Source organism: Halichoerus grypus, unplaced genomic scaffold (genome assembly GCF_964656455.1).
Source record: "Halichoerus grypus unplaced genomic scaffold, mHalGry1.hap1.1 HAP1_SCAFFOLD_80, whole genome shotgun sequence".
Taxonomy (NCBI): Eukaryota; Metazoa; Chordata; class Mammalia; order Carnivora; family Phocidae; genus Halichoerus; species Halichoerus grypus.
This window is the reverse complement of record NW_027555015.1, coordinates 74,890-146,978: the sequence shown is the minus strand read 5'-3', so window position 1 is coordinate 146,978 and position 72,089 is coordinate 74,890. Positions and strand designations below refer to the sequence as shown.

At 42.0% G+C, this 72,089-nt stretch overlaps 1 long non-coding RNA gene across 1 annotated transcript; it reads left to right on the top strand.

Annotated features, from left to right (window-relative positions):
* The first annotated feature begins 42,477 nt into the window (after positions 1 to 42,477).
* Positions 42,478 to 70,166, top strand: LOC144380699 (uncharacterized). The gene is made up of 3 exons (XR_013444910.1): positions 42,478 to 42,500; positions 65,917 to 66,105; positions 69,067 to 70,166. It is a non-coding gene; the product is annotated as an uncharacterized LOC144380699 (long non-coding RNA).
* The last annotated feature ends 1,923 nt before the right edge of the window (positions 70,167 to 72,089 follow it).

Below are 72,089 nucleotides of genomic sequence, written 5' to 3'. Positions count from 1 at the left end.
GTACGTTTCAGGTGTCAGAAATGACAACAGCACTTCGTGCATCCACAGTTATCCCACCGGCATTTAACAGACAGAAATGAGTTAGAGACGATGGCAGGAGATGGCTGTTTCTTTTTGTTTGAGAAATATCCTTTTGTTTGCATTACAATAGATGAATCTTCAGGACATGTGGGTGGCTCAGTCGGTTAAGCGTCTGCCTTCAGCTCAGGACATGATCCCAGGGTCCTGGGATCGAGCCCCGCATCGGCCTCCTTGCTCAGCGGGGAGCCTCCTTCTCCCTCTCCCTCTGCCTGCCACTCCCCCTGCTTGTGCTCTATCTCCCTCTTTCTCTCTCTGTCAAATAAATAAATAAAATCCTTTAAAAAAAGAATAGATGAATCTTCTTAAGTCTGAGCTAAAATTAAGGCAAGCTATGCAAATTCTTTGTTGAAGAAGGCAGGGTAATATACATAAATAATGTAAATATATTTAGGTAATGATTTCTGTTGTCCAGCATCATGTCATTTCTTGATCCAATGATGGGTACACATGTATTTTATATATGTTTGTATAGTATCATAATGTTTTATATACAGTTAACCATTGAACAACACAGGTTTGAATTGTGAGGGTCCACTTCCATGTGGATCTTTTTCGATAACTATAGGACTGTAAATATACTACAAATATATTTTCCCTTCCTTATAAGTTTGAAATAACATTCTCTTTAGCTAATTTCATTGTAAGAATACAGTATATAATATCTGCAATATTATATACTGCATATATACAATATGCTTGAATCGACTGTTTATACTATTGGTAAGTCTTCTGATCAACAGTAGTGTATTTGCAGTTAAGTTTCTGGGGAGTCAAACGTTATTCACGGATTTTCTTTAAAATGTATTTATTTATTTGAAAGAGAGAGAGACGTAGTGTGAGGTGGGGGAGGGGCAGAGGGAGATGGAAAAATCCCAAGCAGACTCTGCGCTGACCGTGGATCCCATTGTGGGGCTCAATCCCAGGACCATGAGCTCATGATCTGAGCCAAACCAAGAGTCCATTGCTCGACCAACTCTACCCTTCCCCCCAAGGCGCCCCTGTACGGGGATTTTTGTGCAGGTGTCAGCACCCCTAAATCCTGTGTTACTCAAGGGCCAACTGTATATGTACACATACGTATAGAAGTCTGTGGACACACATACACACACGCGCCCAGGGCAAAAGGCCACAGTTAGGCACAGCTGAGGCTTTTTACCGGACTTACAGCAGAAAATCAGACCCAAACCAAATTGCTCTGAGCCTTCTTTTTTCACGGACTCTGTAAGATCCTGGAAAGGAGCCTCAGAGATTTCTGTAGTAAAGATGAGCAGAGTGGCAGATCTTTGGAATAAGATGTGCTGAGATCTGGGGCCGCTTGCGCAGCATGGGTGGGGGACCGGAGGGGCTGTGCTCCTGGGCATGGAGATGCCTGATGCTCCCGGATACGGAGATGCCCAGTGCTCCCAGATACGGAGATCCCCGGTGCTCCCTGATATGGAGATGCCCGATGCTCCCAGATACGGAGATGCCCGGTGCTCCCAGATATGGAGATGCCCAGTGCTCCCTGATACGGAGATGCCCGATGCTCCCAGATACGGAGATGCCCGGTGCTCCCTGATATGGAGATGCCCGATGATCCCGGATACGGAGATGCCTGATGCTCCCAGATACGGAGATGCCCGGTGCTCCCAGATATGGAGATGCCCGGTGCTTCCTGATATGGAGATGCCTGGTGCTACCAGATATTGAGATGCCTGGTGCTCCCAGATATGTAGATGCTCAATGCTCCCAGATACAGAGATGCCCGGTGGTCCCTGATATGGAGATGCCTGGCACTCCCACATATGGAGATGCTCGATGCTCCCAGATACGGAGATGCTTAGTGCTCCCAGATACGGAGATGCCCGGTGCTCCCCGATATGGAGATGCCCGGTACTCTCCGACATGGAGATGCCCGGTGCTCCCAGATATGGAGATGCTCAATGCTTCCAGATACGGAGATGCCCGGTGCTCCCTGATATGGAGATGCACGAGGCTCCCCGATATGGAGATGCCCGGCCGTGCTGAGTGGGGCAGTGGCTCTGTGCTTCCAAGGCTGGAACTTCCAGGAGCAGAGGCATAGCTCACTCCGGGAGCCCCAGCGGGAGGTGGACACCGCTCCGCTTCTACTCTCCTAGCCCCAGCGGGAGACTGCGTCATCCCCTCTTTGACAAATGGGGACTCCAAAAGTGGTACCTGAGTCACAGAACGTTGGCATAGAAACATAACAAAGCACTCAAGGAGCACTATGGCCAGAGGGAGGAAGACTAGGGAAAACGTCAAGAACGCAAGTAGACAATGAATTTCAGATAAAGACTTAAATTAAAGATAGATTCAGGACTTAAATGATCTACTCAGCAAATTTACTGGAAAGCTACCAGAACTTCATCTCTAGCCCCTGACTTGAACTAAAGCCTCTCACTGGCATGGGTCGCTTCTGATGCCCCAGGAAGTGCCGAGCCCCGTGTCCGTGGGCTCAAAGTTCTCAAAAATTTGCAAAACAAAGTTAATTTATTTAATTTATTTATTTTTAAGATTTCACTTACTTATCTGACAGAGACAGAGAAAGAGTAGCAGGCAGAAGGAGAGGGAGAAGCAGACTCCCCACTGAGCAGAGAGCCGGAGGTGGGGCTCGATCCCAGGACCCTGGGATCATGACTTGAGCGAAGGCAGATGACCAAAGGACTGAGCCACCCAGGTGCCCCAAAACAAAATTATTTTAAGCAGCAACAGCTAAGACCGCTGTCTCTTCTCCCCTAGAGCAATAGGCTTTCCTTGTGGGCCCAGGACTGAGAGATCCCGGGACATGGGACTTTCAGTGCTAAAATCGGCCAAGTCCCGGGCAGACTGGGATGAGTCGGTTATCCCACTTTCCATTCTTCCCTTCCTACATCTCTGTCATCAGATGGCACTGGAAAAAATACAGAGTCTATGAGATCTGGCAGAGGGGAGATTGAATAAGGGATGCATTTAGTTTTGGCCTGGTGGGGTAGATGCCTGTGGTTGGCGATCATTCTGCGTTAAGTTATGGATAAGTGTTGCAGTGTAAGATCAGCGTCCAGGGTGCTAGCACTGACCCACTCAGCATTCTCTGACCCATCACAGCGCCCCACTCAGCATTCTCTCACCAAGACACAGAACCTCAGCTCACGCCACATTATGACCATGTCCTACTGCGCCCGGCACCTGGAGAACAGGTGTAGTGGGGGAGAACAAGGTTTGGAGAGTACAGGGCCAGAAATCAATGTGTGGAAAGCCTTCCAATGATCGAATATATACAATTGATGATAGAAGATGGAATTCTCAGTGGTATTTAGTCAAAATGGAAGTTCTCCCCTCTCAAGAATCAACTCGAGAATGCAGTGTTATACCAATACAAAGGCATCATGGATTTTTTCTTTTTGGGAATTGAGTGAAGTGTTGTTTTTCAGATTTCCTATTTGAAAGGTTTTAAAATGAATGTGTTGGTGTCTGAATTCGTATGTGTGATACATCCCAATTATCAAGAACAAAACAATTTTTGATCAACTCTACTAAAGGAAAGGCTAACTTTTCTTGTTATTTTCTCTATGGAAAATATACAATTGCAATTATGTAGTGAGGTGATCAAAGAATATGAAGCCAAAAAATGTAGGAAAATAAAAACACTACTACAGACATGTATTAAGCGGTCATTTCATAAAAAATATTATGCCATCTTTCTGGATTAGGGGGATAGTTGAGATATTTGTCAACATATTAAATTTTTTTTCTGTTGTGATTTCTTTTCACACTTTGGACAAATACTCACTTTTGTACCAAATTTTGTGTTTATGTTTGCATTTTTCATAAAAGGTCTTTTAATAAATAAAATTACATGAATTTATTCCTCAGCCCTGGATCTTTCTCTGAAAAAATGTATAAAAATCCTACAAGAACAGATAGGAGTCTATATGCATTTAAAGTGGTGGGGTCCTTAGGCAATGTGGAATCCTATAAAGCATTAAAAAAAAGATAAGCAAATTTCACTGTATAAATAGCATGGTAAAAGATGACTTCAGTAAAGTCAATAGAAAATTATAAATTTTGAAAAATATGTTTGCAACCGGGATTGCACAGAGTGTTAATATCGAAACTGTATAAGGAGATCTTAAAACCAATAAGAAGAGAATGCACAAACCATTTGAGAAAAAATAACATAAGATATGAAGAGGCAGCATTTCTTTTAAGCACATGTATTAGGCCAGAAAGCACATTGTAGCAGTTAATTTAGGTTTAATATTACACAGACCCAGAAGTCTGATAACAATTAAGTCAGAGAATGGGAGCATAATAACCAGAAGAACCCATTCACATGGGAACATGAAACACATCTAAATAACTCATGGGCCAAAGAATCCATCATGGAAATTAAGCAATTCTTGAGAATTGGACAATAGTAAGAATACCTCATATCAAAATTTGTGGGCGGGGCGGGGGGGCTCTTGGGTGGTTCAGTTGGTTAACCCTCTGACTCTTGGTTTTGGCTCGGGTCATGATCTCAGGATCCTGGGAAAAGTTGTGGGAATGTCCCTAAAGCTAGAGCCTTAAATCTTTATGTTGGGAAAGAAGGTTAAATGAGCTAAGTGTCCACCTCCAAGAAAATTCTTAATAAGGATACGGTACCCGAAGAGGTCAGAAGGAAGAAAAAATACATAAGCACAAGTTAATAAAATAGAACACAAAGAAAATCACTCAAAAAAAAAAAGGAAAATGCTTCCTTTGCTTTAATTAATAAAATGGAAAATTCTGATGTGGTTGAGCAAGAAAAGAAAGAAAAGGCTTTAATAAATATTAGGAACTAAAAGGGTCACGATTGGAGATACAGTGTAGATAATGGTAAAAGAAAATCATGAATGAATTTACACCAACTAATTAAAAACTGAGATATATGGATCATTTTCTAGAAATTATTTAGTTCTGATTATATTTATCTAATTTTCTAATTGCACAAGTAACTTAACAAAAATTGTATTTCAAGAAGAACCAGAAACCAGAATTGATGTTTAACCATTACAATATTTTTTAAAATCAGTAAATGACAGTCTATTTCCTGAATTGACTCTGGGTCAGATGTTTTAGGAGCTAATTTTTGCAAAAATGAAGAAATACATTATCCGCATTTATACATAATATTTCAGAAAGTAGAAGAAATGAAGTGAGCCTCCTTAACTCCCTTTCTGAAGTTAATAATGACTTTGACACCAGACTGAAAAAGAACAGCACAAAATGTATTATGCAATCTCTCTCATGAAAGTAAACTCAAAAATCCTGAATAAATAGTAGCAAACAGAAGTTACCACTTGATTATTTTTAAAACCATTATGATCAAGGTTGATTTATCATGAGACTTCCTGGATGATTTAAGACGAGAAAAAACGATAAATGCAATTCATCACACAAACTAATTTAAAGGATAAGAACTTTCTAAAGTACCCAAATGTACATAAAACAAGAATTTATTAAAATCCAGTATCCATCTAAGATTTGCATATACACATATGCACACACAAAGCATAGAAAGCTAAACCTTAACTTATAAATATTATCTCATTCAACACTACAAACTACTTTATGTTTAATAGTGAAATGTAGAGCCATTATTTTGCAAGTCAGGAACAATCAAAGATGAGTCCAGTGCAGTAGGAAAAGGTAGAAACAGCTCTAAAAAAGGATGAGCTAGCTTCTATGGAGGGAAAACAGATTTTATTGAATGATGCAGAGTAAAGAAATTAAGCAAGCTCTTGGATTGGAAGACATGCTTTCATAAAGATGCCAATTATTTTCAAATTAGTATATAAATTTCATGCAATTCTAATCAAAATCCAATGGGTTTTTGGTAGAACTAAAATGCTCATTCTACAATCTAGATGGGAAACATAAGGCAAAAAAAAAACCCTGGAAACAAACAAACAAAAAAACCCCACATAATTCTGAATTAGAACAAGGTAAAGAGACTCACCCTACCAGATATTCATATTTATTATAAACTAATACCAATTAAGAGAGTGTGTATCAGTGCATGGTAGAAAAAAAGCAAGTTCAGGAAAGATAATGTACCTGACACTATTTATGTCAAGCGTCAAACATACAAAAATAATATGATTTATGCACATGGAAGAAAATGTGCAATGAAAACATAAAAATATTAATAAAAGTGTAAGTTATCAGAGGCACCTGGGTGGCTCAGTCAGTTAAGCTTCTGCCTTCAGTTCAAATAATGATCTCAGGATCCTCGGATCAATGGAGCCCTGTGTTGGGCTCCCTGCTCAGCGGCGAGTCTGCTTCTCTCTCTCCCTCTGCCTCTCCCCCCGCTTGTGTGTGCTCGCACTCTCTCTCTCTCTCAAATGGATAAATAAAATCTTTTAAAAAAAGAAAGTGTCAATTTTCAAATTTCAGATTTGTAGTTCCTTTAAATGGGAAGAGAGAGGTACAAACCCACAGAGGCTATAGGTACAATTGTAATGTTTTATTTAAAAAAAAAATTTCTAAAGCAGAGATTCCCAATTTTCTTGGTTCATAGCACCTTTATTATCTCCATTCTTTTGTGATGCTACCCAAGCTGAAAGAAACATCTAAAGGTTCCCTTTATTAAGTATTTAGAGTCCAAAAATTTTGATAGTAATGGTTGTGAGGTGTCCAATGTCCCCATGTGTCCCTTGAAAACTAAAAACATACGATGGCATTCCTACGAGTTCCCTGTGGCACACAGTTTGGGAACCACAGATTTTTAAAACAGATCTTGAAAATAATCTAAATTCAACCAAGCTAGTTGATAGATCCATGAAAGTTTGTTGTATTTTCTCTCTACTTTGATGAATTGGGCTGAGTGCTTTGCACAAGTCATTCCATTTTGTCCTCACAAAGGATCCTGTGTTCTCTTCCTGTGTGAGAAGAAACAGAGGTTTAATAAGTTGGAGGGAATTCGCTGTCACACACTTGTAAGTGCTGAGGCCTAGACTGAAGCCAGTCCTCTCTGATTGAAGGCCACCGGGTCATGCGTTAATGGGACAGACCACTACTGAACATATGTTTCAGGTACTAAACCCTGTCAGCCAAGGGAGAGTGGACATAGCCATTGTCCTTGCACATGTGGTGGGAGACAAACAGGGAAGGAGTGTAAGCACCGGGGAAAACGTGTGCTCAACCCAGTAGTGAGCATTCAGAAGTCAGGAGGGGCTTGGGGTTGAGTTTGTGCTGAGGCTTGCAAGATAAATACACATTTGTTTATGGGGATCCACCAAAGTACAAAGACAGAGAGATAAGGAACCCTGTGGTCATTTTAAAATGCAATGGGTTATGCCCCAATGGCCAGGGCAAATATTAAATTATTTGTAAGGACTGCACCGTGCTCTTGCCCCCCTCCCTTGGCCCCCAAATTGTTAGTGACTTTGACTACTCAGAGTCCAATTCCATTTTATTTCTATCACATCTTCCCATTCCTCCCAAACAACATAAAAGCTTTACACTAAAGATACATCTTTTACATGTCGAGTGTCAGCTTACTCATTTCTGTATTTCCTAAGACCTCAGCCTATGTCCTGAATATGTTCTAAAGGAAATAGCAATTTTGAATATTTTTTGAAATCTGGATTGTTTGGGCTCACAAGTATTAAGCTGAAGGAAAAAGGAAAGGCTCAGTGGGTTTTCATATATGCTCTAGCTGTCCTATGAATCCCCTGGGTCTTAGGAATTTACAGAAAGGTACAAGAGTCCCTGCCATCTTGATGTAAACTTCTAATGTTCCAATTGCAAAAGCAAGTGAATGTTCTCAGCAATCCTGGCTTCAGAGGTCCCTGGGAAATAGAATTCCATTTACACAGCAAGGCTCTGGGTCAAAAATCTGCCTGGGTTAAGTGGTGACTTTCTCTCCTTTGAAATTCATTTGAGTTCTGTTTCCTGCCTGTGTAGTCCTCCCCTTCTTGTGATGACAAACCTTGGCTTACCTTTAGTCTGGGTTTTCTAGGTCTCAACACCAAACTTTAAACTGCTTGTTTTGGGGTGCCTGGGTGACTCAGTCGTTAAGCGTCTGCCTTCTGCTCAGGTCATGATCCCAGGGTCCTGGGATCGAGCCCCGCATCGGGCTCCCTGCTCGGCGGGAGGCCTGCTTCTCCCTCTCCCTCTCCCCCTCCTTGTGTTCCCTCCCTCGCTGTGTCTCTCTCTGTCAAATAAATAAATAAAATCTTTAAAAAATGATAGAGATTATTCCATCTAAAGAACATTTCTCAGGTAGGTCTTCTATCTCTCGATGTAGCTAGTGATCAAACCCAGTTGTATCACTCTCCTCCCAGAATCTTGAAACACTTCCCCTGATTCTAGACAACTTCTCCCACCTCCTTGCATACCACCTAACCAGGCTCCAGCTCCCTGAGAACACCTGTGAACACATCCTGTGTCCACTCCCAGTCCCAGACCTCTCGCCAAAATCTTCTTCCCCTCAGTCTCTGCCCATAAAAAAGGCTCATTCTTCAAAACTAAATTCAGATTTCCTTAATGAAGTCTTTACTCACTTAACCCTCATTGCCCTCCACCTATAGCTTTTTTTTTTTTTTAAGATTTTATTTATTTATTTGACAGAGAGAGAAAGAACACAGGCAGAGGGAGAAGCCCCAATATGGGGCTTGATCCCAAGACCCCGGGATCATGATGGGAGCCGCAGGCAGTTGCTTAACCAACTGAGCCACCCAGGTGCCCCCACTTACAGCTCTTAACAGCTCTCTGTAAATATGTTCATTGGTATGCCAGTCACCTCATGAGTTATCAATGTGGCAGTCTTCCTCTGTCCGTCCGATTTCTATCCATATCCCTAGCACCTCGAACAGAGCCCAGGTTATAGTAGATACTCGACTGATATTTATTGAATGAATGAATAATTGAATGATTCTTTTCTAAAATATACCAGAACGGACAGGGAAATTATTTTTAACTTTTGCACATTAAAAGCTTTTAAAACTCCTGACGTCCAGACTCCACCCAGAACCAGTGAAATCAGAACTTCTCAACTGATGTTTGGGTTGAGCCCAGGCATGGGTATTTTGTAAAGCTCCCCATGTGATCTCAAGGTACAACCAAGGTTGAGAATCACCTCCATGGCAATGGTTCTCAAAGTGTGGTCCCAGGACCAGCATTAGAATATTACTATCCTCTTATTGGAAATGAAAATTCCTAGGACCCACCCTATACTGTAGAATCAGAAATGGCAGGGCTGGGGGGATGGAGGGAGTTGACAACAATCTGTGTTTTAACAAGGACTCCCATGATACAAAGTCAAGTTTGAGAAGGACTGTCTTAGTGGTTTACTTTAAATAAGTTATAGAGACTGTGTGTGAAGGAATCCCTCCCACCTTTTTCTTCTAATTTGATTCTGGCCCCTATTTCTTGCATATGGCTGTGCTTGCAGACAAACAACAAGCCCCTTTTAGTTGAAGATTTTTTTTTTCCAATCTAGTTTTGTCTTACGATCAACATCAACTTATGGTAAAATAGCTTACCTATTTTATGTGGTTTTTTTTTTTTTTTTTCAATCCTTAAAAAAACCAGAGAAGTATTCTCATGGCTATTTTTTCAAATCCTGGAACAGAAATGAACAAAACCCAACATACATGGAACTTGTCCCATATGCCAGGCATGGTGCTGAAGTGCCCCATCATCTTACAATAAATCTAAGACATCCATCCCACAGAGGAGGAAAGAAAGGCTGGAAAAAATAGGATGAGTCCACAGGGACACAGCAGAGATGTGAACGCAGATCTGTCCTACCATCCAGTCGTTCTCAGGATTCTGATGACCCCCATTTTGTTATTTTGCCCATAATCCCATAGTTTTCTTTCTTTTTTTTTTTTTAAAGATTTTATTTATTTTTGACAGAGAGAGAGAGTGTACAAGCAGGGGAAGAAGCAGGCAGAGGGAGAGGGAGAAGCAGGCTCTCCGCCGAGCAGGGAGCCCGATGCGGGGTTCGATCCCAGGACTCTGGGATCACGACCCGAGCCGAAGACAGACGCTTAACCATCTGAGCCACCCAGGTGCCCCAATCCCATAGTTTTCATGAGGAAAATCGGCTGCTCTCAAGAATCCCTGGCTAGCTCTCAAACAGAGGTGGTCACTTTGAGCACATTAAGTACTCACGCTGTTTCCTGCTCATTTGCAGTGGAATACACTCAGGGCTTTCTTTTTCTCTAAGACCTTGGAAAGAAACATGGTTTCACAATGCATCTAGGGTTAAAAGGACAGTTTTCTTCTAAAATGTCTACTTCTCTGAAACTCATACGCTTTGTTCCAAATCTGTGGTCTGAATTCTTGGATTCATTATTCACATGGTTCCTTTTTGAATCGTGAACCTTAGTAAAGTTGTACGGGCTCTGTGCTAGGCTCTGTGGGGGACCAGCAGTGAAACAGACAGACAAACCCCACTTGCTTACCTTCAAGAAGAACCGTATATATAAAACTAACCAATGAAGACACTAAGTCTAGATGTTATGACTGTATTATCCAGGGGAATAAGATAAGAAGAGGACCTCTGTGAGTTCAATTCTATAGTGTCTTGTGTGTACGTCTGAAGAGGTCTTTTGAACAGAAAGATCTTTGAACCTATGCTTCTCTATTTTAGTTTTTTGGGGAACCGGTATGGATGGTGTTTATTTTGGGAAATAGAGTAAATATTCCCAAGTTTGGAAGAGTCAGCCTATCAGAAGATGCAAACCCAACATTCCATTTCTAAAACAGGACACCTCAATCATCAGACCTCTTTCTCTGGGGAATGGCCAGCCAGCGTCTTCAGCAATTACACCAGTCAGAGGAGAAATTTCCGTGACTTCCGTGGGCCATAAAAATCTGATACCATCAGCAAACTGGAAGGCATTTCCAGTGAAGGTGGCTTCATATACAAAAGTAGCAGAACTGAGTACCACAAGCTCATGGCAAACCGCCAGGCCTGTTCCAGGACCCAGCCCTGCTCAGTGATGCTTATTCATCTGGGAGACTAATCCTAAATCTCAAATCCAAGCTGTGGGGCAAATAAGGCACCCAGGGGAGACTTTCTGTGCACCTGAGCACTCAGAGACACGCTCCACTTGCAAACACGTGAAAGAACCTGAAAAAGTAATCTTTTTTTAAGTCTTTAAAACATGAGAGAGCTGACCAAGGCAGGGAGGAATTGCTAAGCCAATATGACAGAGAAACTGCTTACGTGGATAGGTACATCAACTGGGAAGAAAGGTTTGCCCTAAGGGTACTTGTCAAGCCCAGAAATTTTTAGATTTCCTACTGACAGCCTAAGGGGGCAAAGAGGATAGAAATGACAGGTTTGGCAAGGTCTTTTTTTTACAGTAATGGAACTGTTCTAAAATAAGCTTATTGTGATGGTTATATAATTCTTTATATATGCTAAAAATTCGTGGACTTGTACACTTAAAATGGATGAATTGTATGATATGTGAATTGTATCTCAATAAAGGTTGGGGGGGGAACTCAGTGAAGTGAGATCACTTTCTATTTGAGGGCAAAGTTAGGGGGAAACTGTCTTCTAGAAGCTGGCTGGCCTCCCCCTTCCCCACCCCAACTGATCTGCTCTGTTGCCAGGCACATGTTTACCTTAGAGACAGAGCACCCCCCCCCCAAGGGTTCTGAGCCTCAGTTGAGACCCATAGAACACTGGCCCTTGGAGGCAGAGCTGTGGAGCCCTACACAGCCATGGAGGGCCTGCTGCCTGCCATCAGATCCACTTTCCAGTTGGTCCTAGAGCCCCTGTGGGGTGCCCTGCTGGTGATTTCTGAAAGCTGGAGACATGTTTCAGTTCTCCATGAGTTTCCCTGGGACATGCTGGCATATATTGTAATACTGGTTTTGACAGCGAAGAAACGACACATTTGGAGAAGTGTGAAGGTGCTAGGCAAAAGGTGTTTGGCCCACGCTAAAGTCTGTGGAAAAGGTAGTGGGAATATGGGACCAATGACACAAGCTGATGATGCCCTAGGGCTGCTCGGGGTGGAGGCCAGTCTTCCCACATTACAAACCTTATGCTTCTCAGCAGTAAGTACTAACCGCTGTAGGCTGGCACTTCAGAACACCATCGACTTTCTGAAAATGGCGCAGAAGACCCAGCCTCCTAAACTTTCCCAAGTGACTGGTGATAGACCCATCTTAAGAATGTCAGAGAAGAATGGAAAACAACTTTGGAAGAAAATAATGGACGATTTGAATGGAAACACTGACGTTCTAGAGAGTCCAGAACTGCTCGCCCAAGAAATTGCGAGATGGAAGCAGAGACTCCAGGAAACGGAGCAGGAGAAAGAAAGGCTAGAGCAGTCGAACGCAGGAATGCAGCGGGCTCTGAAAGAGAAAGTCAGCCAGTTAATACCACTGGGTGAAAACCTTCTGAAGGCCATCCCCTGGCCTTGTCTCCTTGGAGATCTCTTGGGTCACGTCAACTGGGAAGTCAAGCAAAAGAGGGAAGCAGAAAATGACAATCAGCCCATCCATCGGTCAGAGGGTGATCTGAAGGGTGTCACTGACGATGCTGATTCCAATGTGTCCCTTCAAAGTGCTGAAGAGAAAAATGAGGAACTAGCCAGACAACTGTGGGAAGAAAAGCGAATCAATGATGAGCTTATGGGACAAATAACAGATCTTCGAGCCAAGGAAGCCTCTTTGCAGACGGAAAATTCACAGCTTCAAAGTGAGATTCAGCAGTTGAAACGGAAACTTCAACTTCTGCCTCAATTATATCAAGAATACACCAGGGAACTTGAGAGAAAATCATTGGAGAAGGAAGCGCAGTGCTCAGACATTGAGAAGAGTCTTTCCTACACGTGTGGAAACATCGAGTCCGCAACTCAGATTCGCAACTTCTACAAGAAGATGGCCGAAGACACCCGCAGAGAACTGGAGGAGAGCACCTCGCACTATCTAAAGGACATCCTCTTCTATGCGAATAAAGTCCAGGAGAGCTGGATGGCAGCTGTGCTCACCGAGCGAAAAGTCAAGGAGCTAAGGGAAGAAAATGATCACATCAGGCAAATGTTGGCCAAAGCGGAGTTCAACTTCCCGCCTTTCCCAAGTGGCCGTTTTGCTCCTGCTCCCCCACAGGCAGCCCACGGAGGCCCAGAAGTGTCAGGGGACCCCCTGGATCCTCAGCACCCCCAGGAAGGAGAAGAGCCAGGCCGCGAGGGCTCACGCATCCAGGGACACCCGCAGGTTTGACTGAGCTCACCGCAACCCGGTCCTGAACGCCCACAACCCCGGCATAACATCTGCATGTGTTTTCTGTCTTTGAAGTAGTTTTCACTTATCTCTTTTTGGTTTAGATACTGCTATTTAATTGATATTACAATTGCTTTTATTTAAGTAGATTTAGCATTATAGTTTTCAGATAGTATTTCTCCAGTAAAGTGTCATTTCCTATAATTCTTACCAATATATTGTTTTCACATCATCAGACCCTCTAGAATTAGATAATATTAAGTATTGTATTTTGATTTAAATTAAAGATCCACAATTACTTTAACAACTATTGAAATTTGGCATGGATACAAACATTTAAAATAACATTTTTCTATGGCATGAGCATTTTTGTATGCCATTTTGATACTCACGAGCATGTATTAGAAGTCTGTACAAGTAATTTAATATATATCTGAATAAATTTTGATTTAAAAAAATTGGAAAAAAAATCCACTATTCCAACTTCATAATATTTTGATTAGACTAGCTTTAAATTCATAAATTAACTTATCGTAGTTTAAGGTTTACAATTTTTTTCTCCTCTTCTTAACTTTTTTAAACGTTTTTCTTTTGTTTAAGATATTGTTTGCTCTTTAGACGTTTCTAAATTTTATGCAGTGAAAATGAAGGTTTTCCCTTGATGGCAAGCAAACACACACACACACAGCCCACCATGCCGATTCCAAGGCACTCTGAGTCGGTATGTCAGGAACAGAGGATAATATAACAGTAAAGAAAGCTGCAAAATTGTAAAAAAAATTTAAAGAAAGAAAGAAAGAAACCATGCTCACACAATTTGTATAATATACCTAACTCATATACACACAAAAGGAGAGTTGCCCAGAAAGTGAGGAAAAAGCAGGGGGAGACTCCCAGATGCTAACAACAGGGGAAGCTCTTCCCAGCCCTGGGGCTGCCTGGAGGGAGAAGGGGGGTGCAAGTGGGGGGCTGTCCTCAAGGAAGACAAAGATTTGCTGCAGGTACACATGACAGCCACCAGAGGGCGAGGGAGCGCAGGCCAGGGGAGTGCACGGCAATAACTTGGAGAAGGACCAGCACACTTGGGTCTATACAATCTAAAGTGTGTGTGTGTGTGTGTTACTGCATTAATTCATATCCGTTTATTTAGTACAGGCAGATCTCAGAGATCGTGCAGATTTAGTTCCAGGCCACCACAATAATGCAAATGCCACCATAAAGCAAACAATTCAATAATTAATATTTTTCTGGAAGTCATTTTTTTTCTGGTTTCCCAGTGCACACAAAAGTTATGTTTATTACACTACACTGTCATCTAGTAAGTGTACAATAGCATTATCTCTAAAAAAATAAAAATTAAACCATGCTGAATTAAAAAATATTTTCTTGCTAATAAATGCTAACCGTCGTCTGAGCTTTTAGCACGTTGTAATCTTTTAGCTGATGGAAGGGTCTTGCTTCAGTATTTGCTGACTGATCAGCGTGGTGGTTGATAGAAAGCTGTGGCAATTTCTTCAAAGAAGACAACTACGAAGGTTGCCGCCTCAGCTGACCCTTCTTGTCACAAAAGACTTCGCTGTATCGGGCAGCGCTGTGTAGGGATGTGAAGAAATTGGAGCGCTGTTGGGTGGGAATGTGAAACACCATAGCTGCTGTGGAAAACAGAGTGGAGCCTCCTCCAAAAATTAAAAAGAAAGATACCATATGATCCGGTAATCCCACTTCTGAATATGTGTTGCCCAAAACTGAAATCAGGATCTGAAGGGGGTACCTGCACTTCTAGTTTCATAGAGCACTATTCTTAGTAGCCCACGAGAGAAAGCCATCCAAATGTCCACCAACGGATGGATGGATGGGCTCAGAGAATATGGTATGAATGAGTAAAGAAAACGTAACATTATTATTAAAAGAGAAGGAAATTCGGTCACACGCTACAATATGGATGAACCTTAAGGATAGTATCCTATGTAAAATAAGCCAGTCATACACACACACACACACACACACACACACACACACACACCAGATATTGTCTGATACCTCTTATATGAGATCTCTAAAGTTGGTGAAAAATAAAATAAAAAATAAAGCAGTCCAACTCCTACAAACAGAAAGTGGACCTGTGGCTGCCACGGGCTGAGGAGTGAAAGGAATGGGTGGTTATTGCCTGGGTATAGAGTTTCAGATTTGCAAGATTAAAATTTCTAGCAATCTCCTGCTCAACTTTGTGAATTTAGTTAATAATACAAAACTACCAAACTTAAAAAGAATTAAAAGGGTAGATTTCATGTCATGTGTTTTTTACCACAATTTGAAAAAAAAAAAAAAGAAAAGGAAATGTGAGATTTGGGATTTGAGTGGTGGGGAATTAGACTTGAGCTCTGTCTCCGACCAATGACTTCACCTGTCTACGTTTCGGTTGAAGGAGTTGATCTAAATAATTTTTAAAGGTTCTACCCAGTTCTAAAATCTAATTCCTTATAATTATAAAGAGAATATCTTAGCCATTGACTCTAAGACAAAGTCCTCTATAGTACAAAATGTTGACCTCCTTATCTTCCAAAAAATCCCTCCACTACACCTTGTCAGTCGTATCAGACAGACAATCAATTCACATTGAATGCTCAGTGATCAGCATCTCACTAAAGTAATTCATGCTGAAAACAACATGATGATAACTTGAAAAAGGACAATGTTTACCTCAAGCCGAAGGAGGACCAAATTTTAAATATTCATATTATGCTCATTTTATTTTTGATCACTAATCTTTACTGGATGTGTATGAGAAAGATGAGAGCAAAGGTCATTAGAAGAAAACTATCTCTGAAATGACCCTGATATCAGGTGAAGATCATCTGAATGCAGGAAGTACTAGAGGGATGGAAAGGAAGGAGCAGAATTACGACAGGTTGAGGATGGAACTTGGTGGGTATTAGACAGCAAAGGATCAGAGGATTTTCTAAGGTTTCAGTCTGGAGGGATGGGGGTAACAATGAAACAAGCAATGTTTGTAGAAAGGAAGGTGCCTATGTCGAAACACACAGGAGAGAGATTGGGTCCTGGGATGAAGAGGCATCCTGGAGAGACTGCATGGGTACTTCTACATAGTGTTTGAAGAGAGACAAGAGCAGCAAGGCCTGGACCGATCCTTGGGGCACATCGGCAGTTAAGCCAAAATCCTCACACTTGCAGCAGGTGTCTTAGGTGTTACAGAGTGTAATGAATAAGAAAGCTTATGAACGAGGAAGAAGAGGCCCTGGCAGGGGTGTAAACAGGGAGGAGGAAGTAACCAAGACAGAGAAATGAAGCCAAAGGGGCCAAGGGTGAGACAAAAGAGCACCCTGCAGCAGAAGTCAGAGGAAGGGGCTGGTGGGGAGGTGTTGGTTAGTGTATCTTTGCTGCCAGAAACGTATGGGAAGGAGGACATCCAAAGTGAGAAAATTCCTGAAAAGGCAGGAAGGGAAAGATTTCCAGGCTCAGACAAGAGAATCAAGTTTGGAAATCGAGGCGGGAACGGTGGAAGGATGAGTGTAGAAAGAAAGGTTATTTGTTGGAATGTATGGCCACAAGCCACAGCAAAAGAACTTTGCTAGCTCAAGTAGAAAGGAATTTATTTGGAAGGCTTTGGGGCAACTCCCAAAATGCATACGAAGGCCAGATAACCAGACTCGGCAAGAGGGCTGAACCAAGGGACACTGGGCCTAAAAAAGACAGGTGAGCTCCAAGCACAGCATGAGCTTGGGTTAGACCCCATCACTGGTACTAGACACGTACCAAGAACACAGGTGTCATCTGGTCTCCTCTACGGTCACCTCAAAGCTCTGAAATCCCCAACTGTCCTCCCTAGATTCAAAAGCCCGGTGCCAAGTGTCTTCTTAGCTAACCCTCCATTATCTGCCCACTCTCCCCCCGCCATGACTTCTAAGAGCACCTGACTATTCCGCTTTCTGAGACATACTTGATGTCCCACCAGATACCCAGGGCAGACATTTTTTACAAAAATAAGGCTCTTATAAAAACAAAATAAAACAAATGAACCAAAAGCCTCAAAGAGTCAAAAGTAGTCAAAACAAGAGACACTTGTCTACCACTTCCCACCTCGCCAATTCCCAGACCTGCATTTCAAAACCAAAAGGAAAACAACGTATATGATGCAAAAGTCTTCTGCCTCACATAAAAACAGTCTGCCTTCGTACCGCTGAAAATACTCTCCTTCCCAGAGCAAGCCATTAAAATCTCTCCACTCTATCCAAGCTCCAGCCTCAAGACCCCCGACTGACACCCTTTCCTTTGGTTTTCATTCTCTAGCAAGCTTGTTCTGGTATTTTGCAAACCACAAAGCAGTGACAAAGTCAGACAACACTAATGCATGTGTAAACTTGGTGGAAAGAGATTGAAAAGGAAGTTAAAACACTGAGATGATACAATAAGGCACGAAACTCTGGGTAATGGCTTTAGTTCTCTTCTCTGTGGCAGGTCTCCGCTGTGGGTCACATCAACGGCTTCCCTACGCCAGAGCCCCCTCCACGTCTACCTTGCCTTCAGCCAGCACTTTTGCAGCTGGGGACACTTAATCCTCGGGGTGAGCCTCTGACCCTCAATGTCACACAGGAAGATGTCGGCTCTGGGTCATCCTGCGTGTATAGGGTTACAACAGCCTTTCAGAACTGCCTTTCACTAACTTTTTCTTTCTTTTTAAAACATCCTTTGGTTTTGAAAGGCTACGTGCACCCCGATGTTTATACCAGCAATGTCCACAATAGCCAAACTGTGGAAAGAGCCAAGATGTCCATCAACAGATGAATGGATAAAGAAGATGTGGTATATATATACAATGGAATATTATGCAGCCATCAAAAGGAATAAGATCTTGCCATTTGCAACGACGTGGATGGAACTGGAGGGTATTATGCTGAGCGAAATAAGTCAAACAGAGAAAGATATGTATCATATGACCTCACTGATATGAGGAATTCTTAATCTCAGGAAACAAACTGAGGGTTGCTGGAGTGGGGGGTGGGGTGGGAGGGATGGGGTGACTGGGTGATGGACACTGGGGAGGGTATGTGTTCTGGTAAGCGCTGTGAATTGTGCAAGACTGTTGAATCTCAGATCTGTACCTCTGAAACAAATAATGCAATATATGTTAAGAAAGAAAAAAAGAAGAAGAAGAATGTAGCAGGAGGGGAAGAATGAAGGGGGGGAAATCGGAGGGGGAGAAGAACCATGAGAGACAATGGACTCTGAAAAACAAACTGAGGGTTCTAGAGGGGAGGGGGTTGGGAGGATGGGTTAGCCTGGTGATGGGTATTGAGGAGGGCACGTTCTGCATGGAGCACTGGGTGTTATGCACAAACAATGAATCATGGAACACTATATCTAAAACTAATGATGTAATGTATGGGGATTAACATAACAATAAAAAAATTAAAAAAAAAAAAAAAAAAAAAAAAAAAAAAAACATCCTTTGGTTTTATATTGGGCAAGAGCAAAAATAAGATTACTTGATAGTAAATCGCCCCTACCGTACAATTCCAAAATGCTGCTCTTTACCACATTGTAAGATTTCAATACGCAGCCAGCCTATTTCTGATTTCTTCATGGGGACTAATGTGATATAATAACAAAGATGGCTGTATCCCCACCAGGTAATTCAAATCCCCACTTAAATCCTCCACAAGGGGCCCCAACTTTTCTCTTGTCCAAATAAAGACTAAGACGCAAGATGGTTTAGGAACAAATGAAAACTCCATCGCCTTCAACCGAACTCTAGCTCTATCTGTGCAAATAGTAAGCAGTATTTCCCTCTGATTAAACCATCTTTCATTTAAAGAACTATTTCACACTTGAAATTCTTAGGCCATATGCAACTGTTATGGGATAAACTGCGTTCCTCCAAAATTTATGTTGATGTGCTAACCCCAGGTAACTCAGGTTGTGAATGTATTTGAAGATAGGGCCTTTTAAAGAGTGATTAAGCTCAAAGGAGACAATTAGGGTGAGCCTAATCCAATCTGACTGATGTCCCAATACGAAAAGGAAATTTGGACACACAAAGGGACACCAGGGACATATACACAGAGAAAGAAGGCAGCCATTTGTAAGCCAAGGAGCAAAGCCCCAGAAGAAACCAAAGCTACCTCTACCTTGATCTTGGATTTCCAGGATCCAGAACTGTAGGAAAATACATTTCTGTTGTTTAGCCCCCAGTCTGTGGTACTTTGTTATGGCAGTCCTAGCAAACTCATACAGCAACCCGTACAAAGAGACCAACTGAATTATTAGTAAAGAAAACAATGTATGAACTGCCATCTACTTTCATCGGTGTTTTAAATATTTTTCCATGTCATGAGTGGATGGATTTTGTAATTCCCAGTAGGAAAACATACTTGAAAAGCCTAATGGCAAATCAGTTGTAAAACGTTTTTGCTGTGTCGGGGCAGGCAGTAAGGACTGTCTTCGAAGTCCCCCGACTTACTTTATTAGAAGGCCAGATACATGCTGGCTGCTTGCATGACTGTGTCCCTTGTTAAGTGATCTGTGTTGTTTTTCTTTCAGCAAAGGCTGTATTTGTTTAAAAGACATGAGTCTTGACTTCCAAATTCAAGTGACCATTTTCAGATAAGATTCATAAGTGTCCTAGGTCCACTGCCCCCACCTCAGACTCTAAGACAGGGAGTGTTGTACAGGTGACTTATGAATGAAGTAATCCCAAAGGCAAATTAAGTCAGAAGTTCAGGAAAATAAAAAGGAGGAAGCCAAATAAGGACATGTCTTCAAGCAACGTTTTACAGATAATCACTTCAGGTTTATCCCACGATGAGGATCACTGGATCATGAGAGTGTAATTTGCACCTCAGCCCTGTCCTGACCCAAGGCAACAGCCATGGAACTTTCAAACTCCCAAATCCATCAGTCACTGGCTTACGGGAGAGGAAATTGCCAGACTCTACCAGGCCAATCCTTTGGGGGGAAAAAAAAGAGCTTCAGAGGCTGTCTATTGGGAGCAAAAGTGCCTCAAAGTCCTGGGGCCCCAAAAATAAAATAAAAGGGACTTGAGGAGGTCTGGTGGGAATACCAGCATTACACATCACAGTAAACACTGAATCATTCTGTTTCTTCAGCTCATCTGGAAGATTATGGGTCGTATTCTGGAAGGTCACCTAGACTTTTGGGGTCTGCATTGCTTTAAGAACTTCAGCATCACTCAGATTTTTATTAGGCCCAGGTATTCCTATCATTTCTACCATGCCCCGCCTCCTATTCCAGGCATTCCTTCCTCAGGGAAACCAGCTGAAATGAGCTACCTGAGCTATAGAGTCTCTGTGTTCCCTCTTCCTCTGCCCCGCGCCCCACCTTCTTCTCAAACCTTCTTCACCCGGCCCATCCTCTTTCTGAGGGTCTCTCTCTCTCTCTCTCTCATCACATCCTTCACTCCTACTCTCTGATGTTCTACATTTTTCTGGACTCTTGGTTGGATTTCTTTCAGCACTGTGCTGGCATCCTTATTGTAATCTGCTTGACAAACAAGAACAGTATCATGGGCTGACTTTCCGCAGGGTCTTAGAAGACTGCGTGCTTTCTCCCGCCACCCCGGGCTGGGTTGAATTAGGACTTACATTCAGGTCTCTGTCATGGCCTCCAGTGGGAGCATACACGTTTTGCAGTCTGAAAAGTCCCTTGATTTCTTGGCCTTTATATTGACTAATTGAGAATTTGGCTTAATAGGATACAGCAAAAGTAGGCATAAGAGAAATGTGAGTCATATGCTGATACAATTTCTCTGTGCCTGTGGGGCCTGCTCAGGCCTAATCTTTACATACTGCTTGGATACGGTGATGCTTTGCTGAATGGAATAGATACACAGGTCATAATGAGTAACTCAGGGCCTAGGGTCACCTGGTTTTCCATAACCAAGAGTTCAGTTTTTATCAAGGCCCAATATCAACCCCAAAGCTCTTTCTGTAGAAGAGAAGAAATTCCTGCTAAAAAGTAACTTGACTAAATCCTCAGTGGTCTGAGATTCTCCTCTTGGGGTTTGTCATTGTCTCCTCCAGTATCTTGATATACTTCCAAAACTTTAAGTGCCATTTATCGGATCTGCTTAGACTGCAATCTGGACCATCTAGGGAAAATTGTTGTGGATCCCATTCCAATTGGGACACTGTATTAATTTTCTAGGGCTGTTCTGTTGTAACAAATTACCACAAACTCAGTGGCTTCAAACAGCAGGAATTTATTCTCGCACTGTTCTGGAGGCCAAAAGTTAAGCATCAAAGAGTTGGCAAGGTTGGTTTCTGCTAGAGGCTCTGACGAGAATCTGCTCCATGCTCCTCTCCTAGATGTTGGTGCCTGTGGCAATCTTTGGCGTTCTTGGCTTCTAGATGGATCACTCCAATCTCTGCCTCTGTCTTCCCATTGGCCTCCCCTTTGGGTCTGTTTGTATCTTTCCCTTTTCTTATAAAGACATTTATCATTGGATTTAGGGTACATGTTTCTATAAGGATGATCTAAATCTAGGATGGTTTCCTCTAAGATCCTTGACTTAATTATGTCTGCAAAAACTCCTTTTCCAAATAAGATAACATTTACGGGTCTTGGGATTTAGGACGTGGACATATATTTCAACCCACCAGAGAATTATTTCTGATTACTCAGTTATTAGCTTTAAATATCCATCCAAATCGAACATATATTCTTACTAGTACACAATACAAGGTGGAGGAAACAAAGGAAACCTGTCTTTTACTTTGGAATAAAATACCCCAACATCTCTAAGACTATGATGTAGTAGGGTTTTCACAGAATTTATGTCCCTTTCCATGACATACATAAGTTTTACTAAGGCCAAAGAATTTTCTTGTATTCATATTCTAGCAGCTCATGTCACCAGTATATTTGGCCCATGTAATATGTTATGAATGAGTGAGACAGTCATGCCTCTGTAGACTAAATTGTGGCATGGAGCCGAACAGTTGAAATAATTCTGAGGTAAGATGGTTATGACATGCTGTTAGATATCTACCTACGTAAAATAAACTATCCCAGTGGATCAACAGGAGCACTTTTGTTGCTTTGCTCCTCGAAAGAGATCACCTCCAAATAATAAATGCAATTGGAGTTGCCACCTGCTAAGCTTTAACAATTCATTTTCATTCTCCAAGACCAATCCAAGATCAGTTGACCTGGCCAAACCTGAGAGTTAAGTAAAAACAAAATAGAAATCACCATCCTCACATCTTGAGCCCTACTTAATGCCCATCACCCAGTGTGATGAGCACTGCGTCTTACACACAACTGATAAATTACTGAACACTATGTCTGAAACTAATGATGTACTATATATGTTGGCTAATTGAATTTAAATAAAAATTAAAAAAAAACATCATCCTCATATTTTCCCAGGAAAAAATTTTTTGGGGGTAGCATTAAATTTAGAGATTTCTCCATAGAAATTGTAGTATCTTTGCATTATTAGTTTGATAGCTAAAGGGAGCTCCATAGGCTTCAACTTGGCTCTTCTTACCTTAATAGCTCTTGTATCAAAATCTGGAAAGCCAGTTTTTCCAGGATAGAGGGTATACATAGCAACTACATGCTCACCAACCAGATAATTGATTTTGTATCAGATAAAAGGGTTTGTGATCTACTAAAAGTATGAGAAGCATTTGTGAATTAAAACTCCATTTGTTTCTTGACCCTTGTAAGACTCTGTTATGACCAGTGCAAAGCAATGGTACAATGAGATCCCAAGAACTGATGTTACATATAGCCAGTGTCCAGTGACCCTCGGAAGATTTGAGTAGCTCATTCTCTTTAGGGGGAAAAACAAAAAAACCTGCTACATAGCTGAAGGGAAGTTAAATAAAAGATTTAATCTGTGTATTTCTGACTTTTTTTTTCAAAACCTCAAAGGTACTCAGTCTGAGAATCAGGCAGTGAGGTATGACATTTTGATCCAAATTCTATTCTCTCCCGACCAGGAGCTACTTTTCAATTATAAGAACCACGGGAAAGGGGATTTCCACTTTGGAGAAGATGGACTCTTCCCAATATTTTTCAATATGGACACTTCTCAATATTTTTCTCTGTTCCTCTTACTAAGTACAACTAAAAATCCTGGATGTCTTCTCTATTTAAAGGAGAAACAGAAAAATCCACAAATACAGTTGGAGACTTCAACACCCCTGTTAACACTTGATGAAACAACTCAACAGAAAATCAGCCAGTATAGAGAATAAAAGATACCCTCAACCAATAGGATCTAATTGACATTTATAGAATACTCCACCCAGCAACTGCAGAACATACATTTTTTTAATTGCCTGTGAGACACATACCAAGATAGACCATGTTCTGGGCCATAAAACAAACCTCAACAAGTTTAGAAGAACTGCAGTGATACAGAGTGTGTTGTCTGACCACAGCAGCATGAAACTAGACATCACTCATGGAAAGAAACCAGGAAAATCTTCAAACACTGAGAAACTAAAAACACACTTCTAAATAATACATGGATCAAAGAGGATGTCTCAAGGGGAAAAAAAAAAATTAACCTGCATGAAATTATGTAAACACCTCATTCCTTCTTTTCAGCTCTCTGGGGTATGAGGGCAGCTGTCTCATTCTATCTTTCTGGAAGATTCCATGCCCCATGAGCCTTCTAATGATAGAGACACCATGGCCCCAATACTGACTCTCAGTGGGCACTTTTTTCCATATTACCACATGCAATAATTACATCAGATATTTAAATATTTAAATGTGGCTTTCAGAATCCTGTTTCTTAAGAGAAAAGAAATTTTATTATCTTCAGCCACACCTCAGCCAGATAGACAACCCCAGATAGCCACTGCTATTCTATCCCCTTAGATTATACTGCCTTCAAGACACTCCTGGATCCCACACTGTAGATCACTGGGTGTAAGGACACTTGGTTTCATACAGTGGAGTCCAACTCTGCCTATGGAGACTTGGTAACTTCCAGAACTGATGGGAAGCTGGGTAACCAGGCTTTGAAACTCAGCTGGGACGAGGAGAGACCAGACAACAGTGAGTATAAGCATATTCTTCCACAGAACTATCCTTTTAGGACATCTCCACCAGCAACACTATCACTAGACCTCAACATCATCATTGTAGGACTCTGGATGCTTCCATAGCGCCCCCCCACCCCCGAATAATGTTCCAACTCTCTCTACAGGACACGACCACTCATTTAGGAATAAACGTCCCAGACAAGAACATCCGTCTGCCCCCCATGCCACCAAGTCAGGATTCACAACTGCATTTACTTGCTTTCACCCTAATAATTATGCTGTCTTGTTTCCCAAGGATGGCCTTTAAGATCTCGGTAAATTAGAAGTGTGGAGGTAAATGATGGGTGGATAGAGGAGATGAAATTGATGGGCTAAAGAAGGTGGATTAAAAATAATCTATTATTAAATTCTTTATTTGCCTCTACCCATTGATTGGCAGAAGGGATGGAATGCCCAGGCCAAATTTTATGGTGAAATTTACTGTATTACCTTACTGAAAAGACCAGGAGTAGATCTGACTTTAATTGATAATTAATCCAGAGTTCAACGGTCCAGACCTTGGTTTTTGTCTGCTTCTCAGAATCCATCCCCTCACCTACGCCTCAGACTCAGTCTTCTACTCCACATGGTGACAAGAAACCTGCTGCTTCCCTGGGGTCCTGGTCCTCTCAGCTTTAAGCCAAGTAATAATAAGAAGAAGGGTCTCAAGGGTCTCTTTCATTTGAGTTCAGCAAACCCTCAGTGTTTCTCACTATGTTAGCCCCGGACACATTCCCTAAACCCTAACCTGTCCCCACAGTCAATATGATGTTCTGCATTGATTGGCCAGGCTGGTCCAATTCTTAACTTTTGGAGGGGTCTAGAGCAAGATTATAAGTAGAGGCCCCTATAATATATGTCAAATTATTTTAAAATTATAAATCAAGTGACATGTTAAATAAAATATATTCTACCCTCTTAACAATATACTTTAACAATAACCTGGGAGGAAGGTCTGCATTTAGAATTCTCAGACTCCTTAGAGGCCTGCTCTGGAATATGGGCATCATGGAAAAGGGTAGCCCAAAGCCTGATGAATTCTCTTTCCTTTCTTGCCTCTGGCCTATGGTCTGATGAATTATCTTTCTTTTCTTGGCTCTAGCCTGTAGCCATATGTACACATGTGGTCACTCTGGCATGCACATCCATACTTGGTCCACAATGCCACAAACAGCTAGCTATTAACCACCCAGGTGAGCACATACCAGCTGCCTTGTCTGCTCTCAGGAGAGGGAAGAGGCCACCATGTGACTTGGAAGCAGGTAGAGATGTTTAGGCAGGTCATTCTGGGATCCTGGATACTTAGATCTAGATCATGGACAAAAATGGGAAGTGGGGGGTCCTGTTGGGCATATCAACTGGGCTCAGTGTATTCTCCACAGTGCAGATGAATATGATGCAGGAAGGCTGAAGCAGGACCCAAGATAGGGTCCTACTTGCACAGATCTGGGGGCAGTGCTGAGCAGAGGGTCAGCTTCTTGTCCTTCCCTATAGCCAGGAGTGAAATCAACACCAAAGGAAGCACAGGGCCATTGAATGAAGATCTAGGAGTGGTCCTCCAGAAAGAAATTAGAGATCGCCCTCAGACTTTGGATAAATGGATATCGGGTGGCCAGGAAATAGCAAACGCCAACTGCACGCGTGACTTTAAATATGCTTTAAAATTGGACAGGTGTTTTTGGCTCCCACTTTGTTGCTCTTCTGGGTCCACTGTGGGTCAGTTTGGTTTCCTTCCAATTTAAATTTCACTGCTTGCCTCCATTAGCCCCGTGCCTTTCTCTGCTGCGCTAGTGATCCCGGGCTCTGACCCAGGCAGAGATTCCACTGGACTCTCTCATGGAACATCACCCCAGCCACAGCCCATTGCCTCTCATCCAGACGATCGTAACTGCCTCCTTGTGGGTCCGGTTCTCTGAATCCTGTTTTTTCCCTCACCCTTACACCCGACACTCTACCCCTCACTGCTGCTGCCTTCTATCAACAGACATTTTCCGTTCTGTAGTCAGAGCAAGAATCTTTTAAAAATAATTTTTATTTATTTATTTATTTATTTTTTTTTAATTTATTTGAGAGAGAGAGAATGAGAGACAGAGAGCATGAGAGGGAGGAGGGTCAGAGGGAGAAGCAGACTCCCTGCCGGGCAGGGAGCCTGATGCGGGACTCGATCCCGGGACTCCAGGATCATGACCTGAGCCGAAGGCAGTTGCTTAACCAACTGAGCCACCCAGGCGTCCCTAAAAATAATTTTTAAAAACCTAAATGTTGCACCTGCTATGAAGGCCCCTAGCCCTCAGGACAACGCTGCCCCTCAGTGTGGTTGGCAAAGCCTGCATGGTCTGGTCCAGGTTACCCCTCCTCAAACACCTCTCTCCGCTCTGCCCCACGGGCCCTCCCTCCCCAGTTGTGGGGGATTTCTTTCACTTCTTTGGATCTCTCTCTCTCTCTGTCTGTCTCTCTCCCTCCTTGTCTTCACTCTCTTATCTCCATAGTTTCACAAAGTATTTTCCCTCTCCTAAATCCATTTACATCTCCTTCCTTTTACTTTATTTTTTTTTAATTTTTTTATTGTTATGTTAATCCCCAAACATTATCTCATTAGTTTTAGATATAGTGTTCCATGATTCATTGTTTGTGCATAACACCCAGTGCTCCATGCAGAACGTGCCCTCCTCAATACCCATCACCAGGCTAACCCATCCTCCCACCCCCCTCCCCTCTAGAACCCTCAGTTTGTTTTTCAGAGTCCATCGTCTCTCATGGTTCTTCTCCCACTCCGATTTCCCCCCCTTCATTCTTCCCCTCCTGCTACATTCTTCTTCTTCTTTTTTTCTTTCGTAACATATATTGCATTATTTGTTTCAGAGGTACAGATCTGAGATTCAACAGTCTTGCACAATTCACAGCGCTTACCAGAACACATACCCTCCCCAGTGTCCATCTCCCAGTCACCCCATCCCTCCCATCCCACCCCCCACTCCAGCAAGCCTCAGTTTGTTTCCTGAGATTAAGAATTCCTCATATCAGTGAGGTCATATGATACATGTCTTTCTCTGTTTGACTTATTTCGCTCAGCATAATACCCTCCAGTTCCATCCACATCGTTGCAAATGGCAAGATCTCATTCCTTTTGATGGCTGCATAATATTCCATTGTATATATATACCACCTCTTCTTTATCCATTCATCTGTTGATGGACATCTTGGCTCTTTCCACAGTTTGGCTATTGTGGACATTGCTGCTATAAACATCGGGGTGCACGTACCCTTTCGGGTCCCTACTTTTGTATCTTTGGGGTAAATACCCAGGAGTGCAATTGCTGGATCATATGGTAGCTCTATTTTCAACTTTTTGAGGAACCGCCATACTGTTTTCCAGAGTGGCTGCACCAGCTTGCATTCCCACCAACAGTGTAGGAGGGTTCCCCTTTCTCCGCATCCCCGCCAACATCTGTCATTTCCTGACTTGTTAATTTTAGCCATTCTGACTGGTGTGAGGTGGTATCTCATTGAGGTTTTGATTTGGATTTCCCTGATGCCGAGTGATGTTAAGCACCTTTTCATGTGTCTGTTGGCCATTTGGATGTCTTCTTTGGAAAAATGTCTGTTCATATCTTCTGCCCATTTCTTGATTGGATTCTTTGTTCTTTTGGTGTTGAGTTTGATGAGTTCTTTATAGATTTTGGATACTAGCCCTTTATCTGATATGTCATTTGCAAATATCTTCTCCCATTCTGTCAGTTGTCTTTTGGTTTTGTTGACTGTTTCCTTTGCTTTGCAAAAGCTTTTTATCTTGATGAAGTCCCAATAGTTCATTTTTGCCCTTGCTTCCCTTGCCTTTGGCGATGTTTCTAGGAAGAAGTTGCTGCGGCTGAGGTCGAAGAGGTTGCTGCCTGTGTTCTCCTTTAGGATTTTGATGAACTCCTGTCTCACATTGAGGTCTTTCAACCATTTGGAGTCTATTTTTGTGTGTGGTGTAAGGAAATGGTCCAGTTTCATTCTTCTGCATGTGGCTGTCCAATTTTCCCAACACCATTTGTTGAAGAGACTGTCTTTTTTGCATTGGACATTCTTTCCTGCTTTGTCAAAGATGAGTTGACCATAGAGTTGAGGGTCCATTTCTGGGCTCTCTATTCTGTTCCATTGATCTATGTGTCTGTTTTTGTGCCAGTACCATACTGTCTTGATGATGATAGCTTTGTAGTAGAGCTGGAAGTCCGGAATTCTGATGCCGCCAGCTTTGCTTTTCTTTTTCAACATTCCTCTGGCTATGCGGGGTCTTTTCTGGTTCCATACAAATTTTAGGATTATTTGTTCCATTTCTGTGAAAAAAGTGGATGGTATTTTGATGGGGATTGCATTGAATGTGTAGATTGCTCTAGGTAGGATTGACATCTTCACAATATTTGTTCTTCCAATCCATGAGCATGGAACGTTTTTCCATTTCTTTGTGTCTTCCTCAATTTCTTTCATGAGTATTTTATAGTTTTCTGAGTACAGATCCTTTGTCTCTTTGGTTAGATTTATTCCTAGGTATTTTATGGTTTTGGGTGCAATTGTAAATGGGATCGACTCCTTAATTTCTCTTTCTTCTGACTTGTTGTTGGTGTATAGGAATGCCACTGACTTCTGTGCATTGATTTTATATCCTGCCACTTGACTGAATTCCTGTATGAGTTCTAGCAGTTTTGGGGTGGAGTCTTTGGGATTTTCCACATAAAGTATCATATCATCTGCAAAGAGTGAGAGTTTGACTTCTTCTTTGCCAATTTGGATGCCTTTGATTTCTTTTTGTTGTCTGATTGCTGTGGCTAGGACTTCCAATACTATGTTGAATAGCAGTGGTGATAGTGGACATCCCTGCCGCGTTCCTGACCTTAGGGGGAAAGCTCTCAGTTTTTCCCCATTGAGAATGATATTCGCTGTAGGTTTTTCATAGATGGCTTTTATGATATTGAGGTATGTACCCTCTATCCCTATACTCTGAAGAGTTTTGATCAAGAAAGGATGCTGTACTTTGTCAAATGCTTTTTCTGCATCTATTGAGAGGATCATATGGTTCTTGTTGTTTCTTTTGTTAATGTGTTGTATCACGTTGATTGATTTGCGGATGTTGAACCAACCTTGCAGCCCAGGGATAAATCCGACTTGGTCATGGTGAATAATCCTTTTAATGTACTGTTGGATCCTATTGGCTAGTATTTTGGTGAGAATTTTTGCATCCATGTTCATCAGGGATATTGGTCTGTAATTCTCCTTTTTGATGGGGTCTTTGTCTGGTTTGGGGATCAAGGTAATGCTGGCCTCATAAAATGAGTTTGGAAGTTTTCCTTCCATTTCTATTTTTTGGTACAGTTTCAGAAGGATAGGTATTAATTCTTCTTGAAATGTTTGGTTGAATTCCCCTGGGAAGCCATCTGGCCCTGGGCTTTTGTGTTTTGGGAGATTTTTGATGACTGCTTCTATTTCCTTAGTGGTTATAGGTCTGTTCAGGTTTTCTATTTCTTCCTGGTTCAGTTTTGGTAGTTGATACATCTCTAGGAATGCATCCATTACTTCCAGGTTAACTAATTTGCTGGCATAGAGTTGCTCATAATATGTTCTTATAATTGTTTGTATTTCTTTGGTGTTGGTTGTGATTTCTCCTCTTTCATTCATGATTTTGTTGATTTGGGTCCTTTCTCTTTTCTTTCTGATAAGTCTGGCCAGGGGCTTATCAATCTTGTTAATTCTTTCAAAGAACCAGCTCCTAGTTTCGTTGATCTGTTCTACTGTTCTTTTGGTTTCTATTTCATTGATTTCTGCTCTGATCTTTATTATTTCCCTTCTTCTGCTGGGTTTAGGCTTTATTTGCTGTTCTTTCTCCAGCTCCTTTAGGTGTAGGGTTAGGTTGTGTACTTGAGACCTTTCTTGTTTCTTGAGAAAGGCTTGTATTGCTATATACTTTCCTCTTAGGACTGCCTTTGCTGTATCCCAAAGATTTTGAATAGTTGTGTTTTCATTTTCATTGGTTTCCATGAATTTTTTAAATTCTTCTTTAATTTCCTGGTTGACCCGTTCATTCTTCAGTAGGATGCCCTTTAGCGTCCATGTATTTGAGTTCTTTCCGACTTTCCTCTTGTGATTGAGTTCTAGTTTCAAAGCATTGTGGTCTGAAAATATGCAGGGGATGATCCCAATCTTCTGGTACCGGTTGAGACCTGATTAATGACCTAGGATGTGATCTATTCTGGAGAATGTTCCATGGGCACTAGAGAAGAATGTGTATTCCGTTGCTTTGGGATGGAATGTTCTGAATATGTCTGTGAAGTCCATTTGGTCCAGTGTGTCATTTAAAGTCTTTATTTCCTTGTTGAGCTTTTGCTTAGACGATCCGTCCATTTCAGTGAGGGGGGTGTTAAAGTCCCCCACTATTATTGTATTGTTGTCAATGTGTTTCTTTGCTTTTGTTATTAATTGCCTTATATAATTGGCTGCTCCCATGTTAGGGGCATAGATATTTACAATTGTTAGATCTTCTTGTTGGATAGACCCTTTAAGTAGGATATAGTGTCCTTCCTCATCTCTTATTACAGTCTTTGGTTTAAAATCTAATTTGTCTGATATAAGGATTGCCACCCCAGCTTTCTTTTGGTGTCCATTAGCATGGTAAATGGTTTTCCACCCCCTCACTTTCAATCTGGGGGTGTCTTTGGGTCTAAAATGAGTCTCTTGCAGACAGCATATCGATGGGTCTTGTTTTTTAATCCAATCTGATAGCCTGTGTCTTTTGATTGGGGCATTTAGCCCATTTACATTCAGGGTAACTATTGAAAGATAGGAATTTAGTGCCATTGTATTGCCTGTAAAGTGACTGTTACTGTATATTGTTTGTGTTCCTTTCTGGTCTATGTTGCTTTTAGGCTCTCTCTTTGCTTAGAGGACCCCTTTCAATATTTCTTGTAGGGCTGGTTTCGTATTTGCGAATTCCTTTAGTTTTTGTTTGTCCTGGAAGCTTTTTATCTCTCCTTCAATTTTCAATGACAGCCTAGCTGGATATAGTATTCTTGGCTGCATATTTTTCTCATTTAGTGCTCTGAATATGTCCTGCCAGTCCTTTCTGGCCTGCCAGGTCTCTGTGGATAAGTCTGTTGCCAATCTAATGTTTCTACCATTGTAGATTACATATCTCTTCTCCCGAGCTGCTTTCAGGATTTTCTCTTTGTCTCCGAGACTCGTAAGTTTTACTATTAGATGTCAGGGTGTTGACCTATTTTTAGTCATTTTGAGAGGGGTTCTCTGTGCTTCCTGGATTTTGATGCCTGTTTCCTTCCCCAAATTAGGGAAATTCTCTGCTATAATTTGCTCTATTATACCTTCTGCCTCTCTCTCTCTTTCTTCTTCTTCTGGGATCCCAATTATTCTAACGTTGTTTCGTCTTATGGTATCGTTTATCTCTCGAATTCTGCCCTCGTGATCCAGTAGTTGTTTATCTCTCTTTTTCTCAGCTTCTTTATTTTCCATCATTTGGTCTTCTATCTCACTGATTCTTTCTTCTGCCTCATTTATCCTAGCAGTTAGTGCCCCCATATTTGATTGCACCTCATTAATAGCCTTTTTGATTTCTACTTGGTTCGATTTTAGTTCTTTTACTTCTCCAGAAAGGGTTTCTCTAATAACTTCCATGCTTTTTTCAAGCCCAGCTAGTATCTTTAAAGTGATGGTTCTGAACTCTAGATCTGACATCGTACTAATGTCCATATTGAGTAGGTCCCTGGCAGTCGGTACTACCTCCTGTTCTTTTTGTTGAGGTGATTTTTTCCGTCTTGTCATTTTGTGCAGAGAATAGATTAATGCGAGAACAAAATGCTAGCAGGGTAACAACGTCCCCAGAAAATATACTCTAAACAACTCAGAAAAGACCTGAAGTAGTGGGAAAAGAAAGGGAAAGAGAGAAAAAAGAAAAAGAAAGAAAAAAAGAAAAAAGAAAAAGATAAAGATAATAACAAACAAAAGCAGAACAAAACAAAACAAAACAAAAACAGAATGTGATCAAATATGATCAAGCTGGTTTATGGATCAGTGCCACACACTAGATTTTGGGTGTATTTTGGTCTGTTAAAAGAAAGTGCCTCCCAAAATTTTAAAGAAATAAAAACTTATATATGTACAATAATAAGGGTTGATATGATGAAGGGATGGAATATGACTGTAAAGATGGAAATTATAAAAAAATTTTAAAAAGGATTTGATAAGTTGTTTGAAAAAAGAAAGAAGGGGATTAAAAAAAAAAAAAGAAAGAGAGAAAAAAGGGAGAGAATGTGATCAGGCAGGGGAGTAGAAAAAAACCATACACTAGAGATTTAGAGTATATTTTCATCTGTTAGAAGAAACTATCTCAAGATTTTAAAGAGAGAACAACTTATATATATATGCCAAAAATACGGGTAACTATTATGAAGGGATAGAATATGACTTTAAAAATGAAAAATAAAAATGTTTTTTTTTTTTTAAAGAAGGGATTGATAAGATGTTGGTTGAAAAAGGGAAAAAGAAAAATTCAAAAAAAAAAAGAAAAAAAGAAAAAAGAGAAAAAGACAGTTAAAAAAAATAATTAACTTTGAAAGACTAAAGAATCATGGTAAAAAAGCCATGAATTCTATGTGCAGTATTCCCCTAGCGCTGGAGTTCTGCCGTTCTCATTGATTGGTAAACTTGGTCTTGGCTGGCTGTTCTCGCTGATCTTCTGGGGGAGGGGCCTGTTGCCGTGGTTCCCAAATGCCTTTGCCGGAGGCAAAATTGCCCCGCCCTTGCAGGTCCGGGCCAAGTAATCTGCTGGGGTTTGCTCTCCGGAGCTTTTGTTCCCTGCAAGCTTTCCGTACAGCTTTGGAGGCGGAGAGTGAAAATGGCGGCCTCCCAGTCTCCGCCCCGGAGGAGCCGAGAACTCGGGGTCCCGCTCCTCAGCGAGCCCCCAGAGAAAAGCAGTCAGTCATTCCCGTCTCCCCGATCTCCGGCCACACTCCGCGCTCACCCGGCCTGTGACCGCGCCTTTCTATCCGGCACCCGACCCGGCGTGGAGTCTCCAAACCCAGCAGATCCCTGCGGTGCGCTCCCGCACCTCTCCTCCCGGGGGAAGAAGGTGAGTCTCCCCGGATCTGCCGGTTGTTGGGTCCCTGCTGGAGGAGCAGGGCCCGACTGTGCCGCGGATCACGGTTTATAGCAACCCCGAGCTGAGAGCCCGCGCCTGGGCTCCGTCTCTGCAGCCGGCTTCCCTGCTCCGATACCTGGGAGCTCTGCCGCACTCAGGCGCCCCAGGTCTTTCTGTGACCCCGAGGGTCCTGAGACCACACTGTCCCGCGAGGGTTCCACCCCCAACTTCGCCACCAGAGTGACGTCCCTCAGCGGAGCAGACTTCTAAAAGTTCCGATTTTGTGCTCCCTGGCTCTATCACTTGCCAGAAGGGGCCGACGGAGGCCCCTCCCCCACCGTCTATCCTCCCTAATAACGCCTCGGATTCACTTCTCCGCACGTCCTACCTTCCAGAAAGTGGTCGCTTTTCTGTTCAGAGAGTTGTTGCTATTCTTTTCTTCGATCTCCTGTTGAGTTTGTAGGTGTTCAGAATGGTTTGATCCCTATCCAGCTGAATTCCTGAGAGGAGACGAAATGCAGGTCTCCTACTCCTCCGCCATCTTGCTCCGCCCATCTCCTTCCTTTTACTTTAATTAAATAAATACTCATCATCCTTTAGCTTTTAACATAAAAGTAATAACTTCTGGGATACCATCCCTGACTCACCAATACAGGGTGTGTTCCCCAAATACAGAACCCCACAGAGGATGCAGCCTCATGGCAAGTCAGACCATATGTATAAAGACACATTCCTAAATTAGGCAAATTCATGAGGAATGTCACCTTCAGTTCTCAACAGAACTCTATGGGGTGCTTGGTTTTATTACTGCGTGAAAGATGGGGACTCTGAAGCCTAAGGACTTAGGGACTTCTCCAAGGCCAAGGCTACATAGGTAGCAAAGGGAGGTACCAATTTTCTCTCCAAATACCATGAACATCAGCCTATTATTTGCATCCCTGGTGTGTCCCAGCCTTCCCGACAGTAGAGAGATCATGGTTTCCGTAATTCCTAACACATCCTCCTTAAAAGCCCAGGCTGGAGCTGGCTGAAGCTGCCAAGAAAACAGCCAATTAGTGCTCTGTTTGGGGTTCCTTTGCCTCTGTATTACTGCACTCCTTGAAGACTCCTTCCTTTGTTTATCCACTGAAGTTCAGCAGACCCCCTGGGGCTTGCTCTAACATGGAATCATAATAATTAGTCCAAAATGACAATTCTATTATACTTTCATTTTTATCTCCGGAGATGCCCAGACACCTTGCCAACACTCAGTCTGTACTTTTGTCTGAAGATGGGACCAACTGTGGGAGGAACTGGGAAGTGCCCTTATGGAAGCAAATGTTGTAAAAGAAAATTGGTATCTGGTTCCTGTCCCTTGTGCATGTGTAATATTTGGGGGTTAACAGAATGCACTTGTAATTTATAACTCTATGATGACAGATATAAGCTTGGCAAAGGCAATTTTAGGGTGGGGAGAGGGATGACTGTTACATCTGGAGTGCTCTATGTCTCAGAATTTGACTGTAAGTCAACTTATTAATGGCAATCAACTTGTAATGAAGGGTTTCATGGGATGTAGGACTTCCGGTGATAAAGCCGGGACAGTCCAGAGCAAAATAAGATGCGCTGGTTGCTTTACCTAACACAGATACCAGCTACGTACCAAGGTTTGGCAAATGACCTGCCACCTACTTTTGTAAATGAAGTTTTATTGGGATACAGCCATGCCCATCTAATTCTGAATGGTCTATGGGTGATGTCCCACTATGCTAGCTGAGCCCTATAGCTGTTTAGAGGGAGACCATATGGGCCACAGCGCTGAGCATACTTACTACCTAGCACTGCACAGAAAAAGTTTGTCACATCCTGATCTATATTTCACTTAGAAAAGATCTTGAAGACGATGTATGCAATGATGTCTAAGGATTTTGGGGCACCTGGGTGGCTCAGTCAGTTAAGGGTCCTACTCTTGATTTCGGCTCACGTCATGATCTTAGGGTGGTGAGATCAAGCCCCGGGTCAGATTCCACGGTCAGTGGGGAGTCTGCTTCTCTCCTTCTCCCTCTCTCTCTGCCCCTTCCCCCACTTGTGTGTTCTCTCTCTCTCAGATAAATCAATCACTCAATCAATCACTCAATCAATCTTAAAAAAAAAAAAAAGATGTCTAAAGTATTCATCAGAGATAACCAAACCCACATTCTTTCACTTTATGATCAACCACCATAAAATGGCTTTATATAGTGAAGTTCTGATACAGACATCCAATTACTCCTTAGTAAGAGAGGATGCTAACCTTTCACCAGAAAGACCAAGAGAACAGTTGCTATTTTATCTAAAATGTTCTTTTCTGTCTAGGTTCTCTTTGTCCTGGGATTTAGCTTCCTGCTGTTCAGGTTAGTTTGTAGATCTATAAATCTCTCAATGCTCAAAGTTGGGTTTTTTTTCCTTAATTTTATTAAATTTTTAAATTTTAATTCCAGTAAAATCATCATACAGTGTTTATTAGTTTCAGGTGTACAATACAATGCTTCAAATATTCTATACATTACTCAGAGCTCAACATGATAAGTGCACTCCTTAATCCCCATCACCTGTATCTCCCAACCCCCACCCACCTCCCCTCTGGTAACCATCAGTTTGTTCTCTATAGTTAAGAGTCTGTTTCTTGGTTTGTCTCTCTCTCTCTCTCTTTTTTTCTTTGTTCATTTTTTTCCTTAAATTCCACGTATGAGTGAAATCATATGGTATTTGTCTTTATTTCGCTTAGCATAATACCCTTCAGCTTCATCCGTGTCATTGCAAATGGCAAGATTTCATTTTTTTTAAAGATTTTATTTATTTATTTGTCAGTGAGAGAGAGCACAAGTGGGGGGAGTGGCAGACAGAGGGAGAAGCAGGCTCCCCACTGAGCAAGGAGCCCAATGGGGGACTCGATCCCAGGACCCAGGGATCATGACCTGAGCCAAAGGCAGATGCTTAATCGACTGAGCCACCCAGGCATCCCAAGATTTCAATCTTTTTATGGCTGAATAATTTTCCATTGTATATGTATACCACATCTGCTTTATCCATTCATCTCTTGATAGGCAATTGGGCTATTGTAGATAATGCTTCAATAAACACAGGGGTGCAGCTATCCTTTCGAATTAGTGTTTTTGTATTTTTGGGGTAAATACCCAGTAGTGTCATCACTGGATCATAGGATAGTTAGAGTTTTAAATTTTTGAGTAAATTTCATACTGCTTTTTACAGTGGCTACACCAGTTTTCATTCCCACCAACAGAGCACGAGAGTTCCTTTTTCTCTACATCCTTGTCAACATTTGTTGTTTCTTGTGTTTTTAATTTCTCAATGCTCAAAATTTTAGGATTTTTTTTTTAAGTAGTCTCCACGCCCAGCCTGGAGCTCAATGTGGGGCTCCAACTCATGAGATCAAGACCCGAGCTGAGATCAAATCAGATGCTTAAACAACTGAGCAACCCAGGCGCCCCAAAGTTCTAAATATCAAGTTTTTTTTTTTTTTAAAGATTTTATTTTTTTATTTGAGAGAGAGAGAATGAGAGAGAGCACATGAGAGGGGGGAGGGTCAGAGGGAGAAGCAGACTCCCCGCCGAGCAGGGAGCCTGATGCGGGACTCGATCCAGGGACTCCAGGATCATGACCTGAGCCGAAGGTAGTCGCCCAACCAACTGAGCCACCCAGGTGCCCTAAATATCAAGTTTTTAATGTATAAATTTCTGTAGATGATTGTCTCCCAAAGCTATTCCTGCTATGATGTTGACTGCTTGCTTTGTATATAAAAATGGACTCTAGAGGGCACCTGGGTGGCTCAGTTGGTTAAGTGACTGCCTTCAGCTCAGGTCATGATCCTGGAGTCCTGGGATGGAGCCCCACATCGGGCTCCCAGCTCAGCGGCGAGCCTGCTTCTCCCTCTGACCTTCTCCCCTCTCATGGTGTTTCTCTCTCTCTCGCTCTCTAATACATAAATAAATAAAATCTTTAAAACAAAATGGACTCTAGAATTGGACTCTGGTTCAAAATATAGCTTAGCCACTCACTGGTGAGTGGTCTTGAGTAGGTTCAACTCCTTGGGACCTCAGTTTTCTCATCTGCTTAGTACAAATACTATTATGGTATGTTCAAAGAATTAATGTAGCCAGAGTACTAAGCACCAAAGTATACACTCTAAGCATTCAATACATTTAAGCTACTGTTTATTAATATCACCATTATTAACAACTCCTTAAATCATTACTTGGTCTATTATTCTGAAGTTATAAACTTTTACTTCCTTCTTGGTGCCTGTATTAGTCAAGGTTCTCCAGAGAAACAGAACCAATAGGAGATGATAGATAGATAGATAGATAGATAGATAGATAGTTAGATAGATAGATAGATAGATAGATAGATAGATAGATAGATAGATAATGATTTATTATAAGGAATTGGCTCATGGAATAGTTCAAATGCCTGAGTGTTGGTGGTATAGATTCTGGGTCAGGTGTGAAGGTCTGAGAACCAGGAGCACTGAGGGCAGGAAGATATCTCAGCTTCAACTGTCAGACAGAGAGAGATTCAGACATTTAAGAGTTTGGGTTGAATGATGCCTACCCACACTGCACAGGGCCATTTGCTTTAGTCAGTTCACCTTTTCAAATGTTAATCTCTTCTGGAAACATCTTCACAGGCACACCCAGAAATAATGTTTAATCCTGTGGCCCGTCAAGGTCACTCATAAACTTAACCATCACAGCGTCCAAACTAGAACACATCCCCTTCTGGACAAACAACTGAACACAGTGGTAATACCTTCTCGCACAGATCTTCCCGAGTAGCACTTGCTCAGAGACATTTGTGTTGAACGTCTCGGGACCCACTCTGCGGGCTGCATGTACACATGGGCCCCTTGAGGCATCCCATTTCCTTCATCTCTACAGCTCAGTGAGAAGCAGAGCTGTCCCTTCTCCTGACCTCAACTGAGCACGTCCATGTCACACAGTTAGGGAGCAGTGATCTAGATCCCAAGGCCTCTCCTTTTCCTCCAAGTCCAGCGCTTTTTTTTATTGTCTTCTGTGTCTTTTGAGATAATCCCTAGCGCCACCGTTAAACAAAAAGCAGTAGGCAGTCTTAAACATTGAAATGTTGCTCAAAACCTCCTTAGTAGGGACAAAATAATCTATTCCTGAAGGAAGAAAGTTGAAATTCAATGTATTCAGGTTGAACTTGCTGCATCCTAGAACATTAAGCCTGGATGGTTCAGGCAATTAAGCATCCGACTCTTGATTTTCAGGTCATGATTTCAGGGTCATGAGATTGAGCCCCTGCATGGGGAGTCTTCCCTCAGCGTGGAGTCGGCTTGTCCCTCTACCTGTGCCCCTCCCCCCACTTGTGTGCTGGCTCTCTCTCTCTCTCTCAAAAAAATAAATAAATAAAATCTTAAAAAAAAAAAAAAGAACATTAAGTCTCTGGCATTGTTCTCTCAGACCTTCTGAAACCTCAGAGAGATTAGAGGACATTTTGAGATTAAGCATACTGGTCAGAGAATGAGGATAGGAAGGCCTCTTGAAACTCCACTACAGATATTGACTTTAAGCATAATAGTCCTTTAAGGAGAATGTTTAACTGACAACATAGACTTTTTTTTTTTTTCTTTCTTCAGATACCTCTTGTGAAACCTATTTTGACTGAGAATGTTTATTTGGTGATGATGATCAGTGAATTTTTACGTTGAAGGGGACTTCAGGGGTGATGCTGAACAATGCCATTTTGTGGCCAGCGACAACTGAGGCTCAGGAAAGCTGAGTGACATGCCCAACGTCACACCCCAAGGAAGGAGAAGCACCACTGATAGGACCTAGATCTCTTGATTCTTAGTTAATAAGAATGGTCTCTTCAGCTGTGAGCCTTTCCCTGTAGATCCCTTGTTACATTTTTCTACCAGCTACAAATGTCCTCCCAAGTGTAGCTTTCTCGGAGAGCCATGAGCCTGGAGCGTTAAGGATATGCCATGTGGAAGTCAGCCAAATCTTAAACCTTTCTCTCTGGCCAGCCTGGTCTTAGCCTTGTTTGTGACCTGGGTTCTAGCTTCCATTCGGACTCTCTATTTTTCCTCCTCTGCTCTGTGCATTGTTTTTTTTTTTTTTTTTTTGGATTTTAGTAGGATTGATAAAGTTTGCTTTTGTCTGCACTCAGGATATTACTTAATAAAATACAAGGTCACTTGTGTGAATGAGAGGCAACATATGGTAGCGATTACATGGCAAAGGAACAAAAGCCCAGCGAGGGAACACAAAAGCACATTTTCTGCTTCCAACTAGCAGCACTCATTGAGGGAAGCAAATAGTCTGCCTGTAATTCTGTCAACAAGCCTGAGGCACAGACTCTTGAAAATCCCAGAAGTGAATCTGTGAGTGAGGGGAAAAGCCCTAATGAAAGAAAATAGAGAAATGAGCTCTGTGCTGAGCAGAGTCACTCCCTGTGGCATTGTGATTGGGGCGCAGGCATCCATCCACATACACTTGGGCTGAAGTCCCTGTCTCCCACCCTTGTGAACTTTATGTTGTTGGTCACATGGCGCAACCTCTTTGAGACATAGTTTATTTTCAACAACAACAAAGAGGGGAATACTAATAATACCTACTTTGCTGAGTTATTGTACAGGTTGCAAATAGTGTCTGATACTAGGCATGAGAACTCAAGACTGTTAGCTCTGATTATTATTATTATTATTATTACTAGCACCTTCCATCATTATCATCTTAGTCTAAGGCATCATGATTGATCTTATCTGGCAAAGATGAGTAGTTCATAAGAACTTCCCGACGAGTTATACATACAAACTATTTATATTTAACATATGTGTGTTTGTGGATACAGTTACACAATCTTTTATCCAAAATCACAGGTCATACACACTTTAGAGAAAAAAAAAAGAAATCAGAACTTTGGAAATATTAGATAAGTTATACAGGGCACATAGCGTATGCTATGTAACAATCCCAGTGAATTCCTGAGTAGTGCCCTACAATCAGTCACATTCACTTCATTGTCAGGGGTTCCCAAGACCATCCCCAGACCTGGTGATTTGCTAGAAGGACTCGCAGAAGTCAGCAAATAGTCATGCTCATAGCTATGATTTATTATAACAAAAGGACACAAAGCAGAATCAGCAAAGATAAAAAGCTCAAGGGACAAAGTCCAGAGGAAACCAGGCATAAGCTTCCAGAGCCTTCTCCCAGGGGGGTCACACAGGATGCACTTGATCTCTCCAGCTACATATGTGACAACACATGTGAAATGGCGTCTACCACGGAAGCTCATTGGACATTCAGCGCCCAGGGTTTTTATTGGGGACTCGACACATAAACACCCTCCACCTTGCACAGACCAAAATTCAAGACTCCCATAAGGAGAAATAGGTTTTCAGCATAAGCCACATTGTTTCTATGAACAGCTTAGCATAGTAAGCCGCTCTTATGAGTCAGGGATGGTGGCAACCCTCCCAAAATGCAAGTTTCCAGATGCCAGTCAGGAGCCAATCATGCAGAGGCCTTTTTAAGGGGGAGCAGTCTCAGGCCTGCTGCGCTCACTCTTTCCACGCAGCTTTCTGTAGCAAAATCTGTGAATAATTACACGAAGAGTCATGAAGACTCCAAGCAGCCTCATGCCACTTTGGGTCAGGCTTTGCCACCAAATCAATTCAGATTAGGTCAGGTATTGCTGTAAAACATGTCATGAAAGCCTCTGGTTTTCAGAACTTCTTGGGTTTTGGAATTGCCATGAAGAGATTAAAGCTGTTTTGTTCTCTCTCTCTCTCTCTCTCTCTTTCTGCTTTTTCTTTCTTCCTTCCGTTTTTCCTTTATTCCCTTCTCTTCTCCCTTTCTCTCTCTCTCTCTCTTTCTTTCTTCTTAACTTTACCTTTGCTCAATCTAATTATTAAGGAAAATGTATACAGTTGCACAAAAGTCAGGAGGTGAGAAATGCAAATGTTTCATACCATTACAGGCTTTATACCCTACATGGTGGTATGATGTCCCTTGAAGGGAGATTGTGATAAATGTAGGGCAAACCCTAAAGCAATGACTAAAATAACCAAACAAGTGGTTCAGCTAATGAGCCAAAAAGGAGATAAAATGGAATCCCAAAATTATATTTAATTAATTCCAAACAAGTTAGAACAACAGAAAAAGGGAACAAAAAACAAATGAGACAAATAGGGAACAAACAACAAGCAAACAGAGTTAAACCTAATGATATCATTGATTACATTAAAAGTAAAGAGCCCAAACATTCCAATTAAGAAGCAAAATGTCAGATTGGATAAAAAAGCAATACCCACATTCGTGTTGCCTAGCAGAAATGATCTCTACAACAATGCAAATAGATTAAAAATAAGGATGAAAAAATATGCTATGTTAACACTAAAACACAAAACAAAACAAAAAAACAGAAAAACCAAGCAGAGTGGGTATATCAGTATCCCACAAAGTAAATTTCCAAGAATATTAGAAGAGATAAATAAGGTAATTTTATGGTGGTAAAAATGTCCTTTAAGAAGACAAAACAACCAGGGGCGCCTGAGTGGCTCAGTCGTTAAGCGTCTGCCTTCGGCTCAGGTCATGATCCCAGGGTCCTGGGATCGAGCCCCGCATCGGGCTCCCTGCTCGGCGGGAAGCCTGCTTCTCCCTCTCCCTCTCCCCCTCCTTGTGTTCCCTCCCTCGCTGTCTCTCTCTCTGTCAAATAAATAAAATCTTTAAAAAAAAAAATAAATAAACTGCTTGTTTCTCCTTTTGCTCATGCTGGTTCAATCCCACCCAGCAATCATCTATTTCGCTTGTGAGTTCAGAAGGTCTCTGAAGGACGAGGCATGTGTGGGTCACACCACCGCATTGGGGATGCCCATGTTCCTACATCCACGTGGATCATAGAAAAACGGGCTCATGGCACTATGTTCTTTAGGATCACTAAGCGCAGCCTACACACAGCAGACCGATACGGGTGAACAAAAGACGGAAAACAGATGGAAAAACAGACTTGCAGAAACGGTAAAGTATTTCTCACCCATAGACTCGGTAAGCAGCCTTTGCTGGCTCAGGCACCAGCATCTAGAATATAATGATAAGTCGGCTCCACACACAGCAGGTCCCACAAACTATGGGTCTTTGGATTCACCTGTACACATATATGTTAATTTGGCCAAAAAAATGTTGGCCTCATTACACTCACGTCGACATGTCAAAAATCTACTGAATTCAAGTCAAAATCTGGGTTACTGGCAGCTCTTGGACAATTAGGAGGCCTGGCAATATTGGGCAGGCATTCCCACAATTCCATTAGTGATAAATCTTGTGCAATTCATCCTGGCCGCGCCACTACTGAATCTTTTTTTTTTTTTTCCATTTTGTTCTCACAACGATATCGCCTGCTGCCTGGTCTATATTTTTAGAGTGTGATGTTGACTCTATTCTTAATTTCTGCTGAAGTTCCAATTACATGCTTATTAAATTACTTCGGTAGAGCGCGCGACTCTTGATCTCAGGGTTGTGAGTTCGAGCCCCACACTGGGTGTAGAGATCACTTCAAAATAAAATCTTAAAAAAAAAAAATGAACACATATTTAAGGGGCGCCTGGGTGGCTCAGACGGTTAAGCATCTGCCTTCGGCTCAGGTCATGATCCCAGGGTCCTGGGATCGAGCCCCCCGCGTGGGGCTCCCTGCTCAGTGGGGAGCCTACTTCTCCTTCTCCCTCTGCCCCGCCCCCCTGTTTGTGCGCGTGCTCTCTCTCTCGCAAATAAATAAATCTTTTTTTTAAAAAAAGAGTAAATCAGGATGTGGTAAGGACAGAATGGTTGAACAAACTATTAATTTACAGCAGCAGCATCCAGGCACCAATTCTATGGACCGGACAGTAGGGTCCCAGAGCCATGTACCTCCTTCACTGAGAAGTTGCCACGATACCTCTGTGGGAAGGAGGGTATCTCAGCTTGGAATCTGTCGCTCTCCTTCTTTCACTGTTTTGCTCTGATGATTCCTAACTTGGGCCCCACATATTCCACGTCCCATGCTGCCGTCTTTGGAGTGCTCCTGCACTTAATCGGGACCGTTGACACTAACCTGTGGCAGAAAGAGAGGGGTCTCTACAAATGCAACAGAAGTTGTATATATTGGTACAGAGATCGCTGCACTCCATTTCCACAGCTCTCGCTGTCTGCGCTGAACTGCCCCTCCTGCAGGAGCTTGTCTTCTAGAGTAAAACTTGCAGGATGTGTGATGCAGGTACTTGTCACTCTGGAAAAGCATCTTTTTGCTTTGTGTTCTCCTGGCCTTGGATCTCTTTCTGTGCCAATCTGTGCTGCACCAAGTCATGGAAAAAACAGTTTCCGGGCTGATGGCAACCCCCCCCCAAAATTCAAAAATCAAAAGATTTTGATAATTTTTATCTCACAAGTAAATTTTTGTCTCCTTCATCCAGATCGCAGAAGATTTTTTTTGTTTTGCTTTTTGGTTTTTGTTTTTGTTTCAGATCCCATAAGATTTGGCTGTTCACCCGTATCGGTCTGCTGTGTGTAGGCTGCGCTTAGTGATCCTAAAGAACATAGTGCCATGAGCCCGTTTTTCTATGATCCACGTGGATGTAGGAACATGGGCATCCCCAATGCGGTGGTGTGACCCACACATGCCTCGTCCTTCAGAGACCTTCTGAACTCACAAGCGAAATAGATGATTGCTGGGTGGGATTGAACCAGCATGAGCAAAAGGAGAAACAAGCAGTTTATTTATTTTTTTTTTTAAAGATTTTATTTATTTGACAGAGAGAGAGACAGCGAGGGAGGGAACACAAGGAGGGGGAGAGGGAGAGGGAGAAGCAGGCTTCCCGCCGAGCAGGGAGCCCGATGCGGGGCTCGATGCGGGGCTCGATCCCAGGACCCTGGGATCATGACCTGAGCCGAAGGCAGACGCTTAACGACTGAGCCACTCAGGCGCCCCTCGTTGTTTTGTCTTCTTAAAGGACATTTTTACCACCATAAAATTACCTTATTTATCTCTTCTAATATTCTTGGAAATTTACTTTGTGGGATACTGATATACCCACTCTGCTTGGTTTTTCTGTTTTTTTGTTTTGTTTTGTGTTTTAGTGTTAACATAGCATATTTTTTCATCCTTATTTTTAATCTATTTGCATTGTTATAGAGATCATTTCTGCTAGGCAACACAAATGTGGGTCTTGCTTTTTTATCCAATCTGACATTTTGCTTCTTAAATGGAATGTTTGGGCTCTTTACTTTTAATGTAATCATTGATATCATTAGGTTTAACTCTGTTTTCTTGTTGTTTGTTCCCTATTTGTCCCGTTTGTTTTTTGTTCCCTTTCTCTGTTGTTCTATCTTGTTTGGAATTAATTAAATATAATTTTGGGATTCCATTTTATCTCCTTTTTGGCTCATTAGCTGAACCACTTGTTTGGTTATTTTAGTCATTGCTTTAGGGTTTGCCCTACATTTATCACAATCTCCCTTCAAGGGACATCATACCACCATGTATGCTATAAAGCCTGTAATGGTATGAAACGCTTGCATTTCTCACCTCCTGATTTTTGTGCAACTGTCTACATTTTCCTTAATAATTAGATTGAGCAAAGGTAAAGTTAAGAAGAAAGAAAGAAAGAGAGAGAGAGAAAGAAAGGGAGAAGAGAAGGGAATAAAGGAAAAACGGAAGGAAGAAAGAAAAAGCAGAAAGAGAGAGAGAGAGAACAAAACAGCTTTAATCTCTTCATGGCAATTCCAAAACCCAAGAAGTTCTGAAAACCAGAGGCTTTCATGACATGTTTTACAGCAATACCTGACCTAATCTGAATTGATTTGGTGGCAAAGCCTGACCCAAAGTGGCATGAGGCTGCTTGGAGTCTTCATGACTCTTCGTGTAATTATTCACAGATTTTGCTACAGAAAGCTGCGTGGAAAGAGTGAGCGCAGCAGGCCTGAGACTGCTCCCCCTTAAAAAGGCCTCTGCATGATTGGCTCCTGACTGGCATCTGGAAATCGCATTTTGGGAGGGTTGCCACCATCCCTGACTCATAAGAGTGGCTTACTATGCTAAGCTGTTCATAGAAACAATGTGGCTTATGCTGCAAACCTGTTTCTCCTTCTGGGAGTCTTGAATTTTGGTCTGTGCAAGGTGGAGGGTGTTTATGTGTCGAGTCCCCAATAAAAACCCTGGGCGCTGAATCTCCAATGAGCGTCCGTGGTAGACGCCATGTCACATGTGTTGTCACAATATGTAGCTGGAGAGATCAAGTGCATCCTGTGTGACCCCCCTGGGAGAAGGCTCTGGAAGCTTATGCCTGGTTTCCTCTGGACTTTGTCCCTTGAGCTTTTTATCTTTGCTGATTCTGCTTTGTGTCCTTTTGTTATAATAAATCATAGCTATGAGCATGACTATTTGCTGACTTCTGCGAGTCCTTCTAGCAAATCACCAGGTCTGGGGATGGTCTTGGGAACCCCTGACAATGAAATGAATGTGACTGATTGTAGGGCACTACTCCAGAATTCACTGGGATTGTTACATAGCATACGCTATGTGCCCTGTATAACTTATCTAATATTTCCAAAGTTCTGATTTCTTTTTTTTTCTCTAAAGTGTGTATGACCTGTGATTTTGGATAAAAGATTGTGTAACTGTATCCACAAACACACATATGGTAAAATATAAATAGTTTGCATGTATAACTCGTTGGGAAGTTCTTATGAACTACTGATCTTTGGCAGGTAGGATCAATCATGATGCCTTAGACTAAGATGATAATGATGGAAGGTGCTAGTAATAATAATAATAATAATAATCATAGCTAACAGTCTTGAGTTCTCATGCCTAGTATCAGACACTATTTGCAACCTGTACAATAACTCAGCAAAGTAGGTATTATTAGTATTCCCCTCTTTGTTGTTGTTGAAAATAAACTATGTCTCAAAGAGGTTGCGCCATGTGACCAACAACATAAAGTTCACAAGGGTGGGAGACAGGGACTTCAGCCCAAGTGTATGTGGATGGATGCCTGCGCCCCAATCACAATGCCACAGGGAGTGACTCTGCTCAGCACAGAGCTCATTTCTCTATTTTCTTTCATTAGGGCTTTTCCCCTCACTCACAGATTCACTTCTGGGATTTTCAAGAGTCTGTGCCTCAGGCTTGTTGACAGAATTACAGGCAGACTATTTGCTTCCCTCAGTGAGTGCTGCTAGTTGGCAGCAGAAAATGTGCTTTTGTGTTCCCTCGCTGGGCTTCTGTTCCTTTACCATGTAATCACTATCATATGTTGACTCCCATTCACACAAGTGACCTTGTATTTTATTAAGTAATATCCTGAGTGCAGACAAAAGCAAACTTTATCAATCCTACTAAAATCCAAAAAAAAAAAAAAAAAAAAAGCACAGAGCAGAGGAGGAAAAATAGGGAGTCCGAATGGAAGCTAGAACCCAGGTCACAAACAAGGCTAAGACCAGGCAGGCCAGAGAGAAAGGTTTAAGATTTGGCTGACTTCCACATGGCAAATCCTTAACGCTCCAGGCTCATGGCTCTCCGAGAAAGCTACACTTGGGAGGACATTTGTAGCTGGTAGAAAAATGTAACAAGGGACCTACAGGGAAAGGCTCACAGCTGAAGAGACCCTTAACTAAGAATCAAGAGATCTAGGTCCTATCAGTGGTGCTTCTCCTTTCTTGGGGTGTGACTTTGGGCATGTCACTCAGCTTTTCTGAGCCTCAGTTGTTGCTGGCCACAAAATGGCGTTGTTCAGCATCACCCCTGAAGTCCCCTTCAATGTAAAAATTCACTGATCATCCAAAATAAACATTCTGGGTCAAAATAGGTTTCACAAGAGGTATCTGAAGAAAGAAAAAAAAAAAGACTACGTTGTCAGTTAAACATTCTCCTTAAAGGACTATTATGCTTAAAGTCAATATCTGTAGTGGAGTTTCAAGAGGCCTTCCTATCCTCATTCTCTGACCCGTATGCTTAATCTCAAAATGTCCTCTAATCTCTGTGAGGTTTCAGAAGGTCTGAGAGAACAATGCCAGAGACTTAATGTTCTTTTTTTTTTTAAGATTTTATTTATTTATTTTTTTGAGAGAGAGAGAGAGAGCCAGCACACAAGTGGGGGGAGGGGCACAGGTAGAGGGACAAGGCGACTCCACGCCGAGCGAAGATCCCCCATACAGGGGCTCAATCTCACAACCCTGAGATCATGACCTGAAAATCAAGAGTCGGATGCTTAATCGCCTGAACCATCCAGGCTTAATGTTCTAGGATGCAGCAAGTTCAACCTGAATACATTGAATTTCAACTTTCTTCCTTCAGGAATAGATTATTTTGTCCCTACTAAGGAGGTTTTGAGCAACATTTCAATGTTTAAGACTGCCTACTGCTTTTTGTTTAACGGTGGCGCTAGGGATTATCTCAAAAGACACAGGAGACAATAAATACAGGTAAGAAAGCGCTGGACTTGGAGGAAAAGGAGAGGCCTTGGGATCTAGATCACTGCTCCCTAACTGTGTGACATGGACGTGCTCAGTTGAGGTCAGGAGAAGGGACAGCTCTGCTTCTCACTGAGCTGTAGAGATGAAGGAAATGGGATGCCTCAAGGGGCCCATGTGTACGTGCAGTCCACAGAGTGGGTCCCGATACGTTCAACACAAATGTCTCTGAGAAAGTGCTACTCGGGAAGATCTGTGCGAGAAGGTATTACCACTGTGTTCAGTTGTTTGTCCAGAAGGGGATGTGTTCTAGTTTGGACGCTATGATGGTTAAGTTTATGAGTGACCTTGACGGGCCACAGGATTCAACATTATTTCTGGGTGTGTTTGATGTTTGATTAAACATTATTTCTGGGTGTGCCTGTGAAGATGTTTCCAGAAGAGATTAACATTTGAAAAGGTGAACTGACTAAAGCAAATGGCCCTGTGCAGTGTGGGTAGGCATCATTCAACCCAAACTCTTAAATGTCTGAATCTCTCTCTGTCTGACAGTTGAAGCTGAGATATCTTCCTGCCCTCAGTGCTCCTGGTTCTCAGACCTTCACACCTGACCCAGAATCTATACCACCAACACTCAGGCATTTGAACTATTCCATGAGCCAATTCCTTATAATAAATCATTATCTATCTATCTATCTATCTATCTATCTAACTATCTATCTATCTATCTATCTATCATCTCCTATTGGTTCTGTTTCTCTGGAGAACCTTGACTAATACAGGCACCAAGAAGGAAGTAAAAGTTTATAACTTCAGAATAATAGACCAAGTAATGATTTAAGGAGTTGTTAATAATGGTGATATTAATAAACAGTAGGTTAAATGTATTGAATGCTTAGAGTGTATACTTTGGTGCTTAGTACTCTGGCTACATTAATTCTTTGAACATACCATAATAGTATTTGTACTAAGCAGATGAGAAAATTGAGGTCCCAAGGAGTTGAACCTACTCAAGACCATTCACCAGTGAGTGGCTAAGCTATATTTTGAACCAGAGTCCAATTCTAGAGTCCATTTTTATATACAAAGCAAGCAGTCAACGTCATAGCAGGAATAGCTTTCGGAGACAATCATCTATGGAAATTTATACATTAAAAACTTGATATTTAGAACTTTGGGGCACCTGGGTTGCTCAGTTGTTTAAGCATCTGATTTGATCTCAGCTCAGCTCTTGATCTCATGAGTTGGAGCCCCACATTGAGCTCCAGGCTGGGCGTGGAGACTACTTCAAAAAAAATCCTAAAATTTTGAGCATTGAGAAATCAAAAACACAAGAAACAACAAATGTTGACAAGGATGTAGAGAAAAAGGAACTCTCGTGCTCCTTTGGTGGGAATGAAAACTGGTGTAGCCACTGTAAAAAGCAGTATGAAATTTACTCAAAAATTTAAAACTCTAACTATCCTATGATCCAGTGATGACACTACTGGGTATTTACCCCCAAAATACAAAAACACTAATTCGAAAGGATAGATGCACCCCTGTGTTTATTGCAGCATTATCTACAATAGCCCAATTGCTTATCAATAGATGAATGGATAAAGCAGATGTGGTATACATATACAATGGAAAATTATTCAGCCATAAAAAGATTGAAATCTTGGGATGCCTGGGTGGCTCAGTCGATTAAGCATCTGCCTTTGGCTCAGGTCATGATCCCTGGGTCCTGGGATTGAGTCCCCCACTGGGCTCCTTGCTCAGTGGGGAGCCTGCTTCTCCCTCTGCCTGCCACTCCCCCCGCTTGTGCTCTCTCTCACTGACAAATAAATAAATAAAATCTTTAAAAAAATGAATTCTTGCCATTTGCAATGACACGGATGAAGCTAAAGGGTATTATGCTAAGTGAAATAAAGACAAATACCATATGATTTCACTCATACGTGGAATTTAAGAAAAAAAAATGAACAAAGAAAAAAAGAGAGAGAGAGAGAGAGAGACAAACCAAGAAACAGACTCTTAACTATAGAGAACAAACTGATGGTTACCAGAGGGGAGGTGGGTGGGGGTTGGGAGATACAGGTGATGGGGATTAAGGAGTGCACTTACCATGTTGAGCACTGAGTAATGTATTGAATATTTGAAGCATTATATTGTACACCTGAAACTAATAAACACTGTATGATGATTTTACTGGAATTAAAATTTAAAAACTTAATAAAATTACGGAAAAAAACCCCAACTTTGAGCATTGAGAGATTCTATAGATCTACAAACTATCCTGAACAGCAGGAAGCTAAATCCCAGGACAAAGAGAACCTAGACAGAAAAGAACATTTTAGATAAAATAGCAACTGTTCTCTTGTTCTTTCTGGTGAAAGGTTAGCATTCCCTCTTATTAAGGAGTAATTGGATGTCTGTATCAGAACTTCACTATATAAAGCCATTTTATGGTGGTTGATCATAAAGTGAAAGAATGTGGGTTTTGTTATCTCTGATGAATACTTTAGACATCTTTTTTTTTTTTTAAGATTGATTGATTGAGTGATTGATTGAGTGATTGATTTATCTGAGAGAGAGAGAGCACACAAGTGGGGGAAGGGGCAGAGAGAGAGGGAGAAGGAGAGAAGCAGACTCCCCATTGACTGTGGAGTCTGACCCGGGGCTTGATCTCACCACCCTAAGATCATGACCTGAGCCGAAATCAAGAGTAAGACCCTTAACTGACTGAGCCACCCAGGTGCCCCAAAATCTTTAGACATCTTTGCATACATCGTCTTCAAGATCTTTTCTTTTTTTTTTTTTTAAAAAGATTTTATTTATTTATTTGACACAGAGAGAGAGAGAGAGGAATCACAAGCAAGCAGAGTGGCAGGGAGCGGCAGAGGGAGAAGCAGGCCTCCCGCAGAGAGGGAGCCCGATGTGGGACTCGATCCCAGCACCCTGGGATTGTGACCTGAGCCGAAGGCAGACGCTTAACGACTGAGCCACCCAGGCGCCCCTTCAAGATCTTTTCTAAGTGAAATATAGATCAGGATGTGACAAAATTTTCTGTGCAGTGCTAGGTCCAAGTATGCTCAGCGCTATGGCCCATATGGTCTCCCTCTAAACAGCGATTGGGCTCTGCTAGCCTAGTGGGACATCACCCATAGACCATTCATAATTAGATGGGCATGGCTGTATCCCAATAAAACTTCATAGGTGGCAGGTCATTTGCCAAACCTTGGTACGTAGCTGGTATCTGTGTTAGGTAAAGCAACCAGCGCATCTTATTTTGCTCTGGACTGTCCCAGCTTTATCACCGGAAGTCCTACATCCCATGAAACCCTTCATTCCAAGTTGATTGCCATGAATAAGTTGACTTACAATCAAATTCTGAGACCTAGAGCACTCCAGATACAACAAATATCCCTCTCCCCGTCCTAAAATTGCCTTTGCCAAGCTTATATCTGTCAGCATAGAGTTATAAATTACAAGTGCATTCAGTTAACCCCCACATATTATGCATGCACAAGGGGCAGGAACCAGATACCAATTTTCTTTTACAACATTTGCTTCCATAAAGGGACTTCCCACTTCCTCCCACTGTTGGTCCCATCTTCAGACAAAAGTACAGACTGAGTGTTGGCAAGGTGTCTGGGCATCTCCGGAGATAAAAGTGAAAGTATAATAGAATTGTCATTTTGGACTAATTATTATGATTCCATGTTAGAGCAAGCCCCAGGGGGTCTGCTGAACTTCAGTGGATAAACAAAGGAAGGAGTTTTCAAGGAGTGCAGTAATACAGAGGCAAAGGAACCCCAAACAGAGCACTAATTGGCTGTTTTCTTGGCAGCTTCAGCCAGCTCCAGCCTGGGCTTTTAAGGAGGATGTGTTAGGAATTATGGAAACCATGATCTCTCTACTGTCGGGAAGGCTGGGACACACCAGGGATGCAAATAATAGGCTGATGTTCATGGTATTTGGAGAGAAAATTGGCACCTCCCATTGCTACCTATGTAGTCTTGGCCTTGGAGAAGTCCCTGAGTCCTTAGGCTTCAGAGTCCCCATCTTCCAAGCAGGAATAAAAGCAAGCACCCCATAGAGTTCTGTTGAGAACTGAAGATGACATTCCTCATGAATTTGCCTAATTTAGGAATGTGTCATTATACACATGATCTGACTTGCCATGAAGCTGCATCCTCTGTGGGGTTCTGCATTTGGGGAACACACCCTGTATTGGTGAGTCAGGGATGGTATCCCAGAAGTTATTACTTTTATGTTAAAAGCTAAAGTATGATGAGTATTTATTTAATTAAAGTAAAAGGAATGAGATGTAAATGGATTTGGGAGAGGGAAAATACTTTGTGAAACTATGGAGATAAGATAGTCAAGACAAGGAGGGAGAGAGACAGACAGAGAGAGAGAGAGATCCAAAGAAGTGAAAGAAATCCCCCACAACTGGGGAGGGAGGGCCCGTGGGGCAGAGCGGAGAGAGGTGTTTGAGGAGGGGTTAACCTGGACCAGACCATGCAGGCTTTGCCAAACACACTGAGGGGCAGCGCTGTCCTGAGGGCTAGGGGTCTTCATAGCAGGTGCAACATTTAGGTTTTTAAAAATTATTTTTAAAAGATTCTTGCTCTGACTACAGAACGGAAAATGTCTGTTGATAGAAGGCAGCAGCAGTGAGGGGTAGAGTGTCGGGTGTACGGGTGAGGGAAGAAACAGGATTCAGAGAACCGGACCCATAAGGAGGCAGTTACGATCGTTCGGATGAGAGGTAATGGGCTGTGGCTGGGGTGATGTTCCATGAGAGAGTCCAGTGGAATCTCTGCCTGGGTCAGAGCCCGGGATCACTAGCGCAGCAGAGAAAGGCACGGGGCTAATGGAGGCAAGCAGTGAAATTTAAATTGGAAGGAAACCAAACTGACCCACAGTGGACCCAGAAGAGCGACAAAGTGGGAGCCAAAAACACCTGTCCAATTTTAAAGCATATTTAAAGTCATGCGTGCAGTTGGCGTTTGCTATTTCCTGGCCACCCGATATCCATTTATCCAAAGTCTGAGGGCGATCTCTAATTTCTTTCTGGACGACCACTCCTAGATCTTCATTCAATGGCCCTGTGCTTCCTGTGGTGTTGATTTCACTCCTGGCTATAAGGAAGGACAAGAAGCTGACCCTCTACTCAGCACTGCCCCCAGATCTGTGCAAGTAGGACCCTATCTTGGGTCCTGCTTCAGCCTTCCTGCATCATATTCATCTGCACTGTGGAGAATACACTGAGCCCAGCTGATATGCCCAACAGGACCCCCCACTTCCCGTTTTTGTCCATGTTCTAGATCTAAGTATCCAGGATCCCAAATGACCTGCCTAAACATCTCTACCTGCTTCCAAGTCACATGGTGGCCTCTTCCCTCTCCTGAGAGCAGACAAGGCAGCTGGTATGTGCTCACCTGGGTGGTTAATAGCTAGCTGTTTGTGGCATTGTGGACCAAGTATGGATGTGCATGCCAGAGTGACCACATGTGTACATATGGCTACAGGCTAGAGCCAAGAAAAGAAAGATAATTCATCAGGCCGTAGGCCAGAGGCAAGAAAGGAAAGAGAATTCATCAGGCTTTGGGCTACCCTTTTCCATGATGCCCATATTCCAGAGCAGGCCTCTAAGGAGTCTGAGAATTCTAAATGCAGACCTTCCTCCCAGGTTATTGTTAAAGTATATTGTTAAGAGGGTAGAATATATTTTATTTAACATGTCACTTGATTTATAATTTTAAAATAATTTGACATATATTATAGGGGCCTCTACTTATAATCTTGCTCTAGACCCCTCCAAAAGTTAAGAATTGGACCAGCCTGGCCAATCAATGCAGAACATCATATTGACTGTGGTGACAGGTTAGGGTTTAGGGAATGTGTCCGGGGCTAACATAGTGAGAAACACTGAGGGTTTGTTGAACTCAAATGAAAGAGACCCTTGAGACCCTTCTTCCTCTTATTACTTGGCTTAAAGCTGAGAGGACCAGGACCCCAGGGAAGCAGCAGGTTTCTTGTCACCATGTGGAGTAGAAGACTGAGTCTGAGGCGTAGGTGAGAGGATGTATTCTGAGAAGCAGACAAAAAGCAAGGTCTGGACCGTTGAACTCTTGAATAATTATCAATTAAAGTCAGATCTACTCCTGGTCTTTTCAGTAAGGTAATACAGTAAATTTCACCATAAAATTTGGCCTGGGCATTCCATCCCTTCTGCCAATCAATGGGTAGAGGCAAATAAAGAATTTAATAATAGATTATTTTTAATCCACCTTCTTTAGCCCATCAATTTCATCTCCTCTATCCACCCATCATTTACCTCCACATTTCTAATTTACCGAGATCTTAAAGGCCGTCCTTGGGAAACAAGACAGCATAATTATTAGGGTGAAAGCAAGTAAATGCAGTTGTGAATCCTGACTTGGTGGCATGGGGGCCAGACGGATGTTCTTGTCTGGGACGTTTATTCCTAAATGAGTGGTCGTGTCCTGTAGAGAGAGTTGGAACATTATTCGGGGGTGGGGGCGTGCTATGGCAGCATCCAGAGTCCTGCAATGATGATGTTGAGGTCTAGTGATAGTGTTGCTGGCGGAGATGTCCTAAAAGGATAGTTATGTGGAAGGAGATGCTTATACTTATTGTTGTCTGGTCTCTCCTCGTCCTAGCTGAGTTTCAAAGCTTGGTTACCCAGCTTCCCATCAGTTCTGGAAGTTACCAAGTCTCCATAGGCAGAGTTGGACTCCACTGTATGAAACCAAGCGTCCTTACACCCAGTGATCTACAGTGTGGGATCCAGGAGTGTCTTGAAGGCAGTATAATCTAAGGGGATAGAATAGCAGTGGCTATCTGGGGTTGTCTATCTGGCTGAGGTGTGGCTGAAGATAATAAAATTTCTTTTCTCTTAAGAAACAGGATTCTGAAAGCCACATTTAAATATTTAAATAACTGATGTAATTATTGCACGTGGTAATATGGAAAAAAGTGCCCACTGACTGTCAGTATTGGGGCCATGGTGTCTCTACCATTAGAAGGCTCATTGGGCAAGGAATCTTCCAGAAAGATAGAATGAGACAGCTGCCCTCATACCCCAGAGAGCTTAAAAGAAGGAATGAGGGGTTTACATAATTTCATACAGGTTAATGTTTTGTTTTTTTTCCCCCTTGAGACATCCTCTTTGATCCATGTATTATCTAGAAGTGTGTTTTTAGTTTCTAAGTGTTGGAAGACTTTCCTGTTTTCTTTCCATGAGTGATGTCTAGTTTAATGCTGCTGTGGTCAGACAGCACACTCTGTATCACTGCAGTTCTTCTAAACTTGTTGAGGTTTGTTTTATGGCCCAGAACATGGTCTATCTTGGTATGTGTCTCACAGGCAATTAAAAAAATGTGTGTTCTGCAGTTGCTGGGTGGAGTATTCTATAAATGTCAATTAGATCCTATTGGTTGAGGGTATCTTGTATTCTCTATACTGGCTGATTTTCTATTGAGTTGTTTCATCAAGTGTTGACAGGGGTGTTGAAGTCTCCAACTGTATTTGTGGATTTTTCTGTTTCCCCTTTAAATAGAGAAGACATCCAGGATTTTTAGTTGTACTTAGTAAGAGGAACAGAGAAAAATATTGAGAAGAGTCCATATTGAAAAATATTGGGAAGAGTCCATCTTCTCCAAAGTGGAAATCCCCTTTCCCGTGGTTCTTATAATTGAAAAGTAGCTCCTGGTCGGGAGAAAATAGAATTTGGATCAAAATGTCATACCTCACTGCCTGATTCTCAGACTGAATACCTTTGAGGTTTTGAAAAAAAAAGTCAGAAATACACATATTAAATCTTTTATTTAACTTCCCTTCAGCTATGTAGCAGGTTTTTTGGTTTTTCCCCCTAAAGAGAATGAGCTACTCAAATCTTCCGAGGGTCACTGGACACTCGCTATATGTAACATCAATTCTTGGGATCTCAGTGTACCATTGCTTTGTACTGGTCATAATAGAGTCTTACAAGGGTCAAGAAACAAATGGAGTTTTAATTCACAAATGCTTCTCATAGTTTTAGTAGATCACAAACCCTTTTATCTGATACAAAATCAATTATCTGGTTGGTGAGCATGTAGTTGCTATGTATACCCTCTATCCTGGAAGAATTGGCCTTCCAGATTTTGATACAAGAGCTATTAAGGTAAGAAGAGCCAAGTTGAAGCCTATGGAGCTCCCTTTAGCTATCAAACTAATAATGCAAAGATATTACAATTTCTATGGAGAAATGTCTAAATTTAATGCTACCCCCCCAAATTTTTTTTCTGGGAAAATATGAGGATGATGTTTTTTTTTTTTTTAATTTTTATGTAAATTCAATTAGCCAACATATATAGTACATCATTAGTTTCAGACATAGTGTTCAATAATTTATCGGTTGTGTGTAATACCCAGTGCTCATCACATTGGGTGATGGGCATTAAGTAGGGCTCAAGATGTGAGGATGGTGATTTCTATTTTGTTTTTACTTAACTCTCAGGTTTGGCCAGGTCAACTGATCTTGGATTGGTCTTGGAGAATGAAAATGAATTGTTAAAGCTTAGCAGGTGGCAACTCCAATTGCATTTATTATTTGGAGGTGATCTCTTTCGAGGAGCAAAGCAATAAAAGTCCTCCTGTTGATCCACTGGGATAGTTTATTTTACGTAGGTAGATATCTAACAGCATGTCATAACCATCTTACCTCAGAATTATTTCAGCTGTTCGGCTCCATGCCACAATTTAGTCTACAGAGGCATGACTGTCTCACTCATTCATAACATATAACATGGGCCAAATATACTGGTGACATGAGCTGCTAGAATATGAATACAAGAAAATTCTTTGGCCTTAGTAAAACATATGTATGTCATGGAAAGGGACATAAATTCTGTGAAATCCCTACTACCTCATAGTCTTAGAGATGTTGGGGTATTTTTTTCCAAAGTAAAAGACAGGTTTCCTTTGTTTCCTCCACCTTGTATTGTGTACTAGTAAGAATATATGTTCTATTTGGATGGATATTTAAAGCTAATAACTGAGTAATCAGAAATAATTCTCTGGTGGGTTGAAATATATGTCCACGTCCTAAATCCCAAGACCAGTAAATGTTATTTATTTGGAAAAGGAGTCTTTGCAGACATAATTCAGTCAAGGATCTTAGAGGAAACCATCCTAGATTTAGGTCATCCTTATAGAAACATGTACCCTAAATCCAATGATAAATATCTTTATAAGAAAAGGGAAAGATACAAACAGACCCAGAGGGGAGGCCAATGGGAAGACAGAGGCAGAGATTGGAGTGATTCATCTACAAGCCAAGAACGCCAAAGATTGCCACAGGCACCAACATCTAGGAGAGGAGCATGGAGCAGATTCTTGTCAGAGCCTCTAGCAGAAACCAACCTTGCCAACTCTTCCAACTCTTTGATTTTTAACTTTTGGCCTCCAGAACGGTACGAGAATAAATTCCTGCTGTTCGAAGCCACTGAGTTTGTGGTAATTTGTTACAACAGAACAGCCCTAGAAAATTAATACAGTGTCCCAATTGGAATGGGATCCACAACAATTTTCCCTAGATGGTCCAGATTGCAGTCTAAGCAGATCCAATAAATGGCACTTAAAGTTTTGGAAGTATATCAAGATACTGGAGGAGACAATGACAAACCCCAAGAGGAGAATCTCAGACCACTGAGGATTTAGTCAAGTTACTTTTTAGCAGGAATTTCTTCTCTTCTACAGAAAGAGCTTTGGGGTTGATATTGGGCCTTGATAAAAACTGAACTCTTGGTTATGGAAAACCAGGTGACCCTAGGCCCTGAGTTACTCATTATGACCTGTGTATCTATTCCATTCAGCAAAGCATCACCGTATCCAAGCAGTATGTAAAGATTAGGCCTGAGCAGGCCCCACAGGCACAGAGAAATTGTATCAGCATATGACTCACATTTCTCTTATGCCTACTTTTGCTGTATCCTATTAAGCCAAATTCTCAATTAGTCAATATAAAGGCCAAGAAATCAAGGGACTTTTCAGACTGCAAAACGTGTATGCTCCCACTGGAGGCCATGACAGAGACCTGAATGTAAGTCCTAATTCAACCCAGCCCGGGGTGGCGGGAGAAAGCACGCAGTCTTCTGAGACCCTGGGGAAAATCAGCCCATGATACTGTTCTTGTTTGTCAACCAGATTACAATAAGGATGCCAGCACAGTGCTGAAAGAAATCCAACCAAGAGTCCAGAAAAATGTAGAACATCAGAGAGTAGGAGTGAAGGATGTGATGAGAGAGAGAGAGAGAGAGACCCTCAGAAAGAGGATGGGCCGGGTGAAGAAGGTTTGAGAAGAAGGTGGGGGGCGGGGTAGAGGAAGAGGGAACACAGAGACTCTAGAGCTCAGGTAGCTCATTTCAGCTGGTTTCCCTGAGGAAGGAATGCCTGGAATAGGAGGCAGGGCATGGTAGCAATGATAGGATTATCTGGGCCTAATAAAAATCTGAGTGATGCTGAGGTTCTTAAAGCAATGCAGACTCCAAAAGTGTAGGTGACCTTCCAGAATACGACCCATAATCTTACAGATGAGTTGAAGAAACAGAATGATTCAGTGTTTACTGTGATGTATAATGCTGGTATCCCCACCAGACCTCCTCAAGTCCCTTTTATTTTATTTTTGGGGCCCCAGGACTTTGAGGCGCTTTTGCTCCCAATAGACAGCCTCTGAAGCTCTTTTTTTCCCCCCAAAGGATTGGCCTGGTACAGTCTGGCAATTTCCTATCCCCTAAGCCAGTGACTGATGGATTTGGGAGTTTGAAAGTTCCATGGCTGTTGCCTTGGGTCAGGACAGGGCTGAGGTGCAAATTATACTCTCATGATCCAGTGATCCTCATCGTGGGATAAACCTGAAGTGATTATCTGTAAAACTTTGCTTGAAGACATGTCCTTATTTGGCTTCCTCCTTTTTATTTTCCTGAACTTCTGACTTAATTTGCCTTTGGGATTGCTTCATTCATAAGTCACCTGTACAACACTCCCTGTCTTAGAGTCTGAGGTGGGGGCAGTGGACCTAGGACACTTATGAATCTTATCTGCAAATGGTCACTTGAATTTGGAAGTCAAGACTCATGTCTTTTAAACAAATAAAGCCTTTGCTGAAAGAAAAACAACACAGATCACTTAACGAGGGACACAGTCATGCAAGCAGCCAGCATCTATCTGGCCTTCTAATAAAGTAAGTCGGGGGACTTGGAAGATAGTCCTTACTGCCTGCCCCGACACAGCAAAAACATTTTACAACTGATTTGCCATTAGGCTTTTCAAGTATGTTTTCCTACTGGGAATTACAAAATCCATCCACTCATGACATGGGAAAAATATTTAAAACACCGATGAAAGTAGATGGCAATTCATACAGTTTTCTTTACTAATAATTCAGTTGGTCTCTTTGAACGGGTTGCTGTATGAGTTTGCTAGGACTGCCATAACAAAGTACCACAGACTGGGGCTAAACAACAGAAATGTATTTTCCTACAGTTCTGGAGCCTGGAAATCCAAGATCAAGGTAGAGGTAGCTTTGGTTTCTTCTGGGGCTTTGCTCCTTGGCTTACAAATGGCTGCCTTCTTTCTCTGTGTATATGTCCCTGGTGTCCCTTTGTGTGTCCAAATTTCCTTTTCGTATTGGGACATCAGTCAGATTGGATTAGGCTCACCCTAATTGTCTCCTTTTAGCTAAATCACTCTTTAAAAGGCCCTATCTTCAAATACATTCACATTTGAGTTACCTGGGGTTAGGACATCAACATCAATTTTGGAGGAACGCAGTTTATCCCATAACACTTCATATGGTGTAAGAATTTCAAGTGTGAAATAGTTCTTTAAATGAAAGATGGTTGAATCAGAGGGAAATACTGCTTACTATTTACACAGATAGAGCTAGAGTTTGGTTGAAGGCGTTGGAGTTTTCATTTGTTCCTAAACCATCTTGCGTCTTAGTCTTTATTTTGACAAGAGGAAAGTTGGGGCCCCTTGTGGAGGATTTAAGTGGGGATTTGAATTACCTGGTGGGGATACAGCCATCTTTATTATTATATCACATTAGTCCCCATGAAGAAATCAGAAATAGGCTGGCTGCGTATTGAAATCTTACAATGTGGTAAAGAGCAGCATTTTGTAATTGTACGGTAGGGGCGATTTACTATCAAGTAATCTTATTTTTGCTCTTGCCCGATATAAAACCAAAGGATGTTTTAAAAAGAAAGAAAAAGTTAGTGAAAGGCAGTTCTGAAAGGCTGTTGTAACCCTATACACGCGGGATGACCCAGAACCGACATCTTCATGTGTGACATTGAGGGTCACAGGCTCACCCCGAGGATTAAATGTCCCCAGCTGCAAAAGTGCTGGCTGAAGGCAAAGTAGACATGGAGGGGGCTCTGGCGTAGGGAAGCCGTTGATGTTACCCACAGCGGAGACCTGCCACAGAGAAGAGAACTAAAGCCATTACAGAGAGTTTCCTTCCTTATTGTATCATGTCAGTGTTTTAACTTCCTTTTCAATCTCTTTCCACCAAGTTTACACATGCATTAGTGTTGTCTGACTTTGTCACTGCTTTGTGGTTTGCAAAATACCAGAACAAGCTTGCTAGAGAATGCAAACCAAAGGAAAGGGTGTCAGTCGGGGGTCTTGGGGCTGGAGCTTAGATAGAGTGGAGAGATTTTAATGGCTTGCTCTGGGAAGTAGAGTGTTTTCGGCGGTACGAAGGCAGACTGTTTTTATGTGAGGCAGAAGACTTTTGCATCATATACGTTGTTTTGCTTTTGTTTTTGAAATGCAGGTCTGGGAATTGGCGACGTGGGAAGTGGTAGACAAGTGTCTCTTGTTTTGGCTACTTTTGACTGTATGAGGCTTTTGGTTCATTTGTTTTATTTTCTTTTTGTAAGAGCCTTATTTTTTGAAAGAATGTCTGCCCTGGGTATCTGGTGGGACATCAAGTATGTCTCAGAAAACGGAATAGTCAGGTGCTCTTAGAAGTCATGGCGGGGGGAGAGTGGGCAGATAATGGAGGGTTAGCTAAGAAGACACTTGGCACCGGGCTTTTGAATCTTGGGAGGACAGTTGGGGATTTCAGAGCTTTGAGGTGACAGTAGAAGAGACCAGATGACACCTGTGTCCTTGGTACGTGTCTAGTACCAGTGATGGGGCCTAACCCAAGCTCATGCTGTGCTTTGAGCTCACCTGTCTTTTTTAGGCCCAGTCTCCCTTGGTTCAGCCCTCTTGCCGAGTCTGGTTATCTGGTCTTCGTATGCATTTTGGGAGTTGCCCCAAAGCCTTCCAAATAAATTCCTTTCTACTTGAGCTAGCAAAGTTCTTTTGCTGTGGCTTGTGGCCATACATTCCAACAAATAACCTTTCTTTCTACACTCATCCTTCCACCGTTCCCTCCTCGATTTCCAAACTTGATTCTCTCGTCTGAGCCTGGAAATCTTTCCCTTCCTGCCTTTTCAGGAATTTTCTCACTTTGGATGTCCTCCTTCCCATACCTTTCTGGCAGCAAAGATACACTAACCAACACCTCCCCACCAGCCCCTTCCTCTGACTTCTGCTGCAGGGCGCTCTTTTGTCTCACCCTTGGCCCCTTTGGCTTCATTTCTCTGTCTTGGTTACTTCCTCCTCCTTGTTTACACCCCTGCCAGGGCCTCTTCTTCCTCGTTCATAAGCTTTCTTATTCATTACACTCTGTAACACCGAAGACACCTGCTGCAAGTGTGAGGATTTTGGCTTAACTGCCGCTGTGCCCCAAGGATCGGTCCAGGCCTTGCTGCTCTTGTCTCTCTTCAAACACTATGTAAAAGTACCCATGCAGTCTCCCCAGGATGCCTCTTCATCCCAGGACCCAATCTCTCTCCTGTGTGTTTCGACATAGGCACCTTCCTTTCTACAAACATTGCTTGTTTCATTGTTACCCCCATCCCTCCAGACTGAAACCTTAGAAAATCCTCTGATCCTTTGCTGTTTAATACCCACCAAGTTCCATCCTCAACCTGTCGTAATTCTGCTCCTTCCTTTCCATCCCTCTAGTACTTCCTGCATTCAGATGATCTTCACCTGATATCAGGATCATTTCAGAGATAGTTTTCTTTCTTCTAATGACCTTTGCTCTCATCTTTCTCATACACATCCAGTAAAGATTAGTGATCAAAAATAAAATGAGCATAATATGAATATTTAAAATTTGGTCCTCCTTCGGCTTGAGGTAAATATTGTCCTTTTTCAAGTTATCATCATGTTGTTTTCAGCATGAATTACTTTAGTGAGATGCTGATCACTGAGCATCCAATGTGAATTGATTGTCTGTCTGATACGATTGACAAGGTGGAGTGGAGGGATTTTTTGGAAGATAAGGAGGTCAACATTTTGTACTATAAAGGTCTTTGTCTTAGAGTCAATGGCTAAGATATTCTCTTTATAATTATAAAGCAATTAGATTTTAGAACTGGGTAGAACCTTTAAAAATTATTTAGATCAACTCCTTCAACCGAAATGTAGAGAGGTGAAGTCATTGGTCGGAGACAGAGCTCAAGTCTAATTCCCCCCCACTCAAATCCCAAAACTCACATTTCCTTTTCTTTCTTTTTTTCAAATTGTGGTAAAAAACACATGACATGAAATCTACCCTTTTAATTCTTTTTAAGTTTGGTAGTTTTGTATTATTAACTAAATTCACATAGTTGAGCAAGAGATTGCTAGAAATTTTAATCTTGCAAATCTGAAACTCTATACCCAGGCAATAACCACCCATTCCTTTCACTCCTCAGCCCGTGGCAGCCACGGGTCCACTTTCTGTTTGTAGGAGTTGGACTGCTTTAATTTTTATTTTATTTTTCACCAACTTTAGAGATCTCATATAAGAGGCATCAGACAATATCTGGTGTGTGTGTGTGTGTGTGTGTGTGTGTGTGTGTGTGTATGACTGGCTTATTTTACATAGGATACTATCCTTAAGGTTCATCCATATTGTAGCGTGTGACCGAATTTCTTTCTCTTTTAAGAATAATGTTACGTTTTCTTTACTCATTCATACCATATTCTCTGAGCCCATCCATCCATCCGTTGGTGGACATTTGGATGGCTTTCTCTCGTGGGCTACTAAGAATAGTGCTCTATGAAACTCGAAGTGCAGGTACCCCTTTCAGATCCTGATTTCAGTTTTGGGCGATACATATGCAGAAGTGGGATTACCGGATCATATGGTATCTCTCTTTTTAATTTTTGGAGGAGCCTCCACACCGTTTTCCACAGCAGCTATGCTGTTTCACATTCCCACCCAACAGCGCTCCAATTTCTTCACATCCCTCCACAGCGCTGCCCGATACAGAGAAGTCTTTTGTGACGAGAAGGGTCAGCTGAGGCGGCAACCTTCGTAGTTGTCTTCTTTGAAGAAATTGCCACAGCTTTCTATCAACCACCACCCTGATCAGTCAGCAAATACTGAAGCAAGACCCTTCCATCAGCTAAAAGATTACAACGTGCTAAAAGCTCAGACGACGGTTAGCATTTATTAGCAAGAAGATATTTTTTAATTCAACATGGTTTAATTTTTATTTTTTTAGAGATAATGCTATTGTACACTTACTAGATGACAGTGTAGTGTAATAAACATAACTTTTGTGTGCACTGGGAAACCAGAAAAAAATGACTTCCAGAAAAATATTAATTATTGAATTGTTTGCTTTATGGTAGCATTTGCATTATTGTGGTGGCCTGGAACTAAATCTGCACGATCTCTGAGATCTGCCTGTACTAAATAAATAAACGGATATGAATTAATGCAGTAACACACACACACACACTTTAGATTGTATAGACCCAAGTGTGCTGGTCCTTCTCCAAGTTAGTGCCCTGCACTTCCCTGGCCTGCGCTCCCTCGTCCTCTGGTGGCTGTCATGTGTACCTGCAGCAAATCTTTGTCTTCCTTGAGGACAGCCCCCCACTTGCACCCCCCTTCTCCCTCCAGGCAGTCCCAGGGGTGGGAAGAGCTTCCCCTGTTGTTAGCATCTGGGAGTCTCCCCCTGCTTTTTCCTCACTTTCTGGGCAACTCTCCTTTTGTGTGTTTATGAGTTAGGTATATTATACAAATTGTGGGAGCATGGTTTCTTTCTTTCTTTAAAATTTTTTTAAAATTTTGCAGCTTTCTTTCCTGTTATATTATCCTCTGTTCCTGACATACCGACTCAGGGTGCCTTGGAATCGGCATGGTGGGCTGTGTGTGTGTGTGTTTGCTTGCCATCAAGGGAAAACCTTCATTTATTATGTTACGTTAATCAGCATACATTACATCATTAGTTTTTGATGTAGTGTTCCATGATTCATTGTTTGCATATAGCACCCAGTGCTCCATTCAATACATGCCCTCTTTAATACCCATTACCAGGCTAACCCATCCCCCCACCCCCCTGCCCTCTAGAACCCTCAGTTTGTTTCTCAGAGTCCATAGTCTGTCGTTGTTCGTCTTCCCCTCCTTAAATATTTTTAAGTGAATAAAGTCATTCTGTTATTAAATGTAACTGCTTTATTTCCTCACATATTCACAGGAGATGCCATAGATCTTATTTGGAGTTTTAATAAATTTTTAAAAATCACCATCAAGGAATAAGGTTCTGATTACTCAAGCAACCACACTAACCAAAAGCGGAGCCACTTTTTTTTTTTTTTTTTTTTTTACCTTTTCCTTTGAGAGATGTTCATCTCAGGTCCTAATTTGCCCAATAAGTCTGAGGCAGTGATTAGCAAACTAAAGGCCAAATCTGGCCAGCAGCCTTTTTCTGTAGACAAATTTTTATTGGAACATAGCCATGACGATCTATTTAAGTACTGTCTATGACTGTTTTTGTATTACAACTGAGCACAGTTGAGCAGTTGCAACAGAGAACACATGACCTGCAGTGCTGAAAACATTTATTATCTGACAGAAAAAGTTTGCTGACCTTGGTCTAAGATAATGTTTCTGAATATTCTTTGACTATCAATTATGCTAGGAGCTCCCTGAAAGCAGAGACCAAATACGATTTCTCTTTGTATCTTTAGTGCCTATCACACTGTCCTGTTGGAAAGACGTGCTCAAGTCCAGAATGAATGAAAGTAACCTAAAGCAGCTGCACAAATAATCATGCTCCCCCCACCCCAACCTTAAAAACTATGGGAAAGAGCCACTGAAAACCAGGCGTAGTGTGATTTTCTACTAGGACAGTTTTGGTTTGACTTTCAGGAAGATGTGTATCAATTACTCTGACCTTGGTGTGCTGAACAGGGTTGCTCCTGTTCTCATTTCAGCAGTTCAGGGGTGGGAAGGCAGGGATGTGGGGGAGGGACCAATGCAACTTCTGCTGCCGCAAGAGAACTGGGGCAAAGGCATTTATGAGGAGGTCCCAGTGTCCAGGTGCTGGGCAGCATGGTCAAGGAAGTGCTAAACTGACATCTTGGGTTGTTTGTATTCCCAAAAGCACTCGCCCCAGCAGGCATATTCTGTCTTAACATTTGGTACTCTGTGGAAAAGGAGATGTTTGGGAGGCAAATGTAGCCTGTTCTCTGTACTCCTTCCTTTGTTTCAATGCTCTTGTTGACTTTCTCTACATATGTAAATGTAGATTAGTTTTTGTAAAAAAAATGTATAGATCTAATACCTTGTTTGGATAGGCAATTGGAAAGGGCCCAGGAAAATACTCTTGGCCAGTTTCCTTTAATAACCAAGCCAGAGGTGGCAGTTAGGTAGGAAGTTTATTACCACCCTGGCCCTTCTACTGTCAGACATCACTAATAGATCCCCGCATGCTTTCTGACAGACACAGCCTCTGAATCCTTCCTAAAACGTTCCAAGTAACTGCCACCAATTGGTCAGAATTGGCACACGAGATGAAACCTTCCTTGCCAAAGCTGGTTTTGCATATGTCTAGGTGCGAGGATCTCATTCCGCCTTTTATTTCTTCCTCAGCTCCTCATGTGGAAATGTATCCAGGCCCCAAAGGCAGGAACAGGGAAGGACTGGCAGGCAAAGCGAGGCATTCTCGGCAGAATGCGGAGCACAGATAAAGATGTGAGGTGACCAGCTGGAGTAACGCGGAGTACACACTGGGAAGTCACATGAAATGAACATGGAATCAGAAGGAAGAGCTAGATTGAGGTAAGCATGGGCATCTAGGCCAAGACATTTGAATGCGATTTGGAAAGTCGGTGCTCCCGAAGGCTGGTAAGGGTATTAGGGTTCTCCAGAGAAACAGAACCAATAGGATAGGAGATGCACACACACACACACACACACACAAAGGGGTAAGGGTGGGCATTTTTTTAAGGAGTCGGCTCTTGTGAGTGAGGAAGTTGGCAAGTTCAAAATTTGCGGGGCAGGTGATCGGGCTGGAAATTATAGCAGGAGCTGATGTTGCAATCTTGAATCCTACGGCAGTCCGGAGGCAGAATTCCTTCTTTGGAGGACCTCAGTCTTTTCTCTCAAGTCCTTCACCAGATTGGGTGAGGCTCACCCACATTGTGGAGGGTCGGATCATTTGCTTTGCTCAAGGTTTACTGATTTAAATTTTAACATCTAACAATGATGTCACAGAAATTATTGGCTAGAACAAAGTTCATTTAAATGAAACAGAGTTGATTTAAAGAAAATTATTAAATAAATATTGTGTGCATATGGTATAGGGATATGTCAAGTATATATGTACTAAAATGGCTGAGGTCAGAGAATGGTAAGCGACAGAATTGCTGTACTCTTGTCACAAGGAAATGTCATAAGGAAATTTTTTTTTTTTAATAAAGATTTTATTTATTTGTTTGACAGAGAGAGAGAGAGGGAACAAGCAGGAGGAGCGGCAGAGGGAGAGGGAGAAGCAGGCTCCCCGCTGAGCAGGGAGCCCGATGCGGGACTCGATCCCAGGACCCTGGGATCCAGTGACCTGAGCCGAAGGCAGATGCTTAACAGACTGAGCCACCCAGGCGCCCCAGGAAATGGCATTTTAAGGAGATTAATTCTGCTGCCTTGAACAAAGGCTATGGACAGAAAATCTTCACCAACAAATAATAAATATGAAAATGTTCTCTCCTGTTATAGTAGTAAAATCATGCCTTTTCTAAAGATGCTAACTTTTTGCCAGATTTCCCGAATGTAATCTTCCCAGTGTGCTTTTTAAAAAGTAGTTGTTTAGGGGCGCCTGGGTGGCTCAGTCAGTTAAGCGGCTGCTTTCGGCTCAGGTTATGATCCCAGGGTCCTGGGATCGAGCCCCATGTCAGGCTCCCTGCTCGGTGGGAAGCCTGCTTCTCCCTCTCCCACTCCCCCTGCTTGTGTTCCCTCTCTCACTGTTTCTCTCTGTCAAATAAATAAATAAAATCTTTAAAAAAATAAAAAAATAAAAAATAAAAAGTAGTTGTTTGTGCTTTTTCTCCCCCCTAACAAATAGAAGTTTTAAATTTTATGTAATCTTAGTAGTTGGGTCTTTTGCTTTATGATTTCTTAAAAGGATTTTAAGCTTAGAAAGTCATCCTGGTTTGGTTTTTGTTTTGTTTTGTTTGAGATATTGATTGATTGATTGATTGATTCATCTGAAAGAGAGAGAGCAGAGGGAGAGGGAGAAGCAGGCTCCCCGCTGAGCAGGGAGCCCGATGCGGGGCTCAATCCCAGGACCCTGGGATCATGACCTGAGCTGAAGGCAAGATGCTCATGACCCCGGGATTGTGACCTGAGCCACCCTGGCACCCCTCATCCTGGGTCTTAAATTCACAGGTCTAACACCTTGCTTGGGCATTTGGAAAGATATTTTTAAATATTTAACTTTTTGGTGTATCTGGGGCTTATTTTGTTGTACACTATGAGGGATGCATCTAGACTAATTTTATTTTCCTTAAATTCCTACTCAGTTACTCCTGTACAAGTTCCTTTTTGGTGATGTCATTTTTATTTTCTAGCAAATTCTTACGTGGATCCAGATCAATTTCCGGACTAACTCTGGTCTGTGTTCTGTGTCTATACATTGTTTCTTTCAGTAGTAAATTACTTTAATGATACGATACGGCCTTATATCTAAATATGTAGTGTGGCTAGTCCCATCTCATATGCTTTCTTCAAGACTTTCAGTGATAAACTTATTTTTCTTCCTGAGAACATCAGAATCTAGTCAGATTCTCCAGAAGTTTCATAGAATGTTAATTGGATTTTGTGTAAATCATTGTGAGGGTTATAATGAATTCATGTATAATTCATTCTGTATGAAATTATGCACATTTTCAATCAACTTTTGATGTTTGTGACTATAGAGCACAGATCAGATTGGAGTCAATGAATTAATCTAAAATAATAATGAAGACATTTTATCTCCATTGCCCCCTTTACTTGAGCAATTTAGATGTATAAATAGCCAAATTGAATTTAATTCCCTTCATTTTTGCACCTAAATGTCTGGTCTAGGTGTAATCCAACAATCAGGGATCCAAAGGCTGGCCTCAGGGAGCAGAATAAAAGAAACGATGATAAACATTGTCGGTGAAAGAATTTAGAAGCTCTTGAAGGGTAATTCACATTTCAACTTTTAACTTTCATTTTAATTCCCCAGGACTTCAAATGGAAACCCATGATCCCTTCTGCAAGGATCTTCACCTGGGGTGTTTTAAAATTTCTTTTTCTCATTTCCTTTGCCCTTCTCATGCTGGTAGTATCTGAACAGCCTGTTCTCCTGGCTCTGGTTAATTGTTGCTACTCTTGAATCTCTCCTGGCAGCAGAAAGCAGTGATCAGACAGGTTGAATGATTCATTGGAAATGTAATCTGATCTCATCTTAGCCATAGGTAAGAAGCAACCTGCTGGGAACCAGAATTGTAATGCTGGGAATTATCTGATTCCTGCAGCCCTCTCTTCTTTCTCTGCCCTGGTGAATGATGGCTGAGATTTGAAATTTAAGGCATGTAAAACATGGTAAACATCGATTTGTTGACTTGCCCATTGAACCGGACATCTTGCCTTCTCGCAGGTAAAACTAAAGGTTACAAGTTCTAGATTTTATTTATAAGGGCAAAGCATTGAAGTGTATCCACTTAAGTTGCTTCTCGATTCAGGGATGTCTTCTTTTCCTTTAAACTATTCTTCCAGCTTTGGGGCCGGGTGCAAAAGCAAAGCAAAACAGCAACCAAAAAGCAAAGGACTCTCCGACGATACAACACCTGAGCTGCAAAGATGGACGACCTGTAGAACAGAGTTGACATGATGTGATCAGTCAGTTCCCGGATGTGAAGGAAAGGAATCCTCTGCAGCGGACTAAGGAAGGCCAGTTACAATGCAGGGAAACCGAGAACTGGTAGGAAAAAGTGGAGAAACTTACAGGAGAAGAGAGAAAAACTGGACATAAGAGTATAAGGAACAGAAAACACAGGAAACTTTAGTGTTGGTGGTGACCCGTTACACTGCTGTCCCCCAGTGATCACATCTCCCTGTATTTGCCCTTGTGTAGTCCTCGCTCTTTGAACTGGAATAGGGCCCGTGACTCATTCTGACTGACTAGAAATGGTGGAGTGATGCTGTACGCCTTCTTGTGTCTGTATGGGAAGACTTAAGAAGTTCTGCTTCTGGGCTCTGAGCCCCGATCTGCCTTATAAGGATTCTGTTACTCTGCTGGCACTTTGTGGAGAGGCCATGGGAGAAAAGCCCAGCTATTCAGTGCCCAGCCAAGCCCAGGCCCCTGCTGACTGACAGCTGGATGAATCCATAGAGTGACCATTGGCAAGGTCAACAGAAGAGTCACCTGGCTGAGCCCAGCCCAGATTACAGAATTGTGAGCAAATAAAATGGCCATTGTTTTAAGTCAGGAAGTTTTAGGCTGGTTTGTTCTATCACAGAACATAACCGTTGGGATGATAACGGAGAAGCATCAAGGACCAAGGCCCAGGGACTCTGTTGTCTCGGACAGCATGGTGTGGAGGGAAGATGCAGGCCTGGAACCACAGCAAGCTTGGGTCATAGCCTCACTTTTTAGCTTTTTGCTCTGTGGACCGGGGCAAGTTATTTAGTCTTTCGGGGCCTCAGTTCTGTTATCTGTAAAATGAGAAAAATATTTCTTCCCTCACAGGATAGTTAAGAAATGAAATGAGTGAAAGTTTGGGGCACATATTAAGTACCCGCCAGACCTGAGTTCTGTTCCATTTCCTCCTTACGGTTCCCTCCCTCACCCCCCGCCCCCCAGGGCTGACCTAAACTGCATTAACCCTTAAGGGTAGTCCTGTGCCCTGCTAAAGGTCATTCTGTCATAGGTCGGTTTTGCACTGTGTATGTAGTTGATAAACAACCACTACATTTATATGAAAAAGAAGTAATCCACTAAATTCTAAGTGATGGATTTTTTTTTTTTTTTTTAAATGATGGTAGCTTCTGGGGCCAGTGTGCCTCTGTGTCTATATCCTGGAATACACCTGCTCCTCTGGACTACCACAACTTTTTATTAGACTAAGCTTGGGTCATGAAGGAACATTACATTCAGTTTATTTTATTGCAGATGGTAGGAAGGCATGCACTAGATTTCCATTAGATTTTCACCAAAAAACTTCCTAATGTTTGTAAAGTTCACTTAGGCAAGAATTGCACATTTTGAGGCAGCACAGGATAAAATTTGGTTCTTACTGAACCCCCCACCTTCATACTAGAAGGTGAGTTAGGACCCTGGAAAGATAGAAGTCCCATATTGAGTGTCTGAATTATGTTAACACTGTGCAGACTCCAAGTTTCCAAGCCTTCTGAGAGAAAATACACATACATCCATACACTCACATACACACATGCACACACACGAATGAAAGAGAGGACTAAGGAGAGAAGAAGTAAACCTGCCATGACCTCAGTTTCCAATTTGTAAAATGAGAAAGCCAGACTAGAAGGTTCTCCAAAGCCATTTCCTGCTCTAAGTGTAGCAGACATCTCAAATGCTGGACCTGTATTAGCCCTTTGTGGACAGGGAGATGAAGAACACGGCTTGCTCTCCAGCAAAACTTTAATTGCAGAGCTTTAATTAGAGAAAGAATCAAAATTCTCTTTCAGATTATGTTTTTTTAATTTTATTTTTAATTGTGTTTTTATTGTTTCCATTTTATTTTAAAAGAGAAATGAAAGCTGCAATTTGCCAAATTGCTGCACACTTTTTCTTGCCATACAACTGCCCTAGCAAGTTAACCTAAAACAGTTTTCTAAAATGTATTTTTAATGGGAAACTGAGATCGCTGAAATTTGTCTTGAACATTTTTTTTTTCCTTTAGACCTCTTATAGGGCTCTGGAGTTTCCATACCTCCGTGCCAAGAGCATGGCAAAGGAATTCGGCTCAGCTTAGTAATTACCTTGTGCTAGTCTTGCTCAAAGTTGTTTTTCTCTTAATGGGTTAGGAGAGCCATTCAAATGCTTTGATTCTAGTCATCAAAGTTCCAATGGGGAGGGTAGGTGAATGTGTATGTAATGTTTAGCCTATAAAAATGGCCATATCCAGAGCTTATGCAGAGTAAATTCTTACTAGGGACTCTGAATGAGGGCAGGTCAATGTGGAAGAAAGCATGAGAAAATGAAAGAGCTGAAGTAAGTCTGGCAGTATCCTTCCTTCTCCTTCTCCAAATTAAGTCTCACGATTATAGTGGACATTTATTTTTGCCCCCTCTCATGGCACGAGGGAAAGATCTTCCCAAAGTCTCCCAGTGTGCTTCCAGAACGCTGACTCACTCCCAGACTCCACAGTGGAGCATGTACATTAGTTTCTCAGACTTTCTGTGGTGAAGGACCAGTTTGCTTCCTCTCCCACTCCCCCATCCACCGTGGGCCGATACTTGCACAAAACGCAGTGCAAATGAATCACTGAAAAAAATGACACAAAAAACAAAGACAAACAAAATACAAGCCTCGGTTTTAATTATTAGACTCAATTACTCTGTCAGATTGTAATAGAAGTGTCTATCATCCTCAATGTCTACCCTTGTTGCAGGTGGTAACAAGCATGTGGAAACAAGTGCTGGTCCATGGACCACACTTTGAGTAGCACTGGCTAAGACCAGGCCAACAGTATTCTCCAGTTCCCAGTAATTATCTCAGGAGTGTTCTTATGACCTGAGCTGGTGCCATTCACCTGAATATTGGGACTTTAGTT